This window comes from Bidens hawaiensis, unplaced genomic scaffold (genome assembly GCF_021521415.1).
Source record: "Bidens hawaiensis isolate Kalapana, Puna unplaced genomic scaffold, B.hawaiensis_p1.1 tig00005649_1, whole genome shotgun sequence".
Taxonomy (NCBI): Eukaryota; Viridiplantae; Streptophyta; class Magnoliopsida; order Asterales; family Asteraceae; genus Bidens; species Bidens hawaiensis.
This window is the reverse complement of record NW_027491367.1, coordinates 978,701-1,050,789: the sequence shown is the minus strand read 5'-3', so window position 1 is coordinate 1,050,789 and position 72,089 is coordinate 978,701. Positions and strand designations below refer to the sequence as shown.

Sequence of the window (72,089 nt, the reverse complement as noted above, 5' to 3'; positions counted from 1 at the left end):
GGGCTAAAAACATAGGAACAGTTTAAATTAACACAATGAAATTATTTGACCAAATAATACTTACATTTTCCATTTATTGAGTTAAATATTAAACACTTCGAAGTTTTGCAAATTGTCGATTAAATCTCTGTTCGTGTTGGCCGACATAAACTACTGAAAAATCGAAGACATATAATTTGTTATGATAATTTATCATAAATGTAATTGAAGAGTCGTTAATTTTTAAATTGATAAAAGAAGATATATATGGGCCTAAAGTAATGGGCTATTTCAAATGGATTAAGTTAAAAAGATAATACAAATATTGATAAATTAGAATATAATTAGATATAATAAAATTTATTTTTTTTTCTAAGATTTAAATTATTTTTTTTAAAAAACTTAGTAATTATAAAACACAGTATATTGTTAAAAATATTTAATTATTTTTAAGGTGTATTTTCTTACCAAATTACACTATAAATTATATATCTGATAAAGATATATATACAAACAATATATTGTTTACATATATTGTTAATATGTCTAATAGAATCTATATTTATTTGTTATTTAAGTCATATTTTTAAAAGTGTAACACAAACGCTAAATAAAAAGCCTGTTATAGAAAATTTGACAAAATGATAATAACATAAATAAGGTGTTACCGAAAAACAAAGTTAAAAAGCACAAATTAATATATTTATAGATATAACCCAATCTATAGTTTTGATATCATAAAAATCTAAGCGTAACACAAATATTAAATAAAATCCTGTTATAGAAAATGTGACAAAATGATTAATATAAATAAAGTGTTACCGAAAAAGAAACTTAAAAAGCACAAATTAATATATTTATAGATATCACCCAATCTATAGTCAAACTAAAGATAGTAAAATAAGGATAAATCAAACTAAACAACCAACTTGCAAAGATAGTCACTCCAAAAAACACATGATTAAAAAACCAGACATAAAAGATCCAAAAGTAATACAAATACTTAATATGTGAAACCAAACCGAATAAATTTCAAACCAAAGTTTAACCGTTCACTTAGCATCCTTCTCCAACTTAGGAGTTAAAATAGTTGCAACATCACATGCTTCATTGGTCTTCCCAATCTCTTCAAAAGTCTTTGGCTTAACCTTAGGCAGACATGCTAGGTTGATCGTCAACTTCAAAAACTTCAACCAACTTTCTCTTAAGTTTATCATCAGAAGACGTTGAAATTCCTTTTTCATCATTTGCCACATCCTCACCATCAACATTTGAATTTGGAGTCTGGTTATCTCCAATATCCGAAATCTGTTATTAAAAAAGTAATCAACATCACACAATCATGTCACAAATGTTTGTTTCACCTATATACATAAGTTTGAATTATCATATTTAAGAAACATATATACCTTAACGGGAAACAGAACCGGATGATTGAAATTCTGACATAGATGCTCCCAATGAAACAGAATTAAAATCGGTTTGCTGAAAATTATAAGGGTAACAAAAAATTCTGTCAATGGAATAACATTAACTATAAAATGAATTTACTATTAAATAATTACCAAACGACTATGCTGCCTTTTCTGCAATTCAGTGAGAATATTAGTGTCATCAATAAGCTTGTTTATACCATAATCTTCCACACTGTTTCTGAAATTGACTCTGCAACATCGACTTTTAAAGCAAATTTCTTTTCTAAAAGACAATTCATCTCAGCAGGGAGTCCAGCATTTTCAACATCATCCTGTAAAAAAATATGTGAAAAATATAACCTTAATAATTCAAATTGTGAACAATAATAATAATAATAATAATAATAATAATAATAATAATAATAATAATAATAATAAAATATACTAATTGAAAATAAACCTGCTTTTGAGAATCAATCAACTCAGCTGCAGTTTTGTTGATCAGCATTTTAGCATCTCTATCGAAGATAGTCAACGACACAACACCAGTAGAATCTTGAACCCTTATCTTTATCTTGAATCTGTATAATTTTTAAAATAGGTTAATAGCAAGCAAAACAGAATATTGAATATTTTGTAAATAAATATTTGAATTTGTTTTAACTAATTACCTAGGTGTAGGAACAACACCTAACACATTGCATCTTACTGTTTTGCATTCATATTCAGTTACCCCTTCACCAATATTTTCTATGAGTTTACGGCTAAAAGTATTACAACCAATGTAATATCACTCTGTATCTGGACATATGGCCTTAATTGTACCAAGGATAATGATATTCTTAGGCTGCAAATATGTAAAAAACAAGTTATGCAATATAATTGTTTAAAAAGTGAATTTAATAATTAACTTACAAATATAATAGTACAAATATCACAAATGTTAAACAAATCTGTAGCTTTCAAAAACTCATCACCAACAGAAGAGAGCATCTTGACTGGAATCGGTTTACGAATAGCGACATCATTGTCATTTAGCAAATCAAATAAACTACATATTTAAAATTTACACATTTAATAAAAGTAAAAGGCCTAAAATTTCCATAACAAAATCTAATGTAGTAAACAAAATAAAGAAAACAAAGAAAACAAAATATTATACCTGTTTTTGTATTCTTCTATCTCAAATAAATAGTCGTTAATGAACAAACGGCTAACATTAGATCCAAAAGAATTGGACACATACACTTTCTCTACAAAAATTGAATAATAATGAGTTTAAGTTTAGATTAACGTGATATGCTTATATTTCAATTAACTTGAAAATAGTAAACATAATTACCTTTACCATCAGAACCGGTGTAATACTTAAACCTACCAAACTGAAGAACAATAACGACATGTGGTTCATCAAAATGATCAACGACATATTTTGAGAGCTCGGATGCATAATGATCCCATAGCGGAGATACACACAGTTTCCACTAAAATACAAATGAGTGTTCAAAATCAAGGTAAAGTAAATTAACAAAATTATTTAAATAAAATATCTAAAAATAGTGGTACCTTAAATCACATAACTCCATTTTACGCTTGTTTTTGTCTTTGACGTTTGAAACATTCGTCTTGAAAACGTGAACCACATGACCAATTATATCTAAAAGAAAGAATTAAATAAATTAAGTAAAACATCAAATGGAAATCTAAGGATAAATTGAATAAATAATTTATTTGAATTCTAATAGTATATTACCAATTGTGGACTTCAAAGATATTTGTTTCTTGATTACTGATTCAAATGAAATCATTTTGAATCCAAACATGCGACTTTCAAACTCTTGACATGGATTAACATGAGCATGCGACCTTCAAACTCTTGACATGGATTAACATGAGTGTTTGGTCCAAACACTAATTTGTTGGGAGAATCAATAACTCTGTAGTTTGATCCATTTAGACCAACACTAGGATTAACTATAGTAAGAGTTGAGCTTTCCTTCAAGAATCTTTTGAATAGAAAGATATCCTGTTTGTAAACGGTGGCTTGGATTCGATTCTCCTGTCATTAAAGAAATAAGTATTAATTCAATGATATAAACTGTAGAAAGTCTAACATATATATAGATTAATAAATAAACAGTTACCTCTTCATCCATTAAAACCATCTCGATCAAAATATCCTCGTTGACATTTTTGTTATCTTTGATGCTCCAAAGCCTCAGAACTCTAACCTTAAGAGTTGATGTTGATGTTTTGAGAACATCAATCTCATTTAGCATGGTAAAGGTCTAAGCTTCCATTGTCATATGCTTAAAATGAAATGTAAAACAGTTAATTAAAGTGGCCGAACACTAAACACAATTATCAAAAGTGTAGAAGCTTACATGGAAAAAAATACGAATGGAATAAAAGGGCTATGATTATGAAAATTTAATATGTGATTATATATTATATAGTACAATGTAGAGAGTTTAATTTTGTTAAACGTATTATGTATAGAAAGTTTCTTAAAATAAAATCGAATATAATCAACCGGTTTATTGTAAATTATAATATCCAAAAATAACGTATTGTTTATGAAAATATAAATGTTTTTGAAAGAAAATTTGAATATAATCAACCGGTTTATTGTAAATTGAAATATCCAAAAATAACTTATTGTTTCTGAATATATAAAATTTCTTAAATATTTCCTTAAATACAGTTATTTTAGTCAAAATAAATATTCAAATTCTAACATCAAAATAAATAAAGAACATTAATTATTAAATTATTTCCTTGAATACAATTATTTTAGTCAAACTTTTAAAAATTTGGAAGTTGACATTGAAGTCAAAACGTAAACTAATCATGGAATTAGTTAGGTACATTAATATTTTTAATAAATCATAGAATAAATTATATTTGGAACATGGATATTATAATTTAATATGCAATTTAAATTTTAATTAAATAGTAACTTGCTCGAAAAAAAATCAAAAACTGAACGAAAATTGATCGAAAATAAAAACATAGATTACAAAGTGGCCGGAAAACAATTAAGAGTACAATTATGACTGTTGGCTAAAGAAAATAATATAAAATTGCCCGGAAAATAAATATTAAATTGGCCGGAAAATAATCAAAAACTTATCGGAAATTGGTCGAAAATAAAAGCATAAATAACAAAGTGGCCGCAAAACAATTAAGAGTTCAATTATGATTGTTGACTAAAGAAAATAATATTGCCCTGAAAATATAATTTAACATATTATAATGTTTATAACAGTTTGGCCGGATAAAAAACAATTATGAACAAATAAAAAAAAACGCCCGGAGAATATCATTAAACATAAAATTACGTTTATAACAGTTTGGCCGGAAAGAAGTCAATTATGATAATTAACTATATGAATTATGAGAACAAAACAAACTGGTCGGACTATATTCATCGGATGTTATTATAGTAATTAAGTATCTCAAGGTGAAAAAATCGTCTATTAATTACCTTTATTTTGTTTACCGGAGAATCGATCTGTTATACGAATCATCAATTGCGAGAAAAAAACCTTATCACATCTCGTGTGACAAACGATGGATTTTTCCAAAGAATCCAAACGATTGTAGACCTTTCCACAGATGGAATTGAAGAATAACATGGTGAATAATGGAGAAGTCGGAATATGACGGCCAGAATTAGAGTAGAATAGTAGCGGCGGATTAGGTTTAGTTAGGTTTGGTATGTTTGTATAGAGATTAGAGAGAAAAATGACTGGTTGGATTGTTTGTAGGTTATGGAAAATGGAGCGGTTTTTTTTGGGTTTTGTGGTTAAGATGACACATGACAGCATAATAGAGACTCTTAGAATGGAAATTTGATGACATGGAGGCCTAGGTGGACACCCTAGTAGAAGGACATGTGGCAAAATTGTATTGATTTAATAGATTAGTAAGATTAGAGAATGAGGGTATTAACTAGAATGAATAGGGGTAGTAATGAGATTTTAAGTTAATCCCTCTGTTTTCTCACATTCTCTCTCCCTCTTTATAAAGTCATATATCCTAATTATTCTCATCTACTTAAAATCAGTTACTAACCTTAGGAATATGTTTGACCATTATTTCATGTTTTATCTAACGGTTTGTATTTTTGAAAATACTTAGAAAATCTAATTAAGGGAAATAAAAAGAGAACTGAAAATACATATGTGTACGTTGAACAAATCTATTAAGATTTGAATTGTTTTGATGGTGCACGTGTGTAAACATTTATATTTTGTAATCTACATCTATGCACACTAAATACCTATTTCTCTGATTTATTTGAGTGTGCACATATGTAAATATTTATAATGTAAATTTCTTATATATATATATACTTTTTTTACATACACATGTATAAGTATCTATATTTTGTAGTGCACATGTGCAAACATCCACCTTTTTACACATATATTCAAACGTAAATAGTCGTCTTTTGATTACACATTGTATAAGTACGTGTAAACTATTTTTTACATATATGTAAGTTAAATACTAAAAAATATACATAAATGTAAATGTGCATCTACTTGCTCTAGTTCTCCATTCTTGTTTGAAAATAACTAATTAATATTTCATGAGAGCATAGATTGAAAAGAATAGAAAATTAAATGAATGAGAGAAGGCAACTATCTAGATTATTAACAGTTAAAAAAACCTATCAAGATTGAATTGTACGTATTCATAAATCATAAATTCCAAAGAAACTAGTGAGACAATCAGTTATTGAAATTAGAGAGAGAAACAAATATTGAATTACCATTATGCCCTTTATTGTTTTCTCCTTTTATTTTACAAATTAATAAAATTAGTGGTGCATATTGATTCTTAGAGTTCTCAACAAAATTTGAGTTCTTAAAGGATACCTTCCCTATATATATATATATATATATATATATATATATAGGGGATGGATCTTGCGAGAAGTGATATTACAGCGAGAAGTGCGAGAAGTGAAGGTATAACTCCATTAATCCTTAATTTCACTCCATTTCATATGATGTTTCATACATATATGTGGGTTGGTTGTATTTATGTCTTAATTACACATTCAAACCTACCTACAAACATATAAATGTACCGAGCCACATTCAAATCTATGTACCAACACACATACAAACATACATACACATATACAAAACATACGTACCTACACACATACATATGCACCTACACAACGCACCTACACATAAGAAAGGGAGTGAAGTTAGGGATTAATGGAGTTACACCTTCACTTCTCGCACTTCTCACTGTAAAAAAACTTCTGAAATGATCCAATACCTATATATATATATATATATATGTGGGTGGGTACTAATAAAAAGAAATAGTTTTCTAAGAAGAGTAAGAATAAATCTAGGTCATTGGATCTATAATCTAGTGGTTGAGATTGATAGTTCTTAAAATACCAAATAGTTTCCTAGTATTATGGATTTGTGCTACATAGTTTCCTAACTCTAAATTTTGTGTCATTCCTACTCTTCCTACAAAACTATGTATTTTTATTTTAACATTTTTCTATATATATATATATATATATATATATATATATATGGGAAAGTTAACGTACAAATATAATTAATGCGTTAAACTTGAGAGTCAAGTAAAGTAATTATGTAATTACTCTATTTGTATATATAATTACTCTACTTGATTCTCACGTTAATTTCATTTGTACGTTAACATTCCCCATATGTGTGTGTGTGTGTGAAAACGTTAAATGAAAATTTTAAGTTTAAAAGTTTTGCGAGTATCAGTTCGTTAAACGAATGAAAACTATATTGATTATTTGCAACAAATAATAATAATAATACTAATAATAACTAAATAAATAAATAAAAGGAAATACGTAAAAAGGATGGAAAATAAAAATAACCCAAAAATGGGCCGCCCAGGGTTCGAAACTCCGACCTGACCGGTACAAATGTTAACATAATCTGCACCAACGACCAGGGTAAGTGACTTACATGTCGTTTGTTGCAACAAGAAAATTAATATACATGTTTACAAATCGATCCCCAATCCTAATAAAGCCTAGGTTTTAATTCAATCCCAATGGATCACCATTCGCCCTTTGTCAATTGAAATTGACAACTGACAGAGGGCTTTCGGTCCTCTACTAAGTCCGACCTAGAAGCTGTAACATCCTACTTTTGGTTATTGTAATAAAATAAATTTCGTTATTTAATAGTGGGTCGTTATCGGTTTAGATAAATAGAATACGAGTTGGGCTAGTGTTGGGTAAATGAATATGGGTTATGGACTTGGGTTAGGAAAGAAAGAGGAAAGACCATGGGCTTAAGCCCATGATCCATAAATATATAAACCCTTAATATCCATTTAATCCTCATTCACACATATTCCATACACCACCAAAAACACACACTTAAGATCTCTCTCTAGTTCTTCCCTTTTCTCTAGCCGAAACCAAGAAGGAAACCGAACACCGACCCGAGGTAATGATAGTTTAATATTGTATGAGCTTAACCCGTTAGATATAGTCACGAAACGACGAGCTGACACCGTTAAACCGTTTAAGTCACGAGATCCAGGTGGAATCGGGTATAAACCGAACCTATGATGAGCTTAGGGGTCACCCTAGCTCAGATCTGGATCGAACGGGACGAAAAACGGTGAAAAACGAGCTAAAACTCGTTTTTCCGACGTGTTCGCGGTTTTCCGGCGGCTTTCCAGCAATGGCGGCGCCAGAAAAGTTAATACGAGGTAAGGAGGTGTCAGGGAATGTTCTGACATTCCCTGACCTAACCCTAATTCGCTGACGGAGTTCTAACGAACTAGCTTTGATTCGTGTACTAATTTGTTAAGGAAAGACTGACGAACTAGCTTCAGTTCGTTAAGTTCAATTCGTCTGTTGACCAGTTCGCTATAAGGTTTAATTCGTTATGAGGACTGGTTCGTCATAAGGGTTCAATTCGCCAAGGAGTTCAATTCGTTAGACAGACCAGACGAATTTGTACCGATTCGCTAAAAGGGCCAATTCGTTATGAAATAACGAATTAGCCAATTCGTTATGGAAGACAGAAGTAACGAATGAACCCCAATTCGTTAAAGAGCTTATTAACGAACTAGACTTTGATAAAATGACAGAACAGTCCCCGGACTTAGAAATGAATTAATTAATTACAATTAGAACCTTGAACTTTTGAGTTAGCGAATTAATTAATGATTCAAAATTGTAATGGAAAATGTGTTACGACGGTTAATGGAAGTAAAATTTTTCCAAGCTGACCTGGAAGCTCGACTCCAGCCAGGGGCTCTGCCCCTTGGACCCTGCTAGGGGCTGCCGCCCCTAGACCCCGCTGCCAGGGGCGCTGCCCCCGGACCCCCGTCCGTGGAGGGTTATAATTAGAATAGAAACGTGATATGGCTAGTGATAAATAATTGATACGAGTAATTGTTATACAGTTAGCCGTGCCCAACTGAAGAAAGGAATAACTATTAACACTGAACGTAACCGACTTCAGGTGAGTTTCTAGCCCATTCCTTGTTATGTTTTCGGGGCTGTGTGCATACTCGACGTGATTAGTTAATACACTTATCCTAAGTGATAAGTGTATGTAATATATGTATTATGTGAAATGTATGAATGGTTTCTTGTCGATATATGAACGATCTTCAGAATTGCATGTATTGCCAGGAAATGGTTGATGTTATATGTATGTTGTAAGATGAAGAATGAATGATGTATGTATGAAACTTACGGTATGTATATAGAAAAGTATGTTAAAAAGGTATGGAAGAAAGGGTACCGGACCCTAATAATATCCGAGGATGAAGGGTACCAGACCCTAATAATATTCGAGGATGAAGGGCACCGGACCCTAATAATATCCGAGGATGGAGGGTACCGGACCCTAATAATATCCGAGGTATGTAGGGCGAATGCTCTTTATAACGTAAGGTTAGATATGTATGTGTATGAAAGATTGATGGACAGGTTAAGTATGTAATGCGTACCTACGGGCACGTGTATGTGTATGTAAAGTAAGTTATGTGATTAACTAGAACTCACTCAGCGTAGCTGACTTTTAGTATGCACGCAGGCAAATAGGTTGAGGCAGCTAGCATGATTGAAGACACATGGCATGGAATCGAAGAGATTGGCATCTCGAAGAAATGTTGTGATGTTTTAAAGACTATGTTTTGTTTTAAATGACTATGAATGTTTTATAAGACAAGATTTGAAGGTTATGTAACATATTATGGTTGAAGTTTTAATGTTACGCGGATGTTTTAATTAACTCTGATTTAGAACTGTGTTTATGAGTAAATCCAACACCAAAGTAGGGCTACCGGTAACGGGGCCCTTACAGAAGCACAAAACACTTACTTGATTTGGTTATGAATTGAGGGTGAACGAGAGTTAGGGTTTGCGGCTTGAAACCTGGAAACAAAATTGATCTTAGACAACTTGTATGTTGAAATTGATTTAGGATTTTGATTCGGACTGATGTAGAGATGGTGTATTACGAGTTAATAGAATTATCGACGTGTATAAACAGTGATACAAGATCAATCGGTCCGCGGATTTGTTAGCGAGTGATTATGGTGTCAATTGGTTGTCATATTCCATGAATAGATGATTATTTTAACACGTTTTTAATCACTTAACGATTTAGTGATATTAATTTCGTGATGTTTCCGGCTTGAATTGTTGATCGTAGGTGACGGGGGAGAAGGATATATTACTTAATAATATATTAAAAGTTAAGTAGTTATAATGCAATTCAGTATTGGGTTTTAAAAGTCAAAACAATTATCGATCTATTCATGAACATGAACGAACAAGCATAAACATTTCCGTGCGTTCATGAACATAGATGAACGAACGCAACTCATGTACATGTTTGTTCATTTTATGTAGTCCATAAGGTATGTTATTATGTATATTATTAAATTCAACTTTTTGTTGTATTTATTTTTAATCATCTGTGTATCACACGGGTTCTAACCTAGTTCATCACTAAAGAATAGTTAAACATGTGAGATCAATCATTTGAGTTGGACGTTTAATGGAAATATTATTAAATATAGGGGTGTGTGTGGTGCGGTTCAGTGCTGTTTTTTGTTAAAATCGAACCAAAAACCAAAACTTCAGTTTTTGGAGTATTTGAAACCGTTCGGTTGCGGTTTTTACGGTTTCGGTTTTTTGGTTTTCATTCTGGTTTCGGTTCGGTTTCGGTTTTTGCCATTTGATATTGAAAATTTTATGTCAAAAAAGTTTTCAAAAAAATAATTAATTTAGGTGTAATAATTTTGTTAATCGTAAAATAATATATTATTAAACATTTTAGCAAAAATATTTGAGTTACATGTTTATTAAATTCTTATAAATTACTAAATATAAAATATAAAAAACAAATATTTAGGAATTCGGTTCGGTTTTTTCGATTTTTATTATATGCAAAACCAAAACCGAACCGTCGATTTTTGTTTCGGTGCGGTTTTTCGGTTTTTATTATATGCAAAACCAAAACCAAACCGTCGATTTTTGTTTCGGTTCGGTTTTTCGGTTTGGTTTTTTCGGTTCCGGATTGGTTTTTTCGGTTTCTTTCACGCCCCTAATTAAATAAATAAGACTTCATGGTAAGATCCTGCCCTAAAGGCACTATAGCCTTTTCCAAAATGTTTTTAATGAAATAGGACACAAAAAGACCTGAAGCATTTAAATGGAGGCTTCTAAATGGAGGTTTCTCATGCATTTAACCCGATTCGCAAGTACGACTCTCGCGAAACCCGGATAGTCTTTAAATGGGTTATAACATCCCATTTATTTATGAAACTCTTTCATAATCAAACAATAATTTTCACGGGTAATGGGTCTCAACAAACCCGAATAACCCTTAAACGGGTTATAACATCTCATTTATTTGTGAAATAACCTCTTAATCATCAAAGAATAATTTTCGTGGGTTATATGTTTTACCAAACCCTAACAGCCTTCAAATGGGGTTATAATATCGCATTTATTGTTAAAACACTTTTATCATCAAACCCTAATTTAATTTATCTCATTTAAATGTTCTCCGTAGCTAGTCTATCATCTCCATCGCCGGTTAACTTCCGATACTACTCACCATCGTCAACTACATCAACTGTTCGTTTATGTTTGTTCGTTAAAAATCTAAAAAAACCTACACATCTCAATTAAAAAACCCAAACGCTAAAAAAGATAATGAGCGTAACAAACTAATATATATGCATTAAATTAAGGGGCATTTATAGATACCTCCTTCCTAAATTCTCTTATTACATATTTACCTAACCCTTAAACATCAATTACATATATCCCCTCCCTAAACCACATATATTACATATCTATCAATTTTATTAAAATTAACTAACTAAATGACTATTTTACCCTTAATGAACTAATTAAACAACTATTTACATATATCCCCTTCCTAATAGCATCAATTACATATCTCCTAACTTAAACCCAAAACGAGTCATTGTTAAGACAAACAAATCAACGCTAATAAATTCAGTTGGAGTCGGTTTTTTTAATTGTTAGCAAATTTAAGAAGGTATTTTTAACACGGTTTATAGGTTATAATATTTCTAACCTGGAACATTTACAATAATTTACAATAATAAATAACTAATGACCTAGGTAACAGTTGGCAACTAAAAAAAATGAGAGCAACCAGCAACACTCTGGATCAAAAAGATAATTCATCTGTTAGCTACAAATTGTAAGAACATAGAAATTCAAAGAAGAAAGGAAAATTCCCAAATCATAGTTGTTCATATCCTTAACAACTGACAACGACTAACGAACAACTGATTCGTTCAACTATTACATTCGGACAGGATTGACCCTTGAACATTCTAACAATTACATTTAACTCCCCTCAACTATTGTTTACTAGCTAACAAAACATTCCCCCCCAAAACGAATTCTTTTCCTCAAGAATTAAACTCTGGAAAACGTAATTCAAACTCATTTAAATCTTCCCAAGTAGCATTTTCCAACGGTAGGCCTTGCCAGTGAACTAGCACCTGAGTAGCTAGACGATTACGCTTGCGAACCAACCGACGGTTAACAATCGAACGAGGTTGCAACAAAAATCTTGGACCAGTAGGCAATGGAATGGAAGGCTGATGGTGGTCATAAGCTGGTTTCAATAAGGACACATGAAATACAGGCTGTAGCTGCGTCTCCACTGGTAAGTCCAATTTGTAAGCTACTGTACCCATTTTCTCAACAATCAAAAAAGGCCCAAAATACTTGGGACCCAATTTAGAATGCTTAATCTTTCTCAATGAATTTTGAACAAAAGGATGCAGTTTTAGATACACCCAATTGCCAATTTCAAACTGCCTTTCACTCCGTTTTTTATCTGCATATTGTTTCATCCTGTTCCTTGTTTGAGACAAATTATGCTTTAGGTTAGTGATCATCACTTCCCTATCTTGATGGAATGATTCCACATCTTCCACACTAGTATCATAAGGTACATAATGAATGTGTATAGGAGGATGGAACCCATACAAAGCTTCAAAAGGACTCATTTTTAGTGATGAATGATAAGTACTATTATACCACCACTCGGCTAAACTGAGCCATTTAAGCCATTGATTAGCAGACTGCATGCACATACACCTTAAGTAGGTCTCTAAACACCTATTCAATACCTCAGTTTGTCCATCACTCTGAGGATGATAGGCAGTAGAATATGCTAACTGAACCCCTTGCAACCGCATAAACTCTTTCCAAAATTGGCTCAGAAATATAGGATCTCTGTCAGAGACTATAGTCATAGGACACCCATGTAGTTTACAAACATTATCCAAAAATGCAGTAGCCACTTGAGATGCATTAAAAGGATGAGCTAGTGCAATGAAATGAGCAAATTTAGTTAAGCGGTCTACAACCACCAATACAGTATCCTTACCTTGCACCTTTGGCAGCCCAGATACAAAGTCCATAGAAATGTTTGTAAACACATAAGTAGGAACTGGTAGTGGCTGCAACATACCCGGAATGGCTATTGGCTCATATTTTGCTTGTGACATAGAGCATTCTTTAACAAAGGTAAAGACTTGTTTATAACATCCCTTCCAACAGAAAAAAGCTTTGATCTTTTGTAAAGTTGGAAAATGCCCAGAATGCCCTCCAATTGGAGAAGCATGAAACAGTTATAAAATGTCTTTTTTTAACTGCTCATCATTACCCACCCACAGTTTATTCTTCCTCTTAAGTAATGTCCCATCCCAAGTTACATGAGGAATTTGGTGACCTTGTTCCAGTTTAGAGATAATAGCCTGCAAGTGAGTATCATGCTGCCAAGAAGCTTTTATTCTATCCAGTAATAAAGGATTTACAGAACTCATTCCTATTTCAAATAGAGCCATACCATGTACTCTGGACAACCCATCAGCCACCACATTCTTTTAACCTTTTTTATAAGTAATCTCATAAGTGTAGCCCATCAATTTAGCTAACCAAGTTTGCTGTAAAGGAGTGGTTATCTTTTGACTTAAGAGATACTTTAAACTTTTTTGGTCAGTCTTGATAAGGAATTTCTTGGTGATTAAATAATGGTGCCAAGTCTTAACAGCCATTATAATAGCCAATAATTCTTTCTCATAAACTGACAAAGCTTGTTGTTTAGTGGATAGGGCTTTACTGATAAAAGCTATAGGATGGTTTTCTTGCATTAAAACAGCTCCCAATCCTTTAGAAGAAGCATCGGTTTCTACCACAAATGGTTTTGAAAAATCAGGAAGGCTCAAAACAGGAGCTGATGTCAGGGCCACTTTCAACTGATCAAAAGCAGACTGGGCTACTTCATTCCAACTGAAACCATCTTTTTTAAGAAGATCTGTGAGTGGTCTAGCCAACACTCCAAAAGATCTTATAAACCTCCTATAATAGTCGGCTAATCCCAAAAAACCTCTCAATTGTTTGAGATTTAATGGAATTGGCCATTGTTGAATAGCTATAATTTTCTTAGGATCGGTTTGAACTCCTTTACCAGAGATAATATTGTTGATCAGTTCTTCATGTAAGTAATATAAAACATGATAAGTATTAAACCTATGAACCTGTTACAGCATGGAGAGTAGCAACCGCAACAGAGAAGGATGTAGACGACTTGGTTGTCAGCTTGGTCGAGTTCCCCTTTAGGATGTATAGTTAAGGATGGTGTTAGGGTTCTTGAGAGGAACCCGGTTTAGAAGAGAGAGGAGACACATGATTTACTTATGTGTGTGAGATTAGGTTATGATGTTAATTTATTCTCTCTATAACCCTTTATTAGCTATTAAGAGTAATATGGCTCATCAACAATTACCAAGCTAATATATAACAAGGTATAATTAATTATTTTGATCTATTATTATATAAATGATAATGATGGCCATATAAATAAATATATAAAATATATTTATTCTTACATTCTCCCACTTGGCCGAGTAATCATTTATTATGAGTATTAGATAAGCCTGATCAGGAGTTAACACTTATTTTAGTTTTAATGTAACATCCTAAAATTCTTGTATTTAATAAAAGAAAGTCGTGTTTAGTTATTGGGCCTAAATAATTAATTAGTATTAATAAAGATCTTTGGCTTGGACTAATTAAGATGGATTAAAGGGAATGGGCCTTAGGTCCATGGGCTTTAAAGGATATAAATATCCCCTAAACCATCATAAAACCCTAAATCCTCATTCTTATCATCCTAATCTCTACACACTCAAAAACACACACACATCCTACACCACCATATACGGCCGACGGCCGAGAGAGAGAGGAGCAAGATCCGAGAGCGAGTAAACGTTAGTTGTGATTAGATCTTTGTTATTCGAGTCTTACACAATATCTAGAGTTCCTAAACAAGCTAACCAAGATCGAACGAGCACAAAAGGTATGTTCTTGACCTTTAAAGTTTACGTTTTAATGAACGTTTAGCCTTGAAACTTAGAACGAGAATAGATCGGGGGTAAACGAAATGTAAAGTTGTAAACTTGATGATAAAACGAACCTAATGAACCCGTAAACATAAACGACTTGTTTAGGATAAACCTTATAACTAATATTGAACGTTTTGAGCTTAAAGATCCAAACTTTATGTGTTTTCGGGCCAAATCTTATCTAAAAATAACCGTAGGAATGTCATAGGTTTGGGTTGTATCATATCCCTGAGTTTCGCGACAAAACGGAGGTGATTATGAGAAGTTAAAGTCACACAGTGACTGCTACTGGGCAACTTCGCCCGCAGCTAAGATCGCTGTATAAGTTCGCCACTGTAGATAAGTTCGCTTAAATGATAAGTTCGCTTAGATAATAAGTTCGCTTAATGTTAAGTTCGCTTAACACTAAGTTCGCTTAATGTTAAGTTCGCTTAACACTAAGTTCGCTTAATACTAAGTTCTCTTAACACTAAGTTCGCTTAATACTAAGTAAAAGTAATCTGATACGATATGACGAGTTTTGATACGTATAACTTATATACAGTTAGCAGAGCTCAACTAAAGAAGGGAATAACGATTAACGGAGAAAGAAACAGGATCCAGGTGAGTTTCTAGCCCCATTTCCTTGCTATGTTTTCGGGGCTGTGTGCATACTCGATGTGATTAGTTAATACACTTACCTTAAGGGGTAAGTGTATGCCTTATATGATTTATGTATGAATGAATGCTTGACGATGCATGAACGATCTTCGGATATTGCATGTGCCGTCAAGGGATAGTATAAAGATATGATTGACATATATACGATGTATAGATGATGTATGGACGTATGAAAGTTATAATTATGAATTTATAGAAAGGTACGAAAGGTATAGATAGAACAAGGGAACCGACCCTAACAATGTCGGCGAATGTAGGGGACCGACCCTAATAATATCGGCGAAGGTTATAGGGCGGAAGGCTCTTTAAAAAGTATGTGTATGAATGAAAGTACGTATGTTAATATGAAAGAGAAAATGAAAGTATGTAAGTATGTAAGGTAATAGGAAGGTATGTACCTTTGGGTGCATAGGTAAATATGTGAATGTAATGTATACTGCTTGATTAACTAGAACTCACTCAGCGTAGCTGACTTTTAGTATGCACGCAGGTGAGTAGAATGAGGCAGCTTGCTTGAGGGGACACGTGGCATTGAATAAGAGGCTGGCATCGGAGACTCAAGACGTTTAAGTTTTATGTTTTGTTTATGCTGAAAGACAAGATGTTGTTTTAAGACAAGTTATGATTTGATTATGAAATGTTTCATGAAAGTTTTTATATTCCGCGAATGTTTTAATTAACTCTGATATTTAGAACTGCGTTTATGAGTAAATCCAACATCCAATGTGAGGCACCGGTAGCGGGGCCTTACATTTAAACTCAAACTGGAGCAGAGAAATACAGTCATTGAATTGAACATCAGCTCAAGACCTCCATTAATCATACTGCAATCCTTATTTAAAACCTAAGTAGTTATGATCAAAATTTTCAACTAATCCCTTCAGAACGTTTGATTTGTATATTTAATTCGTCTGTATGTCATTATGCATGCATAACGTATTAAGAGACATACAAAATCAAAACTGATGAGGAAATTTAATAGTTAATCATTCGTAGTACGATATGCAATTGTACATGGTCATTAATAAACCCCTCATGATTATAAGCGCTTTCATAATACTTATGGGTAATAGACCTTTAGTTATAGGATCCTTAAGCATATCATGAATGTATTCGATATGAAAATTTAGATTCCTCAATTCGTTTATAAACGAATAATTAATTTCATATCAAAATTTAATGCAGCACCTAACAAACTGTTACTGTTTGAGAAAACATGGTAGCTGACGTTATCACAATTAGTCTTCAATATATAAGTTATTTGGAGTTTAATAAAACTTATGAGTCCACTAATAAATATTCAACAACATTTATTGACAACAAGTTGTAATTAATCAACATATTATGTTGTTATGACTTAGGTTGTTGTTATCAGTTCATTATGACTCCTCCATGAGATAGATTTATCTACTGACATAAGAATATATCCCAAAAATTACATTTTCTTATCTCTGAATATGACAAAGTTTAGAGTAATATACCGGTTTGAATTCTCACTTCTTCTTTTAAATTATAGTCTTTCGTTTCTTTTAAAGATATTTTAATAATCTTTTAGATGTTTCACATTAATCTAGGCATATCTAGTGTGTTACAATTTTGAGTAATATCTGAACGAGTATAGACTTGAACCTACATAAGGCTTCTACTTAATGAAGCATAAGGTAATAATCTCAATGATCCTATTATCCTTTAAATAGAGCAATATTGTTTGTTACATGTGTAAGGACCCATTTAAGATAAAACTTATAGAACAAAACTAATGTCCCTTTGGGTCTATCTCAGAATGTTATGATATCTATTATGTAAGGGATATCTTTGAGATATTTCATATCAAAGTGTGTGAACAATGCTTTGACTTATGTAACATATACTTGTCAGAAGAATGTCATCTATATAAGGACAAGTTTGTTTTTAGTTTCTCCCACTCGTCTTGAGGTAGGTACATTAATCCACTAGGTCTTTGATGAAAATTATTGTATAAAGATTTCATCACATTTGATGTTTACATTAACCCATATATGGATTTTATTGACTTATAGACTAAATGTTCTTTAACCTTCAGTTTATAACTTTTAGGTTGTGTTATGAACATATAAATATGTAAGTCGATTGTTAGAGAAAGTTGTTTTAATGTTCATCTAATGTAGCTCTTAACTATTATAAGCTACTAGAACAATAATGATACTTAAAGAAATCTTTTTTGATATAGGTAAGAAGATTCTTTGATAATTGATTTCTCCTTGAATGTAACCTTTAACAATCAATCATGATTATTTTGTCTTAACGTTAGTGTTAGGATTTAATTTAGTTACGAATACCATTAGGTGATTCAATTAAATCTCAAAACGTTAGCGACTTATGGAGCCAATTATGATTGATGATAATGGTTTAATTATAATGGGTATGATCATAAACTTTTCAACATCCAATTCAACTTTAGTTTGGGAGGTTACATAAGCATCAAATTTAGTAGGTTTTAAAACCTAGATGGCCTCCTAAGTTGATTATTGGGTAATTTTAAAAGTCTCAGTTTTATGGATTAGCTCTTAGTTAGGTTGCTATCATTTTCAGGATTCTAAGTGTGTAAGATTTGGCGCAATATGGTGATTGGAGTAAAATTTAATATCTCCCCTCCCCCCCCCCCCCGCCTCTTGTACTTCTAACAAGTCATTATAAATACTTTTACTGCTCCCACTGACCTTAGAAACCCTTAGGAAATTAACATACTTAGGGTCAGTATTTAAAGACCAATAGATTCTAACAGAGACATAAGTTAATAATATAAGTTGTTGCAGTTTCTCTTGGTGAGGATTAATTTAGTAAGAAATCTGAATTTGTCCACGTTTAAGCAACAATGAAACTTTTGTAAGAGTATTAGTAAATTCTAAAGAGATAACTTTTTATGGAATAGTGTTATGATGGAGCAATGTCTTGTACAAGAGGTGTATTTGAGATAATATCAAGTTTTCACTCCCCCACCTCTTGCAAATCTTGTAAGTTATGATTGAGACACTTGAGGCTCCCACTTACCTTTAATATCTCTAGGAAAAATACAAGAGAAGTTTCAATGATGTACATGACGTGGGAATATGTCATATATATGTTAGACTTGATTTGATTCCATTAACGTCCAGATGTCATAATAAATTTAAAGGACATATTTAGAAGAAATCGTATTAAGTATATATGAACGGATATCTTTAAGACCGCGGACCATAGTATACTGATTAGATACAAGTAAATAGCATTTTAAATGATAAAAGAATTATGTCTGAATATTCCGTTTGAATAAGTTACACGAATGTAAGTGAAATATAATTCTGGTGGACCCATACTTATTCCTTAAGCCAAACAATGTTTAGGGCATCTAACACATGATTTAAAATCACTGAGAATGAGATTATATGAAAAATCACCCTCGTTAACCATGTCATGATTTCTCATGAAATTTGGTTTTAATGGATGAATTTTATATGTCTCATTTGTCTTTTGTTACATTTTTATTTGCATGATAACAAAAGTTGTGAAAGTATATAATATCATCTAGTTCTATTTTATAAATGTTTCAATCCATATATTAATAACAAATCATATGAGAGTTTAAGGTAATAGTGACTTTATGTTGGCTATGCAAATCTTATAACTGTCATAATGTAGCTTAAGTATTGATACTAAAATCTGATTAACCTCCAGAATATTTAAGGTATCATAAAGCGTAATTTGAAGACAGTTTATCATGGTTCTAATAACCTTAACATTTAAAATTGTCACTAACCCTCATGTTAGTTATTTGTTGATTTTTGGGTAAACATATAGAACTAGACTCAACCAATCATGTGTTAATGAGAATATTAGGTTAGCAGACGTAAATATTAATAATATAAAAATATCAATTTTAGCCAGTTGTTCTTTTGAATTATGGATAATCTTGTAATGCCTATGCCTAATCTAATGGCATATTTTTGCAATGAGACTTTCCCTTAGAGAACTTAAAACTGGAAGTAATATTTGTATTTTATCTATGAACCTTAGAATATTCCTCTTTAGGTTTTAGTGGTAGTGAGTTGAATAACATCTTATTTTCCAGTACCTGATGCTTCTTTTCTTGTACATGTGTTGCTGATCAACACACTCATTTTCCTTTGGTACTTCTGAGTATTATAGTTGATTTTTAAGGCACCAAGTTGTACTATTGAAAATTTTAGTATGCAATGCACTAGAATACTGTACTTAATATCATGTGTGAGCCCTTAATTTTATGGGTCATGTTTACACATTATGATATATTCAATAATACCATCTAACCTTATAGTTAGAATTTTTAAGGAGTGCATGAATCTTGGGAGTTATTTTGATTAGTCTTAGGAAAAACTAAATGTAGAATAACTCTAGTGATAACATTTATTTATATAAGTTCTTGATTATCATTATCGTAATAGACATTATGATTGACTCATTCCATTTGTTAGGCTCTAGTTTTTAATGGAATAATTGTTATTAGAAAGAGCAGTAGGATAGTCATATCATGTTTTAATGGATAATTAAAACTGAGAAGAGCTAAATGTTATTCAAACTCTTTATGAGACAAAATTCAATTGTGTTTTGAGATTAGAGTGGATGATTTGGATGAGATAGCTATTTATAGAAGAAAATTATAGTGAGTAATGTTATGGGATATTAAGATAATACATATTAAAATTATGATCATTAGATTAATGAAGGATCATTAATGTGAGGATCATTATATTTTATTAAAGATGTGATATGTCTATTATTAACATCAAACTAATAGACTATAATTAAAAGTTCTACTTAAACAAAAAATAAATCACCTTTGGGCAGAATTAAATTTTATTTAAGTATGTGTGCAAAACAATTGTAACACATCTCCTTTGGGCAGAAGTGAGACAATTATTTTAATTATGCACGGGCTAGTTTTACTAAATAAAAATGTAACAAATCACCTTTGGGCAAAAGTGAGACATTTGTATCATGTTAGGCAAAACTAACAAAAGCTTTTCAGTTATACTTGAATGATAGGGTAAATGTAACTAATCACCTTTTTGGCAGAAGTGTTACATCAAAAGTTCATTCAAGTTAAGCCTTTATGTTTTGTAAAATTTAATAATATTTAAGGTTTACAAAAACATTTAATTAGTTAATAACGGAAAATGTTTAGAGTAAGGATTTTTAAGTTTCCGGTAGGACCTTATTTTGCGGAATTAGTTCTCGGAAGTTTTGGGTTCCCGAGAATTGCCAGTTTCCGGCTTTTAGTGGGTTTTTCAGTATTTGGGTGTTTACATGATTTTATGGAGTTTTATGGAAAATGTTGATTCCGATATTAGTGAGTTTTCAGGTTTATGGGTTATGACCCCAAACCATTTTAGAAACTCATAAACTCTTAGAACACATAAGCTATTTTAAGCCCATAATACATGATTTTTAAATAGCCCGTGAACCCGTAAACTGGTTTAAGCCCTTAACTCATGATCTTTATTAACTAATTAATAATGATAAGATTTGGTTCAAATCTTTTTAATGATTAACAATTATATTTGTTTCCTATTTTTAGGGGATTCAAATCTTTTAAGAAAATATTAAAACTTCTAAGTTATCAAATATTTGAAAAAATATTTCCCTAAATAATCATTAACAAATTTTAATCTAGATTTTGAACCAACATATGTATAGTTTTCGATAATAATGATGAACACGAAGAACATCATCGAAAATTTTAACAATTAAACATAAAAAAAACTTGGAATCGAAATCTTTAAACATGAAATTAACAGATTTCGAAAATATTAGAGTTTACTAAATATGAATTTTAGCGATTTTAAACAGTTTCATGTATTGTTTTCGTAATAGAACATGAAAAAAAAGAAACCTAAAAAATTAGGGTTTATCAAGTTTTAGTCCATGTCTTCTGATTCAATTCCTAATTTACGGAAAACATGAAGAACTGAGAAATCAACATCGCTCTGATACCACATGTTGATCAGTTCTTCATGTAAGTAATATAAAACATGATAAGTATTAAACCTATGAACCTGTTACAGCATGGAGAGTAGCAACCGCAACAGAGAAGGATGTAGACGACTTGGTTGTCAGCTTGGTCGAGTTCCCATTTAGGATGTATAGTTAAGGATGGTGTTAGGGTTCTTGAGAGGAACCCGGTTTAGAAGAGAGAGGAGACACATGATTTACTTATGTGTGTGAGATTAGGTTATGATGTTAATTTATTCTCTTTATATATACACCCAAGGTGAAACCCTTTATTAGCTATTAAGAGTAATATGGCCCATCAACAATTACCAAGCTAATATATAACAAGGTACAATTAATTATTTTGATCTATTATTATATAAATGATAATGATAGCCATATAAATAAATATATAAAATATATTTATTCTTACAAATATGCCCCAAACACACCACATTTGCCCCTGCAAATGAACACTTAGACTTCTTTGCATAAAGACAATCCCTTCTAAGTAAAGCCAATACTTGTTCTAAATCAATGAGATGTTGTTCCATTGTAGGACTATACACTAGTATATCATCAAAAAATACTAGAGTAGTCTTTCTCATCAATGATTTGAATGTAGCATTCATCATAGATTGGAAAGTAGCATGAGCATTAGTTAGCCCAAAGGGCATAACTACAAATTCAAAGAGACCCTGGTGAGTTCTAAAAGCTGTTTTATGGATGTCATTCTCATTCATTCTTACCTGATGGTATCCGGCCCTTAAATACAGCTTAGAGAATACATGTGCACTACCCAATTCATCTAGTAACTCTTATATTAAGGGAATTGGAAATCTGTCTTTAACAGTTGCCTCATTTAGTTTCCTGTAGTCAACACAGAATCTCCAAGTACCATCTTTCTTCTTAACAAGCACTACAGGGGAAGCAAACGCACTCTGACTATTTCTGACAGTGTCGGTTTCTAATAACTCCTGTGTTAATTTCTACACATCTTTCTGATGTGCAGGGTATCTGTAAGACCTCTAATTAATGGTTACATTTTCATCTTTCAAAATGATTTTGTGATCGCAGCCCCGTTTAGGAGGTGATGAAGTAGGAACAGAGAAGACATCTTCATATTTTTGTAAGAGATTAGTTAAAGCTGGATTATAAGTATGATCACTGACCACAGTTTCATGCCGAAATGATTCTGCAGTGAAGGTTTGTAAACTGAATAGTTGAGCCAATGCCACATCTATAGTGTTGCACAACAAAGTACTCATTTTTTCAGAAGAGCATAAAGTCATGTTATTAGAACCAATACCCTTAAGCTCAAATAACCGATCTCCCACCTTGAATTTCATTGTCAACTTCTTTAAAATTCCAACTAATATCATTGAGAGTCTGCAACCATTGCACCCCCAAAACCATGTCATAACTACTTAATGGAATAAGCATGACATCGGTTGTAAACCAATTTCCTTGCATCATCCACTTAAAGTTCTCACACAACTTAGTATAGGGCATCTTATTACCATCTGCTATGGTGATGTTCAACTCACTAACACTTTTGCATGCCAAATCTAAGTTTAGAAAATTATGAGTTAACCTAGAATCAATTAAAATTTGTAAAGGCTTAGTTCCAATTGACCCTTGTACCCTCATCGTAGAGAAAGAAGGCATACCCATAATAACATTGAGAGAAATATGTGGTTCTTGTGCAGGTTGTATGAACATTTCATTGAGCTCCCTTTCTTCATATTCTTTTGCAAATAACTCTATGGAAAAGAGTTGTTTATTTTTGCAAACATGTGCAGGGGTGTATTTCTCATTACACCCAAAACATTCACCCTTTGCCCTCTTCTCTTCTATTTCTTTATGAGACAATTTTCTTGAACTAATTGGTTTAGGCCTAATAGGTGGTGCAGACAACAAAGGAATGTTGGCACTACTAAATCCTCTATTACCATAATCTGTAGTTTTAGGAGCAGAAGATGAATAATAGGAAGATCTAATAGGTTTAGGATTATGACTTTGAGCCACAAAATTTTTATCATCCTGAACTCTCGCCAACATGTAAGCCTCGGGTAAACTCTTAGGTCTAATCAGTTTCACAGGGTTTCCTATCTCAGGTTTAACAGCTCTAAGAAACAAACTAATTGCATATTCTTCACAAATACTTACCCTTGTCAAGGCTAAGTCAAATTCTTTACAAAACTCATTAAGAGGCTGTTCTGTTTGTTTCAAATCTGCCAAAGAAGCTATAGCATTCTGATTATGTACCAATCCGAATCTTGTTATAAACCCCTAATACTCAGGCCATAACATTCCCTCAATACTACCACCCCTTGATCTAACAAAAGACTGATGCCATAACAGTGCTATATCATCCAAATGTACAATAGCACAACGAACCTTTAAATGTTCAGGAGTAGCATCAATTTCAAAGAAATGCTCCACTCAACACAGCCAACCTTCAATGTTTTTACCATTAAACTTTGGGAATTCCATTTTCGTTAAACGATTTTGACTGTTATGATAGGAATTGAACTGTGTAGGGTTTGTAGAACCCACTAGTCCTTAATCATAATTGTGAGTCTGATTAGGTTGACCATTGTTCATACCTTGAATGCTCTTAAGAATTTCATTCATTTGATTCTATAACTGTATTTTCATGGAAGAAATGTTTTCAACATTTTGAAGCGCCAATGTTTTGAAACCATCTAACTCTGTGAGATTATTGTTTACAGCAGATTCTAAACGAATCAAAGTCTGGTCATGTTCTTGAACTCGTTGCTCCATCGTTTGATTACGAGTCGTCATACCACCAAGAATTAGGTGAAATTGATCAAGCAATTGATCAACTAGAGTGAATTGAAACAAATTTGAATGGAATTCTTAGGGAAACTAATCGAATGGTGATCAATTTAGGGTAGACAACAATTTAGGTCAAATTTAGGGCAGAAACGAATTAGGGAATTAGGAATGAAATGAATTAGATTGAAATTGATCAATTAGGTAAAAAAAATGAAAGAAATCAGACAGAATTGAATGAAACTGAACAAACAAATGATCAATTTCTTGAGTTAAAACGAAACGAACGAAGTGTGATCGAATTGAATACAGAACATCGAGAAGCGGTAGCTCTGATACCAATTTGTTAGATACAAATTGTAAGAACCTAGAAATTCAGAGAAGAAAGGAAAATTCCCAAATCATAGCTGTTCATCTCATTAACAACTGACAACGACTAACGAACAACTGATTCGTTCAACTATTACATTCGGACATGATTGACCCTTGAACAATCTAACAATTACATTTAACTCCCCTCAACTATTGTTTACTAGCTAACAATCTAATGAGCTAAACTCCAGTTGATCTTCAAGAAGCCTTATTTCGGCATTGTCCGCCATGAGGATTAGAATGAACAAAAACCTTGATTTTGATTTATTGGTTGTGGAACCATTTAGGTCGTAAAGAAGGCTTCTTTTTTATTTTTTTTACTGTTAATTCATAAAGGCACAGGTACTATCTCTTAAGTGTGCCCTGAATGGAAGCATGGGTATTATAAAATAAAAAGGAAAGGATAGAAGGGTAATTACATGTTATAAGGGGAAATATGCATTTATATTTTAATATCGGGATATATGTGATTGAAAGGCTTAAGGAGAAGATATATGTAAAAATCCCTTAAATTAAAACAAAACTACGTTTAAAATATAATAAATCATCATAAAATAGTTAAACGATTAAAAACAATAACTTAAACTAGTATTTCTACATGACCCGATATGACAAAACCCGACTTGGTATAATGTTTTCTACATCAAATTCTAAAATAAAGTTGCAACAGAAATCATTAATACAAGCAAAAGAGCCCACGCGGACAAGGGGTTCAGGCAATAGGCAATAGGAGGTTGGTTTGTTAAAGTGACCCATTTTTATGGTCGGTATAGTTAACTTTTGGTAATACGAATTTAAAGTGCAATTCTTTCCCTCAATTCGGAAGGATTTAGTTATCATGTTGACGATTAGATTATGTATGTATTTGATTTTTTTTTCTAAACAATAAATCAAATTCTCTGAAGGGCTAAAAAATAAATAATTAAATATAGAGAATGCCAATCGATGGTAATGTTGGCATTTTGTTTATGAGTTGAACACACAATTTAGTAAGTTAACTATAAATTAACTATCAAAATCATGTCCAACTCGTCTTCCGTTAGCTTATCAATTGTTTTGAATCTAATGAAGAGACTTGTACAACATGTATCATACTACCGATGACTAAAAACAAAGCATTACCGCAAACCTTTACCCTAAAAATATATAATTACTTGATGGCCAATAATATTAATAAAAAAACACTTCAAAAGTAAAAACACAAAAGAGAAGTTATTGAAAAATTGTAAAAGTACCTAATGGCCAATAATAACATGTGAATCTTGAAAAACGAAATTTCTTTAGAAATTTTGCTTATATGGGTCGGGTTGCTGTTAGAAGGAAGCTCCGGCTCAAAGCGCACGTCCGCATCGTGAAATAATAATATGCACACGGTTAAAATATGCAAGAAGGTCAAGTATGGGTCAACAATATTATCTCTTGGTTAATATCAAACATTAACCAAACCGAATCCACGTGATCATCAGAAGGTTATCTTTCAGTTAAAAAGGTTATACTTTCATTAAAAAGGTTTTTTTTCCCAAAGTTATCTTTAGTTCTTTTGATCCGTTTGAGTCTAATCCTTTTGCCCCTTATATATAAAAACATATACTTAATCCACCCTCGATCATCAAAACTGCAAGAAAATGAAAAAAGATTTTGTCACGTGAAAAACCGACAAATTTACATTTTGAGATGATGGTGTTTTACTTTTTGTTTAAATCAAAAGACCAAATTGCCCCTGATTCAGCATTAGAGTCCTAAATTACTAAACGTCAGCATTTTTAATCTTTGTAAAAAGTCAACTCATATTACCTTTGGAAGGAAGTGGTCAAACCGCCCACCTTGGACCACTTCTATTGAAGCTTTTGATATGGGCCCGGTAAACAAATGCTGCAGCATGTCCTTTGTTTAAAGTCCCAAACTGAAATCCTTTATTAAAAACAAACAAAAGAACGAAAAAATAATTAATTGTGATTACAAAAACATTAAAAATATGAAATGTCCAGTTGGGTACAAACCAAAATACTTGTAATTCCAAATGATTGATGTCTCGCGAAGCTCATAGTAATATCGTGGAGTTCGTTCAGTGAAGTACTAAAAAACATGCTGCAACCAGCATCAAATTTTAAGAACAAGCTGACAGATTTCAAGAAACTTTAGCGGGTAAAACTGGCCCAATTGACCAGTTACGCATTTGACCATTAACAGTCAAGTTTTGAGACCATTTCTTGTCTTAAAAACACATCATGTTCGGCAGCAAGCCAAATGTTGTAATCTTTCAAAGTTCTGCAGAATCATTGAGTCAGCAAAAGTCAAACTAGAAAAACAAGGAGAATATTAAATGCATTTGCAAAAAAATACTATGACTTTAATTAATGAATTTTTCATTCAAAAAGTGACATCGGTTCATTTAGACCCCTAACGTTCACAGTATGAGCACAAAAGTCCTGCCACACTATTTACTTTCACCTCTTTTCTTTGCTTAATTATATATCAATATTTGAAAGTTTTTAGCTACCTTGTCCAATAACAATATTTGAAAGTCCGGAAAACGACACCGTCAGCAATAACACAAGTTCCAATGCAAACTAAAACAATTAAGCTTCCACATAAACCATATTTCATATATAAAGTGCAAATGCACAAAGGTTGACACGAACAAGGCAAGTAAATATCAAGCATTTTCCCAGTAAACCAAAGGCACAGTTTAGACTTTAGACAAAATGGTGAAAAATTCATGAAATACTCTTAAAACATTTGCGACCAAATTGCTTAACATCAGTATTTTCTAATTGCTACAAACGAAGAATAAATTTCTATGTATTTTTCAGGTGAAGTTTTGGTTGAGATAAATAGAAATAATGCTCGTCATGATCAAGTCACACTATTGGAACGCTCATTTTTTCAGGACTGTTGGTTTAGTTTTTGATTTGTTGTCAGTTCTTGGTGGCAACAATGGGATTCTACAAGAGACGGTTTCAATGGGAAGAGTGTAAGTAAATCTAACTTATACCAAAATTAGCCTTTTTGACTTCTTGCCTAAGAAGACAATTTGCTTTCGGATGTGCTTTAAGATCCATCAACTTAGTTTTTCATTAGTTACACTATTTAAAATGACTGAAATTTAACATTGGTATATCTTAGTTTCAGAGATATCAGGTTCAATGTAGACAGACACGAGAGACACAATTAGCAAAAGCGAGGATATCAAATATCTAGGTGTTTCTCTAAAATGAATGGGAACTACTTTATAGGTGTTTGTCAAAATTCTTGGAGACTTGATTGTGTCTAGTGCTGGACAAAAACACTTTTGTTACATGGTACACGTGAATGAACCAGTGTCATAGGTGTTCTTCTAAAGATCTAATAGGTTGATGTGCACCATTTTTAGTTTGACAAGCCAAATGAAACTCGCTAAAAATATTTGCATAGATTTGTGGCTATTTTTGTAATCATCAGCTGATATTTTTTACGTATTCGTTTGTTCAGATTTTTTTATTTTTGAATTATTATATCTATTATTTAATTGAGATATGTAAGGCATAGATAGATCACAAAAATGCTACTAATAAAAAACAAAAAGTACTTATATATCAATGAAAGAATTGCTAAACTGACAGAAAACCAGTATCAAATGGTTAACTGTCTAGGCCGCATCGTGCGGGTTTCTACTAGTTATTTAATATATTCAATATATATTTGTATAATAATAATTTTTATGAACAGGATTATAATAGAAATAACTAAAATATATATATTTTGTTATATATAAAAATTGTAGTTAATAAATATATGAAAATAATTACAAATTTAGATAAATTAATAAATAAATAGTAAACGAGCTGAGATTAAGCTCCATAAACAGAGCTTGAAACAAGCCCAGCTTGCTGTAAGTTAAACAAGCCAGGTTTGAGCCTATAGTCGAGCTATGGCTTGGCTCGTTTACACCCGTTAATAATAAGAAGTGGGAAATAAATATACCTTATTTGAAAATGCTTCTCGGACTTCTCATTTCCTGTCGCGGATTTCTTCTTCACGCCTTCTCTTTGCATCTTCTTGAGAAAGTAACGTATCTTCATCTCTTCTGTTTGCATTTAACGACTGGCAGCAGAGGCTGTGGCAGTGATAAACTTTGACCGCAAAACCGGTCTTCTCATTGTACCACCCTTTGTTTCTGTCGTCTTTATCAGAACCCCAATCAGCCGACCTCTCTCTGTTGTATCTCTCCATTGCAGATAATGAGTAAGGAATTTAGTAAAAGATGGCAAATGCGTAGGACCAGTAAAGGGTTAAATTTAGTGCAGATTGGGTCTACCAGAAAACATGTTTTTGTACAGTTTTTAAATATTTATACAATAAATGCTGCGTTAATTATGATCTGACTATTACAGTATGAATCTAAATAATAGAAAGGTTTAATAGACTAATAATATCTCAGGTGATTTTCAACCTGTTTTGACATATTTTCCCTTTCTATATTCTTTTATTTTGACCAATTTGAGAGAGAAAAAAAAACTGAATCGACCCCTTTATAGAAATATAAATAAACTCATTTAAGACAATCATCACCTTTAGAGCTGCATCAACACCAGTAGCCAACATCGTGTCTTTCAGCCAACTTGAGCAGATGAAGCTGAGATGCAACAAGAAAAGTTTTCCCTTTTCCCATGGCCATTTCTAATAACAGGAAAAAACATTTGTAAGCAAAACAAGAGTGTTTAGAATTTCCAGTAGATAGCAAATGACTATAGTTTACGCGCGGACTATTAGGGTATTTGTAATTGACAGAAAATCCAGGCATGTTTCCTTCCACATTCCGTCTCACTTAAGATAAATGTGGCTGGTTTCGTCCTACCATGGACTCATCAGGAGAGCGGCAACAGCTCCCGACCAGTGGTGCGTTCGACGTGTAAACACGTCTAGGCACCTACACTCTACAAATCACTGCGACCGACCATCCCCGATGAAATCCGTACTAGCCAAGCTTCCAAGCACAAACAAGCATCAAAGTGTTCTGGTTCAAACGTTATGAAGGGTGCATCATTGTTTATTTATATACCTTTATTGAAACCCACCATAGGTTATTATTATTATTATTATTATAGTTATTATTATTACTATTGTTATTATTAAGGGGAAGGATCATGAGAGAGCCCCCCTTCGTGAGAGAACTCGCGAGAACTCTATCTAACCATTACTAAACCCTAAAAGCTAAACCCCAAACCCTAAACCTTAAAACTAAACCCTAAACCTTAAAAAATAAACTAGATCCTAAACTCTAAAACTAACTTAGACCCTAAACTCTAAAAATTAAACCCTAAACCCTAGAAAAAGATCTACACTTAAACCAATGGTTAGATAGAGCTCTCTCACGAAGGAGGAATTCTCTCATGATGCTTCCCCTAATACTTGGTGTATAATTTATTTAGAATAAAACCAACAAAACACCGGTATACTATGTTGTTTGGCTATCAGACAGACTCGTAACGGTTTCTGGGTAGGTATAGATCATACAGTGTTAGCCCCCAAAAAAGGAACATGTAGAGATCTGGCCCACCTGCGGAAAAAAAGGGAAAAAAAAAGTCAAATTATAATTTGACCAAGATACGAAAAAAGAAAAGACTTAGAAAATGGGTATCAGAAATCCCACTCCCTTTTTTTTAGTTGATTTACTAGATGTTGGAATAGCCATTGATGGGTACTTGTTACACCTGCAAATAAGCATCTTGTAGTTTGTTATTCATATGGTTAAATAATATCAATTAGAGTAAAGTAATACCAAATATAAAAACTAAAACCTCAACACATGCTCACTGTTGTCGTATCATAAAGACAAACTTTGTTCGAAATCCACACTTGGTTCGAAGCACAATCATGGGAGCTAACTTTGCAACCATCATTCCAAGCTGCTTTAAGTTGTGTCCAACTGCAAGAAGAACATACGATTAACATGAGTATATAAATCTTGAAAAGTGGTTACTGTCTATAAGGACAAAACTATAAAATGTATAAAACGTAAATTTTTGTTCAATTTATTTATTTGGTACCACCTTATCATGGCATACTGCATCTTTATTACCCTGTTCTGAAGTTTATGCCTAAACATTATAATCACAAAGAAAAAAAGGCATTTCTAAACTTTTTTTAAAAGATGGATAATATTTAGTAAATGAAAAACTCACAGCCTAATTTTCATAGATTTTACTTTACTGCAGCTTTAAACTCACACACTGTCTCTAGCTCCAGTACACCATTATGATGCACAATACAGTAACTCAGTAAGGTGTTTATAAGCAAAAAGAGGATCCATATGCCAAAAAATATATATTAATAATCTTTAACCTAAAGTTACCTGATTTAATGTTTCAGTAGGTTGTGGAGCCACCGCACGAGAGTTCAGAATATAACACGGTGACAATTTGCTTTCTTGTTTGAAACGACTTTTCCCATGGCCGAGAGCTGCTTCTTCAATCTTCCTCATGCATATTGGAACTATAAAATACATATAAAAACATTTTTAAGTATATCACTGCAATATCGTATCAAACTTATGCTATTGACTTTTACACATATAATGGAAATATAACTCATTTTAATGGGAAATAAAATTTATAATCAAATAAAGGAAAGTGATTTTGCATCTAATTTATATTAAAAAAAGGTATAAAAATCATATTTTAATATTAGTTTTATTTGTACTTATGTAGTGTGCTCACAATACAAAATCAACACATTTGCATTTCTTAAGACAAATTTTAGAGCGACTATAGCCAGTGACTTACAATGTAGGAGACTCCTTTGGTACAGGTGTGTCTCGGTGGTGGTGTACCCTGGTTTCATCTCTACCATGCCAAAGTTAGAACTACAATCACGGAAAACCAGTTAAGAGGGTCCACGAGCTTAAAACCCGTAGACAGTCCGACACACAAGTCAGCCGGGGCCACCATTAATTGTCATATGTATATGTCAATATCATGTACTGAGATGCCCGTACAAATGTGAGCAAAAACCTAACCCTAAGAACATACCTGATAGCTATTGGGACCATCACCAACTAATCCAAGTTCAGCCGTGTAGGGTCGAGCACAGCCATTAGGGCAACCTGTGACTCTTAACTACTATGGATTCATTATACGGGAGACCAACCTAATATTACAAAACAATTTAAAAACTTTAAGAACACCTAACAACTAATCATGATATTTATTTTATGTATTTAATATTATTTGAAGGTAGTTTTGTCATCTATTATATGTAACTTTGTGATTAGATATGCGCGCACACATACACATATGGATAACTCAAGATGTTAAAATCCATTTCTCAAATAAAATACCTTCTCAACTACAGCTCAGACACGCTTAAGAAGGTCGGGAATTCCTCGCTCGGTTATGGCGAGAGGGCAGAGCAAGGCATGCCATTGCAGTTATGTTAAGGGGGTCCACATAAGTAGGAGGCTACAAAAATAAACAATATATATAAATGCACACATAAATAGGTGCTCCTCAAAACAAAACAAAACAAAACAAAACAAGATATGCATGACAGATACGTGATTACCAAGAGACCGCCTTGTGCTAGAGCTACAGTGATGGGGCGTTTCCACGAAGGGCGGATATCACAAAGAACAATATTTTGGTTTAAGGTGACACGTACATTCAAGTTATACTTCTCGACTAATTCTCGTAGCGTCTTCTTTGCTATTCCCTTAACCTTACCACTGTCAGCATGGAGCCCACAAAACAAATGACCATCACCCTGAAACAAATAAGCCTTGTTTAAGCAATCAACTCATAACTTAAAAGAATGAACCAAATTATGTGAAAAAAATGTAATGAAACTTATGTGTTCAAGCCAACACAGAAGGCTTTTAAAACTCCCACTTGGGCAGGTTCAAACGTCTTTCCATAATACTGCTCAACAACCAACCTAAACTTTTCAACCACCCATGAATCTATCAAACACTTCATTCTGATGTACCTGTGATCATCTCGTCTTACCATTTTCTCGTTGTGTGACAACAATAGCCTACACTGAATACAAAATATCCTCTTTAGGCACATAACCTATCAGCTCCGCCAAACGAGGAAAAGTGGTTTCCATCCTATGTGTCCTTCCCATCCCACCACCAACCTGAAAAACATATATAAATACTCAAATATACAACAAACCGACAATATTAAACGAGTATGTATAATGCTTATTAGAAGTGACATACGTATATATTGAAACCCTGTGGTTCTCCATTTTCATCAGAAACAACCACCACACCAATGCCGTTTGTGAAAAGATCAACCAAGTTAAAAGTAGGCACATTAAAAACTGCTATCTTGAACTTTCTTGGAAAGAACTGAGTTCCATAAATTGGTTCAGGAGAGTCGGGAAAATGCGTCCCATGTGAATTATCATTGCGGGCTTTCACAACTTCAGGCGGTTCTGAAGTCATAAATTGCTCCCCATCAACCCACATGTCATAATAAAATTCAGATTGTGGAGTTAATAGTGCTGCAAGTTGTCTGTTGTTTCTTGTGCAAAAAGTTAATCTTTTTTCACAAACGGGGCAGCAGGAGCAAGAACGTTTCTGTTGAGATCACCACATGCACCAAGTGCTGATCCTATGTTTTTGATGATGGTGCTCGTAACTGTTTTAGGGTCCTTTTTGAGAGCTCCATGAAGCTGAAATGTTTGTCGGGTGGTCAACCGAAGGGTTCCAATACCAAAATGATCAGCAAGATCATCCATTACAAGGTACAGATGATTGGAAACTTTTCCACATGCGTTCTTTGTACGAAGCATAATCGAGCTCGATTTAGCACCTCTTTCATCTCTGTCATATTGCTGGTAACTTCCATGGAACTTGATCAGTTGTGTAGCAGCCTCATTGATCTTAGGTGCATCAGTTAACAACTCTTCATTCAAAGTTAGAACTACACTCACAGAAAACCCGTTAAGAGGGTCCACGAGCTTGAAACCCGTAGACACTCCGACGCACAAATCAGTCGGAGCCACAATTAATGTCATGTGTATATGTAAATATCATGTATTGAGATGCCCACACAAATGTGAGAAAAAACCTAACCCTGAGAACATGCATATTAAAATTACCTGAAGCATACCTTTGTCTCAGCAACACTTCTTCGTCACTCTCTTACTTTTCCCATCTACAAATACAAAACAAAATACATAATTGAACTTTTTTAGGCAGTAAGATATTACAACAACTAACATACAAAACCTGCCTCGTTACTTAACTTTTTAGGAGTCTTCTAGCATAACACTTGATGTCAGCGAGCTTCAGCATTTTCTCCAATAATCACAAGAACCAACATTTTCTACGCAATACAAAAACAAAAACAAGGAACACAATGATTCAATACAAATGTTGAAAAGTGTAAGAATACCTGAGCATAATCCTCCAGACACACATAAGCAGGTAGTGTGACAGAATATATGAAACATCAAAACTTCCACCGAGAAGCAGGCGCTTTAAGTTTAGCAACCTCAAAGAGAGAATATAAATTAACAAACAAGAGATTATACAAACAACAAGAAGAAGAAGCTAACTATTAACGAGAATTCTTACAGAGTCTTTTTTTGGTTTAGCTTCAGTTTTTACAAGGCTTCGTTTCGGTTGCTTTGTCACAGATGCAATAGGACCAGATCTTTTCACCCCTTTTGTGGGATTCTTAGTGACCACCGATGAAGGCTGTATGGCATAACGAAACAGCATAAATATGTAAGAAAATATATCATGCAGGTATATAAATTGAGAAAAAAAACATTTATGAAAAATATGAAGCTCTCAAAAAAACTGTCAATTTAAATACATTATTTTCAAGCTCTCAAAATTGAAAAACACAAAGACAGAAGTAACACTAATGAGAATTCTTACCGTAGGAGGATCTTGATTTTCTGTGATATATGATCTTATTGGAGTAAACGTAATCGCGTCAAGCTCCTTTTGTAGAGCATTTAGGCGGCGGATTGCGTCCTCGCGAAACTTTTCAAATTGTTCATTATGAGCAACCTAAAAGAGAGAATAGAAATTAATAAACAAGAGATTAAACAAACAACAACCGGATGATGCTAATTATTTACCACATAACAGAACATAATTTTAATAATATTAAAGAGAATTCTTACACAATCTTTTTTTGGTTTAGCTTCAGTTTTTACAAGGCTTCGTTTCGGTTGCTTTGTCACAGATGCAATAGGACCAGATCTTTTCACACCTTTTGTTGCATTCTTAGAATCATTGATGTGCTTTTGAGCTTGGGATGATCCAGTGACCACCGATGAAGGCTGTATGGTTATAACGAAACCACATCAGTATATCAGTATGTAAAAAATATCAAGTGGATTTATAATTTAAGAAAAAAAAGAACATTTATAAAAAATATGAAAAAGGCATCACCTTTCGAGCAGTAGGCAGCAGCTTTACATCTTCTCTTTTATCACATTTAAGTTTAGCAACCTAAAAGAAAATATACAAAAGATTAAACAAACAACAGGATGATGCTAATTATTATACCACATAACAGAACATAATTTTAATAATATTAACGAGAATTCTTACACAATCTTTTTTTGGTTTAGCTTCAGTTTTTACAAGGCTTCGTTTCGGTTGCTTTGTCACAGATGCAATAGGACCAGATCTTTTCACACCTTTTGTGGCATTCGTAGAATCATTGATGTGCTTTTGAGCTTGGGATGATCCAGCGACCGCCCATGAAGGCTGTTGGCACAATGAAACCGCATCAGTATATCAGTATGTAAAAAATATCATGCGGATTTATAATTTAAGAAAAAAAAGAGCATTTATAAAAAATATGAAAAAAGGCATCACCTTTCGAGCAGTAGGCAGCAGCTTTACATCTTCTCTTTTATCACATTTAAGTTTAGCAACCTAAAAGAAAACATACAAAAAATTAAACAAACAACAGGATGATGCTAATTATTATACCACATAACAGAACAGAATTTTAATAATATTAACGAGAATTCTTACACAATCTTTTTTTGGTTTAGCTTCAGTTTTTACAAGGCTTCGTTTCGGTTGCTTTGTCACAGATGAAATAGGACCAGATCTTTTCACACCTTTTGTGGCATTCTTAGAATCATTGATGTGCTTTTGAGCTTGGGATGATCCAGCGACCGCCCATGAAGGCTGTTGGCACAATGAAACCGCATCAGTATATCAGTATGTAAAAAATATCATGCGGATTTATAATTTAAGAAAAAAAAAGAACATATATAAAAATATATGAAAAAAGGCATCACCTTTCGAGCAGTAGGCAGCAGCTTTACATCTTCTCTTTTATCACATTTAAGTTTAGCAACCTAAAATAAAACATACAAAAGATTAAACTAACAACAGGATGATGCTAATTATTATACCACATAACAGAAAATTATTAATAATAATAATGAGAATTCTTACAAAATCATTTTTTGGTTTAGTTTCAGTTTTCACAAGGCTTTGTTTCGGTTGCTTTGTCACAAATACAGTACGACCAGATCTTTTCACACCTTTTGTGGGATTCCTAGAATCATCGATCCGCTTTTGAGTTCGGGATGATGCAGCGACCACCCATGAAGGCTGTTGGCATAATGAAACCGCATCAATATATGTAAACAAGTATCAAGCAGATATATAATTTGAGAAAAAAAAATTAAAAAAAATGAATAAAGTCATAATCACCTTTCAAGCAGTAGGCACCAGCTTTACATCTTCTCTTATGTCACTTTTAAGTTTAGCAGCCTAAAAGAGAGAACAGAACATAACAAACAGGAGGTTAAACAAACAACAACGACGATGCTAATTAGTATACCACATAATAGAACAGAACAGAACAGAACATAACATTAATAATGAGAATTCTTACAGGATCTCGTTTTAGTTTAGTTTCGGTTTTCACAGGATCTTGTTTTGGTGGTTTTGGCACAGATGCAATAGGAGCGGATCTTTTCACAGCTTTTTGGGATTCTCGAACTGCTTTTGAGTTTGGGATGATCCAGATAACAAGGAAGAATCTGCTGTTGATGTGTTGGAACCATGATGTTGAAGTGAAGCAGCGTTTGCAGCTTCGGTTATAGGAATTGGTGGAGTAACATAAGCAGATTTTGAAGATACTGATGATGATGACTTCATATCAGATTCCTCTTGTTCAGTTACCTCCCATGAAGGGTGTATGGAATAACGAAAACCGGATTCTTTTTCTTCTTCAGTGACCACCGATGAAGGCTGTAACGAAAGCGCGTCAGCAAACAAATAAATAATATCATGCAGATTGGAAAAACATTTATAAAAACGATGAATAAAGTCGTCATTTACCTTTGGAGCAGTGTCTTCGAGCAGCATTAAATCTTGCCTTTGATCACTCTTAAGTTTAGCAATATAAGCAGCAGCCGATACTGATGATTGTGCGGTGTTCAAATCAAGACAGCCCATTCCATATTCTTCTTCTGATTCTTCTTCTACGGTGACCACCTGTATGATTGGCATAATGAAATATATTATTTTCAAGAAAAGTGTTGATTTCAAGAAAACTGTTGAATACATTATTATTTTCAAGCTCTCAAAACTGTACGATTAATGAAACATTAATCTTGACAACAGTTGTTTTAAAAATTAATCTTGAAAGTTCTTGTTTTAAATAATAATAATAGTAATAATAATAATAATAAAGATGAATAAAGTTCATACCTTTGGAGCAGGAAGCAGCATTAATTCACTACCAGTTTGAAGTGGTTTCTGAAAAAGAAAGAAAGATATTAAAACACACCAAGAATCATCATAATATAATAATAATAATAATAATAATAATAAAGTTCATACCTTTGGAGCCGGAAGCAGCATTAATTCACTACCAGTTTGAAGTGGTTTCTGAACAAGAAAGAAAGAAGGATATTAAAACACAACAAGAATCATCATATAATAATAATAATAATAATAATAATAATAATAATAATAATAATAATAATAATAATCTTACTACAGTGGAAGAAGAAGAAATTGAAGATCTTGGATGTGAAATAGTAAATGTTGATGAAACCCTTGAATTCCTCCTGCAAAAAAGACAACAAAAATACGTAAAGAAAGTCGCAGCAGCAGTACGCGCCATGTGCATCAGCATCATCATCATCATCATCATCGTTGAAGAAGAAGACGCCGTTGAATAAGAAGAAGAAGAAGACGATTGTTTTGTTTGATTGCAGAAAAAAAGAACGTTTAAAACGAAAGAATGAATTGCGCGAGAGAGAGAATGAGAGATTTGCGAATTGTTAAGAAAGAAAACGATAACCCTAACACCCCCTTTTATACATTTCGACTATTATTATTATTAATTACATTTCAATTATATTATTTCTCTTCCGCCTTTTCTAAATTAAAACGATTTTATCGGTGGATTTCAGATTTGCCTGAAATGGTTCGGTTGTTATCCTTCCTTATCCAAATAAGCAATAAGTACGGTTTATTCGGCAATTCTTGATCTTTGTGGTCAAGTTACAGATTTTGCAGCTCGATCTTTGTAATCTTAAATCCTACTTCGCTCAACTAAATCTATACTCGGTAAAGATAAGATACTTTGGAGGTTAAGTGTTCTTAATTATTTCTAAAAATGTCATACATCGAATTAGGTATTATTTTAAAGTCTGCATCAATGGAATAGCTAGGCAAGCGGCTGAGAGGAGCATAATTGCTTGGCTAAGGATTAGCGTGGTATGGTATCCATTCACCTTTGGAAAGGTAATACACAATACATAACGCACCTAAACTGCCAGTAACCTAGCTTTCAATTCACATAGATTGGTATTCCAAGAGATTATGAGGGATGCACGATCAACGAAGAAGAAATCGATATCACCACGACTATTCAAGAATAATAGTAAAAAAAATTTATAATATTTTATGGCCATCCGATATTAAAAATACAAAGTTTGAATAAATAGTCAAGTATGTATGATGTAAACAAGTATACAACATTAAAATAATATGGCGAAGCCAACTTTATAATTATATAATATGGGAGTTAATACATTAACAATTTATAAAATTATAAAACCACTAGCAGTTTTTACCATCCATTTAATATTAAAATTTGAGTGGAACATTACATACTTCCATTTAATATTATTTTTGTCTTTTTCTTTAAAAACTCATCCGTGTAAGTTTATACTTATTTTAAAGTTTATAAAATCTTTACCTACTCATTGTATATTTTATAAAATTATAACACTTGGGAGTTTATTTAAAGATACCATCCATGTAGATTTTTACTTTTATAAAAAGTTATATATTATGACATAACCAAAATATATGTTTTCTATATGCATCATTTCATAAAAAGCTCTGTAAAGTAACCAAACCACACCCTTATATTAGCATTTTTATAAAAACACTTAAAATATAATTTCTAAATTTTGTGTTTTACAAAATGTTGAGATTAAGTATCACTAATTCTCATTTATTGTTTTTAAATGCTAGTAACTATTTTTTTCTTATCATAATGTTACCCGGCCTCCCCCTCCCTCATCTCATTTCCTTCACCTTTAGGTTCTCGTATACAACATGCAATCTTGTCTCCTCTCAACTCTTTTATATCATAAACCAGCCATTTTAACATCTGATTTTAAGAATCAAAACAACACTTTGAGGAGCTCTTGCAAGTTCTTGGAGGATTCAAGCTCAAATCATCATCATTTTCTTATACTTGTATGTTTTTATGCATTGTTATGCTAGAATTCCCATATTTAAAGCTACTTTATTACAAATTCATATTATATATAAACCTTTTTATGATGTAAGCTATACTACAAAACTTAGGTGTTGTTTGTTTTTTCAGAGGTAAAATGTCTGCAGTTTGCGGACCACATCTGCTAACATCTGGTGGATCAAACCTCTGCAATCTGCAACAAGAAGACTGTTTGTTTTTTTAACATCTGCAGACTGCTAAAATAAACTGAAATTTAAATAAAAAAAGTTTCAACATCCACTTTTCCACATTAAAAAAAACCAAACTAAAACACCACTCTCTCCAAACATCAAACATGTCTTCCGAATCATCTCCCTTACCTATTCACCTATGTTTCTTCCTCATCATCCTCTTCATGTTCATAAGCTTCTCATGGTACTCCACCTACGAATCCATGTTCGAAGGTTTATTCAATAACCTAACAGGCTTTCATTGCTTCACCAGTGCACTCACTAGTGTTCTTCAGTTGATCTCCATCTTTGACACCACCGGCCGTTCACCGTTCTTTGTGCCGGTCGATGGTGACTCACCAACCGGTTCGGTTCCGTGGGGTGTGGGCTTGGTTCTTGTGCTTCTGTTCTTGTTGCTTTCGTACCAGTTGGATCTCTGTGATCGTTGGAGAGAGAAGAGAGATGCGGCGGCAGATCGTTGGAGAGAGAAGGGGGTGGCCGGTGGTGGAAGAGGAGAGGCCGCCGGCGTGTGGAGGGTGGCCGGCGGAGGAGGCAGCTAGGGTTTGAGAGGAGAAGGAGGAGGGTGGATGAGTTTTTTGTGTTGTATGATAATGAAAAAATAAGAAGAATAGAATAGGTGAGGAGAAGAGGTGAGAAGTGGTATGGACAATGCTTCTAGGAGAAGATGACGCGCATACGTTTTTAAATGAAACGTCTTCTAAAAAACAAACACACTGCAGAGCCCAACGTCTGCGCGTAGTCTGCGCGGCGCAGACAAATGAGGTGTAGAAGTGCGTTTAGTGAAAAACAAACACCACCTTAGATTTTATCATGAATCCATAAACCCTAACTGTTAAAATGCTCGAAACCCACCTAAAATAATGTTACTTTCAAACCTTAAATTAGTGCATATTCGTGGGTATTTATGTATAAACGATGATTCTACCTTAAAACATGTTTATTACAAATCCTAATAACATATGAAAATTGAACCTCATAAAACATTAGCAACTTGAAACATGGATTCCCTAATTAAAGAACTTAGCTTAAACACCACAATCATTCACTAAACTAAGCATTTCGTTACATTTTGTGAAAGAATATGTTATGAGCAACCAAAAGGCCAAAACCCTAATTTTTGTAATATTACAGTAACCTGACCATATATACTTGGTGAGAAAATGGATTTGTATTACTTAAACTTAGACCTTAGTTTGTTAACAACGCTAAAATCGAACTTACGAGCGTTAAACTTAGAATTACCGTCATAACAAGTCAAAATAGAATGAATCTTTTTTTTGTTTTTAATATGGGAAAGTATGACAAAAACCAAATTTTATAATTTTCAGGCGTTCATAACTTTTTGTTTGAATATAAGTGTACTAGTTTGAGCCCCGTGTATTACATGGAGAATTGATGAACATTTTAAAATTTGAACATTAATCAAAATACAATCGACAACACAATTATTATTTATTGTTAATAAAATTACAACTTATATTAAAATTATTGGAATTACTAAAGAAACATTACGCAAATATTTACTAATACGAAAAATTTACTTGTACAATACATTTGCGGTTGTGTTGGTCAATATACCTAGTTTATCAATAATCAAAATTAGTCAATGTTTTCCTGTAAATCTTGACAAAGCGATATAGATGTCGTGTGAAAACACGGGTTCTTTCAAGTACAAGCCAACCATATATAATAAAACAAGATTATGTATTAAATCTTAATCTTAGATATATATAACGAAATCTTCTTAAATTCTCTCAAACCATCAGATTGCTTTATTTGTAAATGAAGATTTATCATGCATTTAAGCTGAATTAACGGGTATGGGTCTCACCAAACCCAAATAGTCTTTTAAACGGGTTATAACATCTCATTATATTAAAAATTAATCTCATCAAATATTTTAAATGAAAATCCTATAAAATAGGGATATACTAAAAATCAGTATCTGTTTTTTTTAAAGATACTATTTATAATTAAGAAACAGTTTTATAGTAAAAAAAACTGGGTCATGGGTCTCACCAAACCCATATAGTTTTTTTAAACCGGGTTATAGCATATCATTTATAGCATATCATTTGTTTGTGAAACCCATTCATCATCAAATCCTAAGTATATTAATAACTTACTTACAATAAATAAAATTAAAATCCAAAAAAATATATTAATATTAGAATAGAATAATATAAAACAATCTCGTATTACAGGGAATAAAAGCTAGTTATATATATATGGTAGCTAAGAAAAGAAGAACATGATTCTAGCCTTCCAAAACAAACCGAAAGAATAAATTTAAATGGTTAGTATGTCGATAAACAAATTTATGATATTGCAGTCAATGTATATAATGAAAATTTTTAAAAAAGAAAGTATTTTAATTGAGTTTTATTTTGTATACCAGAAAATACTAAACAAATAATAATAAAGCAATGTTCTGACCACTTCAATCCCATTTGGCATGTTCTTTTTCTATAGCTAAATTTCTTCATTTTATTACTTAAAGATAAACATGATGTCAAAATATAATAAGAAAAAAAAGAAATAAATAAACATTAACACACTTGCTTTATATATAAATAAGAATAATGCTATTTTGGGTTGGGTAATGACCACATGAGATCCAAATAACAAAATGGGTTTAAAAATGTGAGGATGGTTGAGAGAGTGACAAGTGGCACATAGTAGTATTATTTTATTAGAGTAGTAGGTTTTTAGCATTAAAATTGCAATATTTTAAGAAAATTACAAAAATCCAAAACACAACAAGGTAAAAACTTGAAAATGTTGTTTTTGATTAATATAAACTTAAATAAAATGATTTTGATGATTTGAGATAGAAAAGTCATATTATTTTTATAGTAACATAAACATATTTCATATAAAAATTCTTTGAAAAGTTTGGAATTTAGTTTGATAAAATGTATCTTAATTTTGTAGAAATTTAACTATCATGACTGGCGAACGAAACGAACGTTGTACAAAAACTTGTTTCTATACACAAGACGTTTTGTAGCTACATATACTAATAGATAACATTTAAAATCTCAAGGTTTTGCTGTATAATGCAATAGTATGATTAGTTAGGGATTCACTTAAAGGAACAAATGAGAAGTTAGAATCTACACCTATACAAATTAGCAAGTGCGAGTAAACACTTGATCAAGATTAATATTTAAAGCTCACCGAACAATGCCAACAAGGGCAACGCCACCGGTAGTTATGGCAGTTATATAAATACCAACCATTCAACCCCTATACTAGAATTATTTCCGGTCTGATTTTATTACCGAATTACGCACTTTGAAATTCACATAGAAGAAATTATTGCTTGTTTATAAAGTTTTGGTTTTATCCGATTATTGATTTCGTAATACGTGATATACTTTAGTTTGAAAACCAATTGTTAGTGATTCGCAGTCACCTATAAAATCTAAAAATACCATAGGGGCGCTTGACACGCAAAAAAACTCATATAATTAAATACTAACTAAAGAATCCAAATGTTGTCCATCTCATAATTACATAATGCAATAGCATCATGTGCCAAATTCACACAATTTGAATCCAAATTAAAATTACTATATTAACTATAATAATAATCACAGTTCTTAATATCATGTTTGTATAGATCATGGTTCTCAATAATAACACACTTTGTGTAATTAAAATGGAAACTATCTAGTTCAATAGCAATTAGCTAGGCTTACATAAACTTATTATCACTCAACACAGGTAACAAAATTAACCACTATATATATAATAGAAACATTATCAAGTTTATTATTCAAATATTCAGATATAGGCTTTAATGTATACCTTATTTTTTCAAAATTTTGTTGTGATATAGTAAACTTATTTCCAAATTTCATGTATAACCCAATGCCAAATCTCAAACTTTTCATATGCAAGAGTCTGTCACTGTGGCGGCAGTGACCGCTACTTCACAACCACCTCCACCACGTCATCAGATAAGCTGCTTCACTGTATTAAGTTAACCCAAAACTGCCCTGAAAAGTTAATAAAATATTATCATGTCTTGCCTACTGGTCTCTGTTTCATTAGTTATGTTGTACTTTCATAGAATATTTGAGTGTAGGGTGTAACGGGCTATTTGGGATTTCTTATTTTTGCTCCTTATATCTTATAACTTATGGGATATAAGTTATAAGGTGTTTGTAAAAGTTATATTTTGTGAGTGTATAAGGTATAAGTTACAACTTTGTAACTTATATAGCTTATGCCTTAAAATTAAGTTATAAGGTGGTAAAATAAGGAATCCCAAACACCCCCTAAAAAGAGTTGCTTGATTATAGATGTAGGTCCCAACTATACAAGTTTTTGTGCCCATGGTACTTGTAGCAATACACAGAAGCATTGAGCGTCATATCAGTAAATTGTAGAAGCGTCTTGTATATAGTTAATTTGCATCATGATACATATTTCAAAACGACATGTATGTACTTAATAGGCTAAAGCTGCATAATCTTTCTTAAGAGTAAAATTGACATTTAGCTATCACTCGTCACATTAATTATCTTTTTGTCTAAAATGTTATGTGTTTTGATCCCACATGGCGATTTGCTTCCGATTGACATTTAGCTATCACTCGTCACATTAACACTACCGTTTGAAAAAGTATTTATTATATATATTAAAAAAGTATTTATTATTTGATTTCTTGTTGTTTCATATCAATCTCTCTCAAAAAATTATAATTCTCACTAGAATTAATGAAATGTTATTGTTGGATATCAACTTCCTAACCTTGTTGTTGGATCCATTACAAAAGAGAACCTTTACAAAGCCTTTCAAAATGGCATTACCAGATCAGGTAACCCTTCCTTTTCAAATACATATGCAATTACACACACATGAATAATCTTTGTTTTTTGTGTAAATGCATTGCAGATAGTTTCATTTCTTCAGTAGAATGCCCTTTTCGTGTTGCAGAAAAAGTGTCATCTGTACCCGAAAATGTCACCGATCATCCCCCCTATTTTTTGAAAGGAACGTAAAAGATGTTCCAAAATGGAAATTGTTACATTTTCTTTTTGGCATCCAAAACCCTCTTTTACAGTTTTTACTCGTTTAACAAATCGTTCGACATTAATCTTGGCATACAAGAGCTTTTGTCGCCAATGGAGAAGCATTGTTATAGGATAAGGTAGATAAGCATCTACTTGATAAAGACAAGAAAGAAGACAAGGATTACAACTGGAAAAGTGTTGTCCTTCGACGTGGTCAGCCATTAGGAATACTAGTACGATTGTAGATGTTATATTATGCTTATAAATAGCATGTATCAATGTCAGGATCATTATTCGTATAAATAAACAAACACTCTTAACTGTGTCTTTTAATATCTCTCTCAAATATCACCCATAAACCCACCCATTAGAGTCGATCTCAGCCCGATAATCGATCCGGATAGGATATGCTTTAACACATATCAAAACATATATATATATATATATATATATATATAGAAAAGGGTTTAAATAAGAATAAGTAATTCCCTAAAAATAATAAGAACCAATATATGATTGACATGTGGCATTCCTTCAAATCTACATTTAAGGGTAATAAAGTCATTTCTTCTTTTTTATTTGATTATATTAAAACTTCTCATTTACATGTGATTCCTACAATCAAGAAATGGTCGTGATTTTTGTTATAAAAAAATTAACTGATCACCAAACAATTGTCATTGTGTAATACAACGAGATCACATGTTATTATGTGAATAAAGGCTAAGTTTAAAATTATAAAATTGTATATAAACGCAAGGTTCACAATTATAGAATTGTATATAAATACAATTGTATGAACTAAAACAAATGGTTAAATTTCGTCGCCAATTATCACAATTTTTTTAATGTCTTTGAAATAATTCATGGATTATACAATCAATAATCTCTTGTTAGGAATTAATTTTCTCTTTTATTTCTTCTTGTGGTTGCTCCCACCTCCAAGCAATCTGATTATTTTGTAAAAAAAATTGGGTTTCACCATAATGAATTATTAAATTGGCCCTCAACAATCTACACCGTTGCATTATCTTAATGTATAATTAAATAGTTTATTTGTAAATAACCGCCTCTAATTGAAAAACCTACAAAGTAGGCATATTCATCGCACCTCCTCATATAAGATTTTGATGGTTCTTGGATTTTGTAAAACTACTTGGACAAAATTGCCCCTTAAAAACTACAATGAAAGAGTAAAGTTAAGAAACACCATGGTTTTTTTATAACTTTTAATCTTAACCATTAGATTAGTTGATCTAATGGCTTATATTTATTCTTATCATTCCTAGAAAACAATGTGTTTTTACTATAACTTTACCCTATATATATATATATAATACAATTAATCAAGGATTCTTGGGGGTTACACAAAATAACAAATTGGTGTTTTTGTTTTTGATACCAAATGACAAAAGAATCATGAAAAGAGAAGAAACAGAGGATATACAAATAGGGTTAACTTCTTTTAGGGATTTTCCAGTCGGGTTGTTGTTTATATGCAAAATCTTGTGACGAGGTTGCGTAGCTTAAGTCTAAGTTGTGAAGTTGTTCCATGAGCTGAGAACGTCTTTCCTTGAAGAAATCAAGACGGGTTGTTAATTCTACTAATGTCGATGATGCCAATGGGTTTCTTGGATGACCAATCACCTACACATTTAACACCTTTACTTTAGTAACCAAACGCTATTTTGGTAAGGCCCCGTTACCGGTAGCCCTACTTTGGTGTTGGATTTACTCATAAACGCAGTTCTATATATCATAGTTAGTTAAAACATACGCAGAATATAATAACTTTCATAAAACATTTCGTTAATCCATAACTTGTCTTAAAATAAACATTCTTGTCTTTCAAGATAATAAAACATTAAATATAAACGTCTTCCGATGCCAGCCTCTTATTCAGTGCCACGTGTTCCCCTCAAGCGAGCTGCCTCATTCTACTCACTTGCGTACATACTAAAAGCCAGCTACGTTGCGTGCATACTAATCACACATTATACAATACATACACTTATCTTCAATTATGCATCTGAAGATACATAATAATTACTTTATTAATTTACTTTCATTACGTAAGTCATACATACCTTCGTACTTTATTACTTTCCTACTGTATAATTTTCTGTCCTTTTCTATCTCAGATATTATTAGGGTCTGGTCACTCTTTCCTTTGTCTATCTCAGATATTATTAGGGTCTAATCCCTTTCTTGTCTATCTTAGATATTATTAGGGTCTGGTCCCTTTTTACTTCTCTATCTCAGATATTTTTTGGGTATGGTCCCTTCTATCTCAGATATTATTAGGGTCTGGTCCTTCTTTCTTCATCTTCGTACATACCGTCTTTTCATACCCATAACATACATACTTGTTTTAATCATTCATACATATTCATATATCGTACATATATCTATCATACACATTCATCTATCATAAACATGCCTCCCTTGTTAGCATGTGCAATATCTGAAGATCGTTCACATACCGACAAGCTTTCATTCACATTTAAGATATACATACATAACACATAAACCATATAAGGCATACACTTACCAATTAAGGTAAGTGTATTAACTATCATACCGAGTATGCACACAACCCCGAAAACATAACAAGGAAATGGGGCTAGAAACTCACCTGAAGTCGGTTTCGTTCACCGTTAATCGTAATCCCTTTCTTGAGCTGTGAACGGCTAACTGTATAATAATTACACGTATCAATTATCTATTGCTATCTATATTGTGTTTCTAGGTCGATTATAACCCACAATGAACGGGGGTCCGGGGGAAGCGCCCCTGGCAGCGGGGTTCTAGGGGCGGCAGCCCCTAGCGGGGTCCAAGGGGCAGAGCCCCTGGCTGGGGTTAAGCTGCCAGGTCAGCTTGGAAAAATTTTATTTTCGTTAACTGTCTTAGCACATTTTCCATTAACATTTTAAGTTATTTTCTAAGTTGGGCTTATTCGTTAAGCCTAAGATAATGGGCTAGTTTGCTTTATATGGGGTATGGGCTTAGCATTTAGGTTGGTTCACTCTACTGTTTAGTATAGCATCGGGGCCCAACTGGGTTTAGGCCCAACCATGCACAGACTGGTCAGCCGAGAACCCTGGCAGAAAAACCATGGTTGACCGAGAACCTTGATTTGACCGAAAACCCATGTTTTCGGCCGAGAACGCCATGGCCGAAAACCACATGGCCGAGAACTATGTAGATCGAGAACACCATGGCCGAAAACCACATGTTGGCCGAAAACCACCAGCCCAGCTCCTCATTCCACTTTTATGATTTCTACTTTGCTCAGTTATTGATCTAAGGTTCAAATCATGGACTTTTAACCTCCTATCATTATCATTCACAATCGTTGCACCCCCGTCACTATACTATCATCTAGATCTAACCCGTTTTAGGCGTAAAGCTTGGATCTTTATACATTTAAAACGTTCTAGGCTAGATCTAGGGTTCCTTTATGAACCGTTCATACCTATGGGTCCATTTCATCCATTTAAATCATCAAGTTTGTATTTTATGGAACATCTAGGTCCAATCTACTCTAGGGTCAAGTTTCATGGCAAAACATTCATAAAAACATAAACTTTAAGGTTAAAGCACATACCTTTAATCGTATTTAGGCTTCGGGTTAGCTTGTTTACGAACTAGGATCTTGTATTTATCTTGTATATGAAGATCTATCTATATTCAACTTGATTTCGGTCTCGGGTGCCCCCTTTTTCTCTTGCGGCCGGAAATGGAAGGTTGTGTGCGTTATGGAGGTGTAGGGAGAATATGATGGATAAGATGGATGGAAATGGAAAGGATTAGGGTTTAAGGGGTATTTAAACTCCCTTAAGCCCATGGACCTAAGGCCCATCTTTCCTTTTTGGGTCCATAATTACCTCCATCTAATTTATCTACTTATCTTACCATCTTTACTATTCTACCATTTATTTATTAACTCAAGTAGACTTTCCGTCATATCAATAAATATAAAATATTATTATTCGAATTTTAGGATGTTACATATTTTACTGCAGCTAACGATGAATATTTCACCTAATAGTAACCAACTATTCCATTAAAGTCGCTCAAACTTTTTTTAACCTAAAAACACTCAAGTTTGAATATTGTTTCACTGTTGTGAAATTTTTTATAAATGTTAAATGGAATAAATACGAAACTAGTTGCTTATACGTGATTTCCCTACTTGATTATTCATTGCACTTGTTTACTTATCTACTTGTGTACTTTATTTAATCTCATATATACATATACACAAACACTCAAAATTTTCTAAGGTATCCTTACCGATGTTGTAAAAGTAGGATTACTAGGCCGAGTACTCTTCGAGTACTCGCTACAAGGTATGTCGCCGAGGCGAGTTTCTGTAAATCCGCCTAGTTACTAAGAATCGGTCAAATGTGGTCAACCTTAGCCATAACCACATCTTATCGGTGAACTTGGACCGATTTTGACTCAAAAATATAAAACATAATTCGTATTTCAATAATATTAACGAACAAATATCAGTTTTTTTAATTATTGATTAGTAACTTTTAGAATATTTTATTATTTAAAAATGGATTTCTTTTATTTATATTGATATTCAACTATTTTGTTATAAATATTAGTAAAATTATGATATTTGACATATATATAATATCCAAAAATTAACTTCCTTTATATTTACCATGTCTGAGTACTCCCCGAGTACTCTCCGAGTACTCCGAGTACACCTAACTCCCCAGTCGGCCGCCTAGGCTTCGCCGAGCGACTTTTGCAACCTTGATCCTTACCTTACTTTTATTTAATTTTATATATACACATACACACACTCTCATAACAATCTAAGGTATCCTTACCTTACCGCAAAAACATTAGTTTTTATTGTTTTTTTATGGATCACGAGCTTAACTTGGATCCCGTTGTTTCAAATCTCCTTAAAGTTTGTCTCATATGAGACAACTACTTTAAGTTGTCGAATGCAAGCGTTCCGGTTGCCTCCTTATATTTTGATGTTAAGACATAAAAGCCACGGTGATACGTGGACTAGTGTTTTAACACCTCGTTGTATCTCAAATTTTCTTGGTTGTTATTATCGTGATTTGAGTCGCAAACATGAAAGACGCCCTGATACGTGCACATGTTTGACTCTGCATTTTATCTCATTTTTATTTAAGATTTATCGTCAGGACGTCAAGTCATGGTGGTTCATGCACAAATTTTCCGCCTTTAAATCTTAAGACACTATTTACAAATTTTAAGGATTTATCACCGGGACGTCAAGTCATGGTTGTTCATGATCTCTTCAATGTAAGTTAAAAATATTTTGTACTATTCATAATGATTTTTAATATATCATTTTTGTTCATTAAGACTATTTATAAACAAAATTTTTATCATATGAATTTCATCGTGTTAAAAGTTTTATGATAAATTTTATCTTGATTTTTCAAGTAAATTCCCATTATATAAATTTTAAATTGTCTTTAAAGTCCTTATATAAGATTCCATAAAAATTTCATTTTTATAACGATCTCGTTCATTTTGAACTATCTTTTCACAATATTGATTATTTAAATTTCTCATGACATTTTAATTACACTAAATTATATAATACACATAGTAAAATTTTCATTACCCAAATTTATTCTCGTAACAATTTTTATTATGAAATTTTTGGTTCATTATAACTTTTCACAAATAAAATTAGCATTATACGATTCAACATGTTTTAAATTTCTTATAAACTTATAGCTTGTAATAGTCTTGAAATCCTCATGCAAAACTTCATAGAAATTCTATTTTTAAAGACGATATCGTTTATTCGATTTCTCGATTCACAATGCCAGTCATTTTAACTTACCATGATATTTTCATTGCTCGATATTAAATAATGAACTTGGTAAAAATTTTCATTACGCAAATTTTTATTCCCAAAACAACTTTCATCATTCATATTGATACCTCATAACAAATTTCGACATTCAATTCACTTATTTTAATTTCCTCATAAGTAAAGTTTTATTTTGATCCTTATAAAAAATTATTTTGCTTCCTCATGACAATTGTCACACCCTCAAAATTCACTAACGGAGTTTTACCGTCAGAGGGTGTGAACTAACAGGATCGGAATCGTTAGTTATAATCAAACCATGAAAACGTTTAAATGAAAATAAGTGCGGAAGCGTAAAAACCAAACGATAAAAGTTGCGTCACGCAGGACGACTCAAAACCCCATAACAACAGTTTAAAATCAGGTTGCATAAAAAAAAGCGTTTCAAACAATGCATGATCCTATACCGCGCGCCCGCCTCGGATACCTGAGAATAACATACTAAAAGTGTCAACACAAGGTTGGTGAGTTCACAAGTTATATAAAAATAAATGTTTAGCGTTTGCGTTCAGCGTTTTGCGTTACAACGTTTTGCGTTACAGCGTTTTGCGTCACAGATAGTGTTATGTCAATTATATATCTATAGGTAGCTAGCCTATAAAGCAAGTATTACTAAGTGTTCGACACCGAAGCTGACTGTTTGTCAAGTGCCTTGTCACCAGGTCATCCAGACCATGGTACGTGTTAGCCAAAATTACACCCGCTCGACTTCCAGTCGAGTTTAGCGTTGGGTGGGGTTTGTCAAACCCAGTAGTACTACTCAACAGTGACTCGCTATTCCAAATATTAACCGGTTCGATGTGTAGGACTTCAATTGTTTCGTTTGCCACTTAGCCTTTACAAGTGATATATAATTTACTAACAAAATCTTAAATGCGTTTATCGGAGTATGTTATCTCCCCCAAGTGAAAAGCGTTTAAAACAGTTTTAAAGGGGTAAGTGAAACTCACTGTTTGCGAAGAATTTCCCAAATTAAATCACCAAGATGCGCGTCACAGAAAAACTCTCTCTAGCGTTCTAAAACAACAAAGATATTTTTCTAAGTGTCGGAATATTATCGAGTCTCTAGACCCGGCACATAATACCTATGCACATAACATGTTTCGTGTTTCGTTTGTGAATCGTGTGTGACTTTAACAAGTGTATTTGTGACACATTACATGTGTAAGCAATCATATACGTGTCATGTATTCATAAAGTATATCACTAGCAATTATTCCCCGTAAGGGCATTTTGGTCAAATCATGACAATTAACTAGCCATTATTCCCCATAAGGGCAATTTTGTCAAATTATGACAGTCAATTAGCAGTTATTCCCCGCAAGGGCATTTTAGTCAAAACACGACAATTATCTTGCAATCATTCCCCTCAAGGGCAATTTGGTCAAAACACGAAAAAAAATTAGCATGTATCATATTTCATGCATTTTCACAAAACTCAGCAGCTAGTTTCACCGAGACAGAAATTCTACTTAAAAGATTGTACTATTCCACCGATCATAGCATCTCAATTAATTTACCAAAAATCATCACAGAAGCACATATGTCTTAGGTTTCCATAACATATTTAATTATATTTTTATTCCACATAGTTTTCTCAAAATCATCAAATCATTACCGCAAACTCATAACAGTCAAATTCATGCGCAACAGAATTTTATTTGCAATTCCCGTTAAAAAAAAATCCAATAAATGCAAGACCACTTGGGTTAGGTTCCTAACTCAATAAGTCAACTTCCAGAAGTGGAACCAACCCAATTGGTCTCGTAGTTCGTGAGATATAACATTTACAAAACAACCTAACAGTAGGTCTAACAGCTCAGCTTTGCACAACGTTTTTGTAAAATCATAAAAGTTAACTTCTACTTGTCCAAAAATTTCAAGTTTATATTCTTTAGAAACTAGACTCAACCTAGTTTACTGTAGTACCAATAATCTCAACCAATTTTCATATTTACACTTTGTTACAGTCACTTAAACATCAATAACACATTCTGTCCAGAAACTGTTTGCATCCAAACTCAACATATTAACAATCTATGAACTATCATGCATTCATATGACACTCTAGACCCCATAAACACCATCCATGCACATCAATTACCTATTACATACATGATTAGGGTTTTTGTTTGAACTCAAATCATAGACACAACAATCAACATGTAACAACATCCAATCTAGTTATCAAATCATCAATTAATCAACAACAATCATAATAACTACATATACATATAGAATCGGCAGCTAGGGTTTACAATTAACCCAACAAACATCAAAATCAAGTAATAAGGATGTATAGGATAATTAATTATACCTTCCTAGCACCTAATTCTTCAATCAAGGACTTGATTTGATGGTTGTATGTGTGTGTATAGGTGACGGCAGCCAAGGGTTCACAAGGAAGGAAGCTCCGATCGGGATTGTGTGTGTGGGGAGAGAATAAGTTAGGGTTTGTTGTTAATGATATATTTATAGAATACTATGTTACACTTTGGCCCTTCCACTTCTAAGTATTACTTTTCCTAGCTTAACTAACTTAGTTCTTGTTTCTTGTCTAGCATTACACACCATATAATCAAGTAACACATATGTTAACACATAATTATCACACAATTATTATGTTGACGTTTTTCGTTTATTCACCAATCGTTTGCGTCAACTCGTTTGCGTTTCGGTGCAATTCCCGAAAGACTACACATGTAGTAAGTGTTAAGCGTCATTTAAACCCTAGTTTAAATGTAATGAAGTGTGCGTTATAGATTCAATGATCTTTAAGTTTGAATTGACGGAGTTGAGTTAACGGAGTTAACCTGAAATTGACGATTGTCACATCATTCCCATGTTAAAGAATTTTCGTCCCGAAAATTTGAGTCAAGTCGTGATGAGTGTCTAAAAAAGTAAGAAAAATTTTCAGTTTGTCATATCATCCCTTAGTAGAAAGAAATTTCGTCCCGAAATTTAATTCATACCTCCGGTGATGTCTGACGGTTTGCCGGGTTTCGCGGTCTTCAAAAAGGTGAGGATACTTTTTCATCATTTGATCCTCGCGTTCCCACGTGAACTCCGGTCCACGTCTCGAGTTCCAACGAACCTTAACGATTGGAATTTTGCTGTGCTTGAGCGTTTTGGTTTCCCAATGAAACGTAACTGTTCATCGACTTGCAGTTCCTCCAAAGGGACTACATGGGTTTCATCAGATAGGCATTTTTTCAAATTGGACACGTGGAATACATTGTGTACGCCACCGAGTTCCGCTGGTAGGTCCAGTCGGTACGCCACCGGACCAATGCGCTCAGTTATCCGGTAAGGACCAACATATCGTGGGTTGAGTTTGTTTCGCTTACCAAAGCGAACCACACCTTTCCAAGGTGAGACTTTGAGTAACACTCGATCGTTCACTTGAAATTCGAGAGGTTTTCGGCGCTTGTCGGCGTAACTCTTTTGGCGATCTCGTGCTGCTGCCATGCGATTTCGGATTTGAACAATCTTTTCCGAAGTTTCGAGTACCAGTTCTGGACCAGTGATTTGGCTGTCACCCACCTCTGCCCAGCAGAGTGGTGATCGACACTTCCGTCCGTACAGCGCTTCAAACGGCGCTGCCTTAATACTTGCGTGGTAGCTGTTATTATACGAAAACTCTACCAAAGGTAAGTGAGGTTCCCAACTTTTTCCGAAATCCAATACGCATGCACGCAACATATCTTGTATGCTGTGCTCATATCAAGACGGGTGCCTAGTGCGCTTTGCAGCGACTTCCAAAAGTGCTAAGTGAAACGAGAATCTCGATCGGAAATGATCTAGACAGGCACTCCGTGTCTAGACACCACTTCTTTCATGTAAACACGAGTTAGTCTTTCCATTTTGTCCGATTCCTTAATCGCTAAGAAGTGTGCAGACTTAGTCAACCGGTCAACGATCACCCAGATGGTATCGCATCCTGTCGGTGTCTTAGGTAAACCCGTGATAAAATCCATTGAGATGTGTTCCCATTTCCACATTGGGAGTTCCGGTTGTTGCAGTAGGTCAGATGGTTTCTGGTATTCTATCTTGACTCTGGCACAAGTCAAACATTTGCTCACGTAGGTGGCAATGTCGGCTTTCATGTTCGGCCACCAGTAAAGTGCCTTTAAATCATGATACATTTTATCTGAGCCAGGGTGGATAGAATATCGGGACTTGTGAGCTTCGTCCATCACTAGAGTTCTCAACTCTCCCTACCGTGGAACCCAAATCCGGTTCTCAAAATATCGGACCCCGTCCGATCTGGTTTCAAGTTGCTTGTTCATGCCCCGCATGAGTTCCGATGGAAGATTATCATCTTTCAAAGCTTCGTGTTGCGCATCGCGAATCTGATCGGGTAAGTTGGCATGAATCGTGAGTTGCAATGCTCGCACTCGTCTGGGTTTATCTGTTTCTTTTCTGCTGAAGGCGTCGGCCACTACATTGGCTTTGCCAGGGTGGTACTTGATGGCACAATCGTAATCTTTGAGCAGCTCAACCCAACGGCGCTGTCGCATGTTCAGCTCCTTCTGATCGTAGATATGTTGGAGACTCTTGTGGTCGGTGTAAATGGTAAACCTGGTACCGTACAAGTAATGCCTCCATATCTTAAGGGCGAACACCACAGCTCCGAGTTCTAAATCATGGGTCGTGTAGTTCTTCTCGTGAACCCGTAGTTTTCGAGAGGCGTAGGCTATAACCTTCTCGAGTTGCATCAGCACACAACCGAGACCTTGTATAGATGCGTCACAGTGTACCTCAAAATTTTCCGTTCCCTCGGGGAGGGCTAGAATAGGGGCGTTGCAGAGTTTGGTTTTCAACAGTTGAAAAGCGGATTCTTGCGCGTCACCCCAATTGTACTTAGTGCCTTTGTGAGTCAAAGCGGTGAGGGGTTGAGCAATCTTTGAAAATCCCTCGATGAAACGTCGGTAGTAGCCGGCCAGTCCTAGAAATTGCCGCACCTCAGTCAGAGTCTTAGGTGCTTCCCAGTTTTTGATGGCCTCTACCTTACCGGGATTGACATGGATACCATTCTCGTTGATCACATGCCCTAAAAAGTGAACCTCGCGAAGCCAAAATTCACATTTCGAGAGTTTAGCATACAGTTGTTCCTTCTTCAACAATTCCAGAATTACCCTTAAGTGTTCTTCATGGTCAGCTTCGTTCTTGGAGTAGACGAGAATATCATCGATGAAAACAATCACAAACTTGTCGAGGTACGCCTTGCATACTCGATTCATGAGATCCATAAATATGGCTGGTGCGTTGGTTAGGCCAAAAGGCATAACCGAAAACTCGTAGTGACCATACCGTGTTCTGAAAGCCGTCTTTGAAATATCCTCTTCGCGCACTCTTAGCTGATGGTAACCGGATCGCAGATCGATCTTCGAGTAGTAACTCGATCCTTGAAGCTGGTCAAACAGATCATCAATTCGGGGTAAGGGATAACGGTTCTTGACCGTCACCTTGTTCAACTCCCGGTAGTCGATACACATGCGGAAAGTCCCGTCTTTCTTTCGGACAAACAAGACAGGGGCTCCCCATGGCGATGAGCTAGGTCGGATAAAACCCTTATCCAACAAATCTTGCAACTGAGTGGACAGTTCCTGAAGCTCCGCCGGTGCGAGCCGATACGGGGCTCGTGCTATGGGTGCTGCACCGGGTGTCAACTCGATTTGGAATTCGACTTGACGAATAGGAGGGAGTCCAGGCAAATCCTCCGGGAAAACTTCCGGAAAATCTCGCACAACCGGTATATCTTCAATTCGTTTCTCCTTCGCGGGTTTCTCAACAATATGCGCCAAAATTGCCGGATGACCCTTTCGCATGTACTTCTGCGCCTTCATAAGGGTAATGACGCTGGTGGTCATGCCGCTTCTCTCACCTCAGACCGAAATGATCTCGCCGGAAGGGGTAGAAATGTGAACTATCTTGTCGTGACATATAATCTCCGCTCGGTTCTCGGATAACCAGTCCATGACGACCACGACATCGAAACTACTAAGCGTAAAAGGAATAAGGTCGATATCAAAGACATGACCTGACAGTTTTAACTTATATCCCGCAAGTACATGAGTCGTTACTATAGTCTTACCGTCAGCTAATTCAACAGGAAACTTAGCATCTAACGGAGTTGGAGTTAAGTCTAAGAGTTGGCTAAAGGCTTTCGACACAAAACTCCTATCAGCTCCAGTGTCAAACAATACAGAAGCAAAACAATCGTTCACAGGGAACTTACCAGTCACCACGTGCGGATCATTGCGGGCTTGACCCGACCCAATCACAAAAGCCCTTCCTTTTCCATTGCTTCCACCATTACTGCCACTTCCATTACCTCCATTGTTGTCGTTCTGTTTCAGCTTGGAACAATCTTTCCTGAAATGACCTTCCTGCCCACATTCGTAACATCCCTTCGTTGTCATAGGTGGTTTAGGAGCACCCGTTGCCGCAAGGTCTCCTCTACACTCCTTCGCCTGGTGACCCATCTTTCCGCATCTCTGACACTTGACACGGTTACACGGGCCAACATGATGATAGTTGCACCTATTGCACTTCGGATTTTTCCCAGCATATCCGCTCGAACCCTGCCCGCTACCGTTGTTATTGTTGTTGTGACTTTGATTGTTAAAGCTCTGAGTGAATTCGGGCTTACGGTAGTGTTGCTGCGGTGGGAGGTTCGAGGACGAGGATCTGGTGTTGTCAAATTTTCTTTTTCCGCTGCTCGGGTTGCTGTGGCTGTTGTTGTCAGTGCTTGGGTTGTCACGGGATTTGGTGGTTGAACCCCTAGGTGGTAGCGCACCTTGGTTCACTGCTTGATCCGTTAGTTTGTGAGCTAACCGAATCGCTTGTTGAATCGTGGCTGGTCTAGAAGACGTCACCATGCCCTGAATTTGCGGTGTTAACCCATCAATATACATTTCAATCCTCTTACTCGGTGGGTCTACCATCCGTGGACACATTACGGCCAATTCTTGAGAACGGGTAGTGTAGGCCTCGATTTCTGAACCCACCATCTTCAATGACCAAAACTCTGACTCCAACTTTGCAATTTCCTCTCTCGGACAGTACTTTTCTCGCATCATGTTCTTGAACTCCTCCCAGTTCATAGCATTAGCCAGTTCCAACCCAAGGATCCGCACGTTTGAATTCCACCAAGTGAGGGCAGAATCTTCAAGTGTTCCAGTGGCAAATTTGACCCTACTGGCAGGGGGGCAATTACACATCTCAAACGCCGATTCGGCCTTCTCAGCCCAACGCAGGAAGCCTATAGCTCCCTCAGTGCCCTTAAACGAACTGGGCTTGCAGTCAAGGTAATTCTTGAAGGTACACGTTCCAATTGGACCTCCAGCTTGGTTCTGAACATGTGCGGCTAGAGCGGCCGCCGCATGGTCGTTCAGCAGAGTTTGGAGTTCTGCTGCGGTCAAGTTGATGTCACCACGTCCGTGTCCAGCGTTTCTTCCTACCATTTCCTTGTCCGAGTACTTTCCGACTGCTCCAAGTACACTCAACTCATCTGTCGGTCGCCTAGGGTTCGCTTACCGATCTTTGCAACCTTGCATGTGTATAAGATTTTATGAAAGTAGTCTAGTCCATCGGTAGCATCTTCACTAGCCTTTGTAGTCGTACACCATGTAAAACAGTAGCATCCACCTAGTATTGTAGAGAACATAATCCTAGATATCTCCTATATCTTGAAACAATGACTGCTTGAGCGGGTGGATGATGGTGGCCGCCGGTTGGTATGGATCATGAAGCGGCTGGATGATAAGGAAACGTTGCTAGTGCTATTTCTGTTCGGGTCCTTGCTACTTGGAGTTGCTCTTGCAAGTCTATCATCTCGGCTTGCATCCTTCTCATAATTTTCATCTGTTGGTCGCTAGCCTCTTGCATCTCCTTCATGGCCGCTGTCATGCGGGAAATTTCCTCTTTAGTTTCGGTTCCATCTTTTAACAGTCCGGAAACGTTCGCTCTCGTATAGCGCATGTAACCCACGTCACGCTCCAAGCAAGAAACAACAGCTGCGAGAACTCGCTCCACAGGTTCGGTTATGGGTGGTAGGGTGTTGGGGTAAGCAGGATGGTTCGGGAGAGGTAATGGGGGAACTTGTTCACGATAGACCATACGTCTGATCATATTAGGGTACCAATCCCAGCTAACTTCGTTTTCGTACATGCCTCCGGATAAGCGATACCTCTTCGGCGCAGGAGCTTCGAGTTCCGGGACTACACGGGGTGGCGATGAGGTAGGTAACTGCGGTTCCTTCCCATGCACATGAGTCATCTGATCGGATGATGATGATGATGGCGTCGACATCCTTACAGGTAAGCCGTGTATGTGCGCGTATGAGTGAAAAGGGGTAAAGAGATAAGATAACAAAGACTACACAAATCTATGCAGTGCGTATCATTATAACTAATGGGTCGTCGCGGTTATAGTCTAGTATGCATGCAATTTCTAGTTCGCTATAACCAATGGCTCTGATACCAATCTGTCACACCCTCAAAATCCACTAACGGAGTTTTACCGTCAGAGGGTGTGAACTAACAGGATCAGAATCGTTAGTTATAATCAAACCAAGAAAACGTTTAAATGAAAATAAGTGCGGAAGCGTAAAAACCAAACGATAAAAGTTGCGTCACGCAGGACGACTCAAAACCCCATAACAACAGTTTAAAATCAGGTTGCATAAACAAAAGTGTTTCAAACAATGCATGATCCTATACCGCGCGCCCGCCTCGGCTACCTGAGAATAACATACTAAAAGTGTCAACACAAGGTTGGTGAGTTCACAAGTTATATAAAAATAAATGTTTAGCGTTTGCGTTCAACGTTTTGCGTTACAGCGTTTTGCGTTACAGCGTTTTGCGTCACAGATAGTGTTATGTCAATTATATATCTATAGGTAGCTAGCCTATAAAGCAAGTATTACTAAGTGTTCGACACCGAAGCTGACTGTTTGTCAAGTGCCTTGTCACCAGGTCATCCAGACCATGGTACGTGTTAGCCAAAATTACACCCGCTCGACTTCCAGTCGAGTTTAGCGTTGGGTGGGGTTTGTCAAACCCAGTAGTACTACTCAACAGTGACTCGCTATTCCAAATATTAACCGGTTCGATGTGTAGGACTTCAATTGTTTCGTTTGCCACTTAGCCTTTACAAGTGATATATAATTTACTAACAAAATCTTAAATGCGTTTATCGGAGTATGTTATCTCCCCCAAGTGAAAAGCGTTTAAAACAGTTTTAAAGGGGTAAGTGAAACTCACTGTTTGCGAAGAATTTCCCAAATTAAATCACCAAGATGCGCGTCACAGAAAAACTCTCTCTAGCGTTCTAAAACAACAAAGAGATTTTTCTAAGTGTCGGAATATTATCGAGTCTCTAGACCCGGCACATAATACCTATGCACATAACATGTTTCGTGTTTCGTTTGTGAATCGTGTGTGACTTTAACAAGTGTATTTGTGACACATTACATGTGTAAGCAATCATATACGTGTCATGTATTCATAAAGTATATCACTAGCAATTATTCCCCGTAAGGGCATTTTGGTCAAATCATGACAATTAACTAGCCATTATTCCCCATAAGGGCAATTTTGTCAAATTATGACAGTCAATTAGCAGTTATTCCCCGCAAGGGCATTTTAGTCAAAACACGACAATTATCTTGCAATCATTCCCCTCAAGGGCAATTTGGTCAAAACACGATAATAAATTAGCAAGTATCATATTTCATGCATTTTCACAAAACTCAGCAGCTAGTTTCACCGAGACAGAAATTCTACTTAAAAGATTGTACTATTCCACCAATCATAGCATCTCAATTAATTTACCAAAAATCATCACAGAAGCATATATGTCTTAGGTTTCCAGAACATATTTTATTATATTTTTATTCCACATAGTTTTCTCACAATCATCAAATCATTACAGCAAACTCATAACAGTCAAATTCATGCGCAACAGAATGTTATTTGCAATTCCCGTTAAACGAAAAATCCAATAAATGCAAGACCACTTGGGTTAGGTTCCTAACTCAATAAGTCAACTTCCAGAAGTAGAACCAACCCAATTGGTCTCGTAAATCATGAAATATAACATTTACAAAACAACCTAACAGCAGGTCTAACAGCTCAGCTTTGCACAACGTTTTTGTAAAATCATAAAAGTTAACTTCTACTTATCCAAAAATTACAAGTTTATATTATTTAGAAACTAGACTCAACCTAGTTTACTGTAGTATCAATAATCTCAACCAATTTTCACATTTACACTTCGTTAAAGTCACTTAAACATCAAATACACATTCTGTCCAGAAACTGTTTGCATCCAAACTCAACATATTAATAATCTATGAACTATCATGCATTCATATAACACTCTAGACTTCATAAACACCATCCATGCACATCAATTACCCATTACATACATGATTAGGGTTTTTGTTTGAACTCAAATCATAGACACAACAATCAACATGTAACAACATCCAATCTAGTTATCAAATCATCAATTAATCAACAACAATCATAATAACTACATATACATATAGAATCGGCAGCTAGGGTTTACAATTAACCCAACAAACATCAAAATCAAGTAATAAGGATGTAAAGGATAATCAATTATACCTTCATAGCACATAATTCTTCAATCAAGGACTTGATTTGATGGTTGTATGTGTGTGTATAGGTGACGGCAGCCAAGGGTTCACAAGGAAGGAAGCTCCGATCGGGATTGTGTGTGTGGGGAGAGAATAAGTTAGGGTTTGTTGTTAATGATATATTTATAGAATACTATGTTACACTTTGGCCCTTCCACTTCTAAGTATTACTTTTCCTAGCTTAACTAACTTAGTTCTTGTTTCTTGTCTAGCATTACACACCATATAATCAAGTAACACATATGTTAACACATAATTATCACACAATTATTATGTTGACGTTTTTCGTTTATTCACCAATCGTTTGCGTCAACTCGTTTGCGTTTCGGTGCAATTCCCGAAAGACTACACATGTAGTAAGTGTTAAGCGTCATTTAAACCCTAGTTTAAATGTAATGAAGTGTGCGTTATAGATTCAATGATCTTTAAGTTTGAATTGACGGAGTTGAGTTAACGGAGTTAACCTGAAATTGACGATTGTCACAACAATCGACTTTTATTTTTACAATAAACTTCAAAATACAAATCCTATTATCTTAGTTTCCTATGATATTTTCCACTACTTAATTTTAAGCATTTCAAGAATGATTTACGTTACGCGGGTTGGTTTATTTCAAATTTTCTCATAAATTATTTTACAACTTAAGCCGACCCGATGTATCGTAACAACTCTCGTTTTAGTGGAAAATTTTTTTAGCAAAGAAATTGTTGTGATTCACAAGCTTGAATCTCAATATTTTTATAAAAACTTTACGTTTCAAACATTTGTAGGAATCTCCTAAATAACTTTCTCTAACTATTATAACAACCTATTCGCGAACATGAGTTTGCTAAAACGCAAACAATCCGTGGTGTTTCACGAAAGTTTCGTTTTCACGCAAAAATATTAACTTGTAATTTTATTATCAAAGGTTTCATGAATGTTTCAATCATTATTTATAAATTATGATATTTTCAATTTAAAACTGATTATTAGTCAAAACTTCCCTAAACACAACTACAAGTTTCCAAACGCCCGTATTCCATCTCAAACTACCACCTTAAATCAAATCATCCTTCCACTTCAAAAGTTTTCCCACACAATCAAATCTTTCCTCAAGATGAACGAAACCTAACATACCAAAGTTATACCCTCACCAACTCAAAGCCCATGCAAATCCAAGATGTACAAAATCAACCTAACAAAAGGACCTAAATACCGACACTTTTATGCCATGAAAACATATCAAACTCACTATCCCGACACTTCGAAGACACCGACAAACACATTCACAAATGCCTTGAACATATACAAACCAAAGTTTACCCAACTATGACTCAATCCTTCGACCCATGCTATGTATAATCACAAACCATATCGCCACACCGTTTCCATCCAACCATAGAGTTTGATATCAAAATAATAACCCAAACACTCCTTGCAAATACATGTATAAACCGAATCTCAACCCAAACTAGTCAAGGTCGACTTATCCAATCCATCAACTTAACCCGAACTCAAATAAGCAAACCTCATCCAAATAGCCCAACCACTACTCACACAAGTCATCTAAGCCTAACTCTCTCAAACGACCTAACCCCAACAAACCCCATCAATCCAACTCAAGAAAACTCAACTACGCAAGTCACCCGAAACACACTCACTCTTCATCAAATTTCCAAACAATTCACCATTCGAAGCCTAAAACCTCACCATACACACGCAAGCTCCATTTTCCCTTCAATTTATACACACACACACAACTAGTGTATTTATAATGTGACATCCATCAATTCGAATCACTTTTGTTATGTAAACCCGACCCGTTTGTAACCCGAACATTTCAAATATATAAAATATTGGATTTTTGTCATTTAGAATATATAAAATATGGGATTTTTATATTATGCATTGTTTGACCATTTAGACATACCCATTTTCATGCAAACCATAAAAGAATATTTATACCCAACCCTTCACTCCTTCCCTATATATACACACCCATATTCTTCATTTTACTCTTGATACATCTCCAAATTCTCTCTCAAACTCCAAAGATTCAAGGTTGTTACTTCTTATGTATTCTTGAAGGTTTGACTTCTCAAGTCAAACTAATCATAGTCTTTCATTCTAACTTGTTCATCTAACATTACTAACACTTGAATACAATGGTACAACATATATATATATATATATATATATATATATATATATATATAATACACACCCCTTGTTACCTTTGGTAGTTACTTCTCCGACTCCGGTTGGTTAAGTTTCGGACCTCGTAAGGCAAGGCTTCATGGAGGACTTCGTGTTCTTGATATATATACACACACACACATAACTTGTTTGCACATACTAACCATGACTAATTCTACTCTTTTTAGTTTTTTTGTCATATTTATGAAGTTCCACGGTGGAGGTTTGTAGAGACTAACCTCGGTTTAACAGTAAATAGTCCAAACCATGAACCGAACTTTTTACTAATTTGTTAAAATAGTTGTTTAAACATGTTTAATGTTAGATTCGAGTTTCAAAAATTATTTTTACAAGTTCTTTAATATTAAGCATGTGGAATCCATCTATGAACTCGTTGGGAGATGGAAACCGAACCAAACCAAAACTTTTGCTTAAAAGACTTGTTGTTAACTTTTTAGTTGTAAAACTTAAATATTTTTCATTTATAAATTATTATACAAGATCTATGATATTTGGGCATGTGGAACCATCAAGGAACATACTATGAGATGGAAAACAAACCAATCCGATTTTTGCTCGTTTAAAACACATAAGTGTGTTTTTAGCTATCAAGACTTGTATATTTCTCTAAAAATAGTTTACAAAATGATTTTTATTATTTTCTTAAGTACTTGGAAATGTTGTATCCAACTTGATATCATAATATAGTTTGGACCGAAAAAACCGAATACTCGCTTAACGTACGTTGTTAGTTCTAAAACAATAGATCTACATACTTGGTTAAGTCTTATAAAGTTTCATTGAGTTATCTCATAACATTCATCATTTTGGAAAGTTGACTTTGGGTTTGACCAATTATCAAGACCCGAACCAACAACCCGAACACTCGTTAAAGACCCGCTTTAGTATCTTTGTCCCAAAGGAACTTGCATTTAGCATTTCCCTCACCTTGTTACTTAACATAGGTTATGTAAATATTGAGCTTAGATACTTTAACCCGGTTTCGAGTAAACTTACATTTTTAAAGGGTTATTATTATAAATTCTTAAATAGTTACATTTTAAACCTTGAACTTTAATTGTTTACTTTTTGCAACAATTATTTTATTTAAAGATCTTCAAGACAACCTTTCTAAATCCAAGACTTTCTTTTATTTAGGCTTCATACGTTAACTCGTCGTTCCGGCAAATCTTCAAATTACCAACTTTTCAAGTTTATTATTTGAACGTGAGTAACTTCATACCTCGTTTTTCTATCTTTTGTTTTGGGGTGACATTTCATAGTTATTCAAATCAAATGCTTTATACTTGAGTCTTAAACCACAAGCGTTAATGTATACTTTACTGAAATAAATGCTCGATTTGGTGTTCTATGCTTACATGATTATACGTTTATGTGTTTACCGCTTTTGGAAGGTTGAATCATAAATCCGTGAAGTATATGGTATTCTCTTATAGCACGGTGCCATTAATGTAATCTTATTAACAACCTCATGAAATCCGAATCTATTTGGTATTCTCTTATAGACGGTGCCGCTAATGTATTCTTATTAGCGACCTCATATTATCCAAATTACTTCTATTTATTTGTTGTTTCGTATACAAGATTGTGGCTTTTCTTATTATGTACATATATGCTCAAAAACTATGAATTGCTCACCAACCTTTGTGTTGACAAACTTTATTTTATGAAATGTTACAGATTTGCATTTAGGTTTATATTGGATGCTTGGAGAAAACGTCACAAATACCTTTAGGATATTAGTAACAATGAACAATATTTGATTTGCTACATTTTGTGATATGTTGTTGTATTCGACTTATGAATATTCTTATGTGATATTTTGGATGTTGTGAAATGAAATGATTTTGTTAAATATTGTCACTTTAAATAGTGTCATGCGCTTATGGGCAATCGTTACACCTCGGCATTTTCCGCCGCCTTTGGTCGGGGTGTGACAGATTGGTATCAGAGCCTTGACAATAGGATATGTGGTTAGACGTAACGACCAAGTATTGTTATGCTTAGGGTCCTATACGTGTGCTTATACGTGTTTACTCTATAATTGATTGTTCATATCGCATGCTATTTATTTATAAACTTGTTTAAAATTCACCAATGTCCTAAATGTTCACATACACACGGGTTTGGGTCTATACAATATCATACTATTATTACCTCAGGTCGGGATCGACTCTTCTTCTTAGTTTCGGTTTAGAGAAAGAGAGAAATAGAGAGAGAGAGATAGAGAGAGCTTAAGTGTGTGTTTTGTATGGTGTATGGAATATGTGAAAATGAATGGATTAATGGGTGATTATAGTTTATATACTATGGGTCATGGGCTTGAGCCCATGGTCTATCTTCCTTCCTTTCTAGTCCAAGTCCATTACCCCTATCTCTTTAATTATTTATCTACTAATCCCAATAAACTTTCCTACCATAAATAGATAATATATTTACTATTATTTTTAGAAATTTTGGGATGTTACAAACTAAGTATATATTGAAATTTAGAAATCAAAGCAAAACATTGGGTTGACGTTGATGATATTTTGAGGTATGAAGGTTATGGTGAGGGTGGTGCCATAATTTCTCAACTGACTTTGTTGACGTTGACGAAGGGGAAGAGAAAAATTCTCTCTTTAAAATTCGTTTAAATTTACGAAAATCGAAAAAGAATGCGACGATTTTATAATAATAACTTTTAAAAAAACTTAGTAATAATAATAATTATAAAAATTTCTTAGCTAGTGCTAAAGTTTGTGACACTTTATGAAAATTTTAATTTAAAATAAAGGTTTCCCTTATGGCGGCGCCCTATGAAAACTTTTAAGAGAATCTCCGATAAAAAATGTCTCGTTTTAATAGAACCGTTATGATGATAATATAATAACATCAATTGCTTAGGACTTGTTTGAAACAATGATTTTTAATTTAACGTTATCATTTAACCTAGAAGAATATTATATATAACAAGAACTATAGTGGTAAAAATAATAACATGACCATAATAGTAGTGATGAAATAATAATGATAATAGCGATACTAATAATATTAATAATAATAAAAATAATAGTAATAATAATAACCATATGTTTGACTTAAAGTCTTTTTGAAGAATATCAACTTGATTAAATACCTGTTAATTAACTATTTTAAAATAATTTGAGGATTTGAAATTATACGTATAAGGTGTTCATAAAAAAAATAAAATAAAATGAATGCAGAAAAACATGCTTGGGTTAAAAAAAAACAAATATGTATGTTTGATGAGTATGAATGGACTAAGCATTGGTGCAAGGCTGCGAGTGAACTTCAAGTGGTGAGAGATTGCGGTTTGAGGTATGGCATGGCGGAATCAAGCTAGGCCTTCCAAAGTATAGTGGACGTGTTTGGGTCAATATTATGGTAGCAGGCTAGAAGCGCGAGCATATGGTAAGGCATATGGTTGGGATTCATGGTTGGATAACAGGTCGTGAGAATAAATGAGTGGTGTTGTATCGGATCTTGGCAAGAGTTAGTGGTTGAAACTACAAGAATTTGGAGCATCTCGATATGGTATTGTAATATAGTGGTGGGATATACATATGTTACACCAAGGGTGTGTTCCCGTGTAAGACTTTTTGATGAGGTAAGTTTGAGTTTCCAAGAGTTGTGTTGGGTTTGGAATGGTTTAGGCATAGTTTTGAATTTACTGTTAATGGATTTTGGGTTATCATAGTCGGGATCACGACGGTTAACAACGTGGTAGTCTGAGTTGTCATTTTGTGGGTTGAGTTTCGAGGACGACGTCGAGGAATTCAAGAAGACATGCGGCGAAACGTGAATTATTCGCGTGACATGGGGCGTAAATATGAAATTTCGTATTAACAACCAAAAGGAACATCAGAATCAATCTATATAAATCATAGAAATAAGTAAAGAAATAAAATTAAATGAAACAAACTTTGAAATCAAAATTGAAATGTCCATGAACCATCACGAATTTTCGTATTTCAATAAAAACCTCATAAATTTTGAATAACCATATGAATATATGTATGTATATATATATATATATATATATATATATATATCAAACTTAATATATGTAATAAAATCAAATTTTAAAAAAAATATCGATTGTCAATGTACCACCATGACTCTTCGTATTCCAAATTCAAACCATAAAAATACCGAATATATACAAAGAAAATATATTGAAAATCGACTATTCATGCATCATCATGACCTTTCGAATTTTTAATTCTAAACCATAATAGAAAATTAATATAATTATAACATATTCAAATTGAAACTAGACTATTCATGTATCACCATGACTTTACGAATTTTCAGTTATAAACCATAATATTAAATGAATATTTAAATAAAGAAAACGAGTTGAAACTCGATTGTTCTCGTATTTCAAACCAAAAATGAAAATGCGTAATCAAATCGAACAGAAAGCTGGGTGTTTGTGTATCAACACGACTTGCCAGACATTCAGTTAAAACACATTGTAAAATATTGAGGGTCGGAGGTCACACGTCGCATGAACCACCATGACTTGTATGACATCCTAAGAGTGTAACCATATTCTTTTCACAAAGAGAACATGATCATGATTGAAAACTTAAAGTTGTGATTCGTATGGCGTTGAGTGGTATATTTTGGCCTAATAGGTTTCGTGCCCTATCCGAACTCTCCAGGTAAGCAACTGGGTCCCGCGTCTGATTGGGATTTATGTGCATTGCTCATCCTTAGGTTTCAATAACCTTGGTGTCAAGAGTTCAGAAAATAAGCACGTCTCCCTTCCAGTTACTACATACCCGCCACATAGAACCATCTTTAAGAAGAAGAAATATCGACAACTTAAAATCGAAAATTTGATTATTGAAAATCCTTTGGAAATCTTTGCGTTAGGCATAAGCCTTGGACTTGTGTGTGCTTGTGTAATTGAATTAATTGAATCATCAGTAAAATAGTAACAAATAAGTGCTTTGAAAAATCACATAAGGCTCACATAATTTCTAATCATGCAACCTAAACAATTAAGCAAATAAACTAGAACCAACTAGAACTCTACGTCTAATGTCCTATCTTATAGTCACGGCTCTGATACCAATCTGTAACACCCCGGCTAAAGCGAAATACGCCCGAGTATGACGTACAGATTGCTCAAAACACATGTGACACTATTAAGTGACAATATTGTCATTAATTAATTTGAACATCAAATACACAAGTTTGTAACAAAAACTACAAAGAAAATACAAGAACAATTAACAACTTGTCCATGTATTAATATAACCTAAGATCTGGTGGCTTCTCCGTTTCATCCTCTAATAATTGTACCTGTAACATATATAAAATAAAGTCAACTAAATGAATAGTTGGTGAGTTCACACAGTTTAAATACTACATAAAAACCATACAATTCCATGAAAACTTGTGAAAAGCAAATAAGGGTTCTTTACACTAGAATCAAAGGTCCTGAGTATAAAGAATAAATGAAGGTCTTTTCCAATTGGGATTGTGCAGCAACATACTCAGATCGGAGTCCATTTTCCACTAGAAACAATGGTCCTGAGTGCAAAGGGGGGCGTATGATCATACTTATCGAAGAAATCCATGCACGTAATATTTGAGCAAGTAACAAGTAAACACACAAGTCCATGTAACAAATTGTAGTTTGTAAATAATGAATAAACTGTAAGGCCCCATTTCCGGTACCCTACATTTGGTGTTGGATTTACTCATCAACATAGTTCTAATCATCGGAGTTAATAAAACATTCGCGGAATATAAAAACTTTCATAAAGCATTTCATAACAAACCATAACTTGTCTTAAAACAATATCTCGTCTTTCCAAATAAACAAAACATTAAACTTAAACGTCTTGGTGCAAAGGGGGTCGTATGATCATACTTATCGAAGAAATCCATGCACGTAATATTTGAGCAAGTAACAAGTAAACACACAAGTCCATGTAACGAATTGTAGTTTGTAAATAATAAATAAACGAAATTGTAATTTGGATAGAATATATATGCTACCCGAAAAGTAGTAAAAGAGTAACAATGGGATGTGAGAAACTCACATTTGATATTGGAGACAACTTGAAATAATAACCAAAAGCGAGTTAACAAACGAAGTAATCGAATCTCACGAAACTATAAATAATAACGAAGATAGAAAATCAAGGACTAGCTACCGGAGTTATAAAGTTAATTAGCTTATGGCAAAAGGAGACTTGGGGGATTTCTTTATTTAAAATGAGTTTAAAAAAATAAATTAAAGTTTATATAAATCATTTGATATTTATTAGTTGAAGAATGATTTGTAGATGAATAACTTATTAATACAAGATTAAATAACAATATTAATAACAATTTATGATTAAACGTTTTATTTTTATTCTAGTAACATAATTAATTAATTTACTAATTAATTAACTTAAATATTTTGCATGAATCTTTTTAAAGAAATTATAGATATTAGTTTATGTTGAAATAAATAAACAATAATTAATTATCTAGAGAAATCAAGTATACTAGTTCTATTATAAGAAATCTTTAATTAAAACCATTTTGTATATATCATCTTATTTAAAATAAAAAGGTTTATAAGTTTATGATGATTAACAGATAATAACATCTAGATAATATTTATATTTGTTCTTGCATTATAACTAGTTTTGACATAATATTTATAAAATCAAAGTGTTTATCTTAGATATCCATGATCATAGTGATTTCTTATAACCAAAATATAAAATTTTTATGATAAAAGTAACATGATCATGAGGAACAACTTATGAACAAGTATGAACATTCAAGATAAATATCAAAACAAAAGTTATAAAATGCATGAAATGGTAAAAACATCCTTGTTATTGCTCTTAAGCTTAAGAAAATAATGTATTGAGGTGTAAATAAGATGGAGGATTAGTCCTCCTTTTATAGTGGATTTTTTGAGTTGTTATACTTTATAGAATTTAAGGAATTTAAATCATGTTTAATACAATTAATACACAAATTAAAAATAGTTTATTGGGGCATTCAAAAGGTTTAACTATTTTAATAATATATATTTAATTAAAACATTTATTAGTTTATATTAGTTAAGTAACATATGAAAAGATGATGATGATGATGACGAAGATGACAACAACAACAATAATAATAATAATAAAAGTAGTAGTGGTAGTTAAATAATAATATTTGAACTTGAATGAATGTTTTAAATGAGTATATAATACTGCAAGGGTGGTGAAGAGTATAATTGCATAGAAATGATCATATAAAATACATTAAAGAAAATTGGGATTAATTAATAATATTATAAAAATATATAATTTAAAAAGAAACAAAACCGAAAATTTAAAACGGGTCGGGTTTTCGGCTTTGAAAATTAACGAATGTTACAGGATTCACAACTTTTAGAAATTTCATCCCGAAATTAAAATAAAATAAAATTTTAAAAGAAAACAACTAATGTAGTTGTTAAAAGTTTAAGCATTTTTATACATCGTATTTAAATAATAAAAAAATAACGCCGATCTTTGAATGAACCGAAAGACGCCACAAATGGGAAATATGACAAGGACACTTATATATAGGATGTACCAGCGGCGTATCCACATACCCTTATAATATTGCATTTGTCACGTTTTTCCAAAATCATTCCAAGTTTCGAGTTATTTAATACAACCATACTTATTATGTTTTCTATGCGAGGACTTGGATAATTACGTGTCGACCCATAATTACCTTTATTGTCGGATGGTCCATATAACTGTCTCATTGTGTGGGTTTTAAGATATAAACAATAAATACAATAAATTTTTATATGAAAACATGGAAATCAAGCACGATGACTATCAAAATTAACGAAACATATATAAACAAATTGTTGAGGTCAAGGATAACGCGAACATATGATGTCAAAAATAAATAAGCGAAACTATTGAAGTTTAAACCAAATAAATGATGTTATTGAGGTTCAAAATTAAAAAATAGATAAATGAAACTTTCGAAGTCGGTAATACCGCTATAAATGTAAACCTTGAGGTTCAATAATAGTAAAATCGATGAATAATACTTTTGATTCATGAAATAATATGGAAATCAGGAAAACCTTAGGTTATCAATAACAACGCGGATAAAGCATCGAAGTCATGACCATCATAGTAATTAGTTGTAAATAACGGGATAGAGAATAACATGGCAATTAAATGTAGAATTGGCTAA

The 72,089-nt window shown here is 33.7% G+C and overlaps 2 protein-coding genes, 2 long non-coding RNA genes and 1 pseudogene across 5 annotated transcripts in view; 1 reads left to right on the top strand and 4 right to left on the bottom strand.

Moving 5' to 3' along the window:
- The window catches only part of LOC143630355 (uncharacterized), a 15,225-nt gene extending 11,552 nt beyond the window's left edge, over positions 1 to 3,673 (bottom strand). Inside the window, exons 1-12 of the mRNA XM_077099397.1 lie at positions 3,539 to 3,673; positions 3,331 to 3,453; positions 2,737 to 2,878; positions 2,557 to 2,647; positions 2,310 to 2,445; positions 2,220 to 2,241; positions 2,066 to 2,144; positions 1,855 to 1,975; positions 1,613 to 1,726; positions 1,545 to 1,565; positions 1,402 to 1,464; positions 1,168 to 1,287 (exon numbers count right to left, since the gene is read on the bottom strand). Coding sequence (XP_076955512.1) covers positions 1,168 to 1,287; positions 1,402 to 1,464; positions 1,545 to 1,565; positions 1,613 to 1,726; positions 1,855 to 1,975; positions 2,066 to 2,144; positions 2,220 to 2,241; positions 2,310 to 2,445; positions 2,557 to 2,647; positions 2,737 to 2,878; positions 3,331 to 3,453; positions 3,539 to 3,673 — 1,167 coding nt within the window. The remainder of the gene's footprint in view (positions 1 to 1,167; positions 1,288 to 1,401; positions 1,465 to 1,544; positions 1,566 to 1,612; positions 1,727 to 1,854; positions 1,976 to 2,065; positions 2,145 to 2,219; positions 2,242 to 2,309; positions 2,446 to 2,556; positions 2,648 to 2,736; positions 2,879 to 3,330; positions 3,454 to 3,538) is intronic.
- Positions 3,674 to 31,185: 27,512 nt separating this feature from the next.
- LOC143630366 (sulfite reductase 1 [ferredoxin], chloroplastic-like) lies at positions 31,186 to 35,822 on the bottom strand (annotated as a pseudogene). The gene is made up of 10 exons (XR_013153146.1): positions 35,728 to 35,822; positions 35,295 to 35,625; positions 35,044 to 35,178; positions 34,735 to 34,857; positions 33,370 to 34,651; positions 33,035 to 33,284; positions 32,712 to 32,948; positions 32,488 to 32,608; positions 32,180 to 32,297; positions 31,186 to 31,643 (listed from the first exon to the last, which is right to left on the bottom strand). The product of XR_013153146.1 is annotated as a sulfite reductase 1 [ferredoxin], chloroplastic-like (transcript).
- Positions 35,823 to 35,992: 170 nt separating this feature from the next.
- On the bottom strand, positions 35,993 to 37,093 carry LOC143630367 (uncharacterized). The gene is made up of 6 exons (XR_013153147.1): positions 37,037 to 37,093; positions 36,853 to 36,912; positions 36,592 to 36,750; positions 36,432 to 36,491; positions 36,160 to 36,318; positions 35,993 to 36,057 (listed from the first exon to the last, which is right to left on the bottom strand). It is a non-coding gene; the product is annotated as an uncharacterized LOC143630367 (long non-coding RNA).
- Positions 37,094 to 37,383: 290 nt separating this feature from the next.
- On the bottom strand, positions 37,384 to 37,951 carry LOC143630360 (uncharacterized). Its single transcript, XR_013153145.1, has 3 exons — positions 37,858 to 37,951; positions 37,486 to 37,641; positions 37,384 to 37,395 (listed from the first exon to the last, which is right to left on the bottom strand). It is a non-coding gene; the product is annotated as an uncharacterized LOC143630360 (long non-coding RNA).
- Positions 37,952 to 40,202: 2,251 nt separating this feature from the next.
- On the top strand, positions 40,203 to 40,637 carry LOC143630354 (uncharacterized). The gene has a single exon (XM_077099396.1). The coding sequence runs from the start codon at positions 40,203 to 40,205 to the stop codon at positions 40,635 to 40,637; it is 435 nt and encodes a 144-aa protein (XP_076955511.1).
- The last annotated feature ends 31,452 nt before the right edge of the window (positions 40,638 to 72,089 follow it).

Bases quoted from the DNA above. Each gene is read 5' to 3' on its own strand.
- LOC143630354 (XM_077099396.1), top strand. From the start codon at position 40,203: ATGTCTTCCGAATCATCTCCCTTACCTATTCACCTATGTTTCTTCCTC.